Here is a 68,188-nt window from a genome sequence, read left to right as displayed (position 1 = left end):
CAGTGCCCTAACCCCTAGTTAGGAAAATTATACACCTTCCTGTGCTCTCCTTACAAGTCCATTTTAAACTCTCGTTATTCCACCAAAAGTGAAACAGTTTCAAGAGGAAAGACTGAGCACTTGCTGCTGGTTAAGATGTGGTTTCAGCCAGGCTGGAAGAGGTGAGGGTTCTCCTAGACCTGGGGGGTGCTCCAGCTCAGAGCCCCCAGGAGGGGAGGCCACCCCTGGACAGCCCGGCCCTGCCTCTGACACCAGTGCTGACAATCCCATGGGATGTGGCCTGTCTGAGTCTGGATGCAGGAACACTCAGCTAAGAGACAGCCAGGGATGAGACCCTCATATTCTCCATCTCCTCCTTCTTTGTGGGACAAGGACTGGGTGGCTTTTGCACAAGAAGTGATACTTGGGGACAACAATTGCTGAAGCTGCTTTAGATGGCACCGGCCTCTCCTGTCCTTTCAAAAACCTTCACAGAGGAAACACGAGGCACTCAAACCCTCTCAGTGCAGGGGACTTTTAATGAACCCAAGGACTAACTAAGAGACTTAATTTCTTTTTTCCTGCTTTCTTTTCTCCTCCCCCTGCCCAAGCTGGGGTGCATTTCTTATGCAATGCTGATATGAATGACAGCCTGCAGAAGGCAGAGCAGAGGATTTCCACAACACTCGGGCTGGTATTGTGCTGCACCTTATTATCATTCCCTAACCCTGCACATATGGTCATCTTCCATTCTTCTAACTGGTTCCAGGGCCCTGGAATTCAGCATGACCCCTGAGGGCTATTCTAATGCAATCAGTAGGAATACTATATCCAGGGCCAGTCCAAAAATCAAAGGCCTGGCCAAAGCCCAGGATAAATTACAGCTGTTATAAAGAAATCACCTTTTCACCTTGGCCCTCATATTCTTTCAGTTTACAGTCATAACTCAGCAAGGCCAGCAACATTTGTCATTAATAAACCTGGTTGGATAAACAAGACTGATGGATTAACAAGTCACATGTAAAGAAATCTGAGAAAGTGAAAAGCTTTAGACAGGAGGTGAGGATAAGCTGATTTCTTTTTTACTCCCAGGTATGAGAAAAAGTGACACATTTTTACATCTCTTTTTCTGTTCATTATGTTCTCCTGCAACATGTGCTGACATGACTGACAGCTCAAAGTACAGTAGGGCTGAACAGCTACTGAAGAGAAGACACAGCCCTGGCCTATGGGATTTGGGGTTTCAGGATCCATGGATGACCACATGATCTACCAGCCTGATGTTACCAGACACCTTGGTTTCACTAAAGGAGGGACTTCTTCCCCATATTTATCTTTTTTCTACTTGGACACCACCGTTTTCCTTCAAACAAAACCCTTTTGTGATTTTAAGTGAGAGGAAAGGATATCTGACTCAAAAAGATATGTAGCCAGTTAAGTCCCTCATTTCCAAGTGAATTAAAGAAACACTTTGCATAAAAGTAATGTCATTAAGGATGTTAAACTGAGTTGTTCCCAAATGTGCAGCTCTCCCACTTGGACAATGCATGATTTTCCATTAATGAAACAAATGCTCCATGGAGAAAATGGCATGCCAGAATGGGAAGGGTTAAAAAAGAACTCTTGGAGACCTGCGAGAAAGAGGAAGAGCAGATTATATTCCCTAGCTCTCTTGGGAATGCCTGGGAGGGTATGATTTTTTCTTTATTAATCTCTCTGTGATTTATAGGACCTTGACTGGGAAGTTGTTAAATACCTGTTAAAAACAGGGAGAGCAAACACTGTGAAATACATACAGTATATTAATAATTTATATAAAATATACATAGGCGTATATTAAATTAAAAAAAAACCAAATAAATTATCTGAACTGTACAGTAACAACAAATGTCCACTAATAATCTCAGATCAAAAATCCTCCCCAGTGCTACTCTGAGAGCACACAGGCAGCAAGGGACAAGATAGTTCAGTGGGCTCTAAGAAAGTGATGTCCAGGTGTTCAGAGATGTTTGCATTGAAATTCAAACTGACTGAGAAGTCTGTAATCTCTCTATTTTTGTTTCTGCCACAATTTGGTCTAATTAGTTCTAATTTGCCACTCGGGGTAGTGGTCCCCAGGCAGGGAAGGGAGGCTGGGCTGGAGGGAGCTGTGAATGAATATGCAAACAGCCTGTTTAGAGGCTCCAAACAATATCCGGGGGAAAAATAATTTATTAGGTTCTGCATGGGTGTTTTTTTAAACTATTTGGCCTTAAACTGTCTTCATGTGGCCATCAGCTGTTTACTCTGCAAACATCCCCACCCAGCCAGCACAATGCGGCAGCTGCACCGCACCTTTTGTGTTTTCAATTTAAAGCCTTTGGGTTGATAGTTCACATTAACATGGAGAGAAATATACAACTTGTGAGTTTGAAAAGCAGTTTTTACTCATAAAAACCTTTGATAGTTTAGCCATCTGGTCAGAGTGAAAGAAGCTCATAAAAGAGGCCCAAATAGGGTCAAAGGTCTCTTGCTACGTGGGTCAAGGGGGCCGAGGAGGGTTTGCTGTAGTGGACTTTACTAAAAACTTGTCAGTGAGGATCTTTGACAAATTATGGCACATTCCATGGCTTTTTGGGAAAGTATTTGATTACAGTGTGCAGGAATGTTGTTGATATTTGCAAGCTTTAAGGAAAAAAGGCATTTAAATCAGAAGTTGTAAAGGGCCTTTTGGAGCCATGGCGTGCGTGAACACGTGCAGGGAGGATTTTTATTTCACTCTGCTTTAATTTTTTTCTTTTTTTTTTTCTTTTCCAGTATAAATGATTCAGGGGAAAACAAAACAAAAACCTCTCTACTGCAGAAAGCACAAAGGCTCTGACCTTTGATTCAGGTCATTTATTCTTTTAAATGGTCACAAATTATAAACCATCCAATTACTTTTTTTTTTTTTCCTTCCAACCTTTGGTAAGTGGCAAAGCAATAAACAAAATGAGGGGAAAGAAAGTTAAACATCTCCCTTATTTTTCTGGTTTGTTCTTATCAGCCTAAGTTAATTACACTGCTTCTATTTAGAAGAGGTTGTTATGAAAAATAACAGGATTTGAGCAGACTGAAAGCAATTTTCTTGTAAAGGTTCAGAAGAAAGCAGAGGAAATAACATTTTTATGAGGTGTTTCATGGCACAGCATTATAATAAGTCATAGTACAGTAGTCATGGCTTAAGGGACAAGGCTATATCACTAAAACCCACAAAAATTGTTGTTTTGGAAGTTTTGGCTTGTTCTTTCATCCTGAGGGAGGTGGAAAAGCAGCAGAGAAATGAGTCAGTTAAGACTGTGTACTTAAAATATACAATACTAACATTCCTTAGTAGAAATCCACCTATTTCAGCTTAATCCAACTCCCAGTTGTGCACACGCCATGGACTGTGGCCTCAGAAAATTGAATGCATATTCATTTCACTTGGAGCAAAACCTGCATGGCGTTTTCTGAGGAGTAACCTCAGTCAGGGGGGAAAAAATTAGGACTATTGCGACTTACTAAAACTTGCCTGGCTGGGCTGGCAGTTTGAAAAGCATTTTGCAAGTTCGTGATTGAAAGGTATTTTGTTGTTTTTAAGGTGGCCGGGGCAGTTTACAGCTCCTGTGAGCGTGGAGGGGCTCAGCGTTGCAAAAGCTGTTTTTTCTGTGCGTGCACACAAAGCAGGACTGTGCTGCTCCCCGCACCACCCTCCTTGGGACAGCTGAAATTAGACTCTGACCTGAAAGCAGTGAGACATCAGAGCTGCCAGTGCAAAACAAAAATGCAGGATTACAGCAAGGCAAATAAAGATATGCATCAGTCAGTTGTCACCTGACTGTTTTTTAACAAACATAAATCAGCTTTAATAAGTTGGATTAGTCGTTTTCTTTTAAAGGAACCTGATTTCTGTACCTACTGCTGACCCTGAAATGTCTCTGTGTCATACAAACACACCAATTTATCTGACTTCTGCATTTCCATGTATCTCCTACCTCCTGGCTGGAATTTATTTTACATGGAGATTCTCAGGGGATGTAAATCAGTAAAGCCCCATTGATTTCAGCAGACCCTGGCTGCTGGGGGCAGGCTGATGTATCCACAGAGGTTCTGGCCCAGGGTGTTTATACTGCCTCTAAATAAATAAATAAGGAGCATTAAGAGGTCATTATGTTTGGAGTGCAGCTCTGCTCCCAAGCAGGTTACAGTGGGACAGTTAAACAGAAACCTGGCCTTGCGAACCACGGCTTAACAAACTTTCTGATACATACGCTTGTCCATTACTCATAATGATCACTGGGGAGGGCACTGGCTTTCTGAAAGCAAGAAAGGAATAAAAAAAGGTGGGAGGGCAAAGCCCCAAACTGCTGAGGGTGTGGAATAGTCCTGGCCTGAAGCACAGGGCCAAAATAATCCTCGCACAGCAGAGAGCAGTTGGGCTCTCAGGACAGCGTTTGATTGACAAGCACACCGATGCCTCATCCTGCTCCAGGAAAGAAAAACCTTGTCTTGGAGACCTGCTGGAAGCCACAGACTGGAGAGGACATTGCCTGTCCTCATGCTGGTGGGTGTTTGCTGAACTTGTGTATCGAGTTGCAGTGGGAAGAAATTACCTTTCCTAAACCTAGAGAAGGTAACCAGTAAATGCTGCTCTTATTCATCTCTCTAATCCCTAAATCCTACTAAACTATTTGCCTCAGTAATATCCCACTGCAGTAAATTCCACGGGTTAATCATACACCAAACACAAGATTATTTGCTTGTATCCATTTTTGCTGATTTATGGAAGGACTTTTTAGACTCGTCTGCTGTTTAGCTTTAATCATCAGACTTGTGGGGATGGGTGGTGGTCCAAGGCCTCATGGCCAAACCTCCAGGCATGACTGGCTGAGGCACCAGGACCAGGCAGATGTGCTGTAATTTCTCCTGAGGACAAAAGTTGGTTTCTGTCACTGAAATTCCTTAGAGATCCATTCAGTTAATGTGGGACATCAGTTGCCCTTTGATGACAGAGTCCATGGAGCCTATATGTGCCAGCAGCTGCTCTTTAATTATAACATTACCCCAGGACCTGTGGGGACAAGCAGTTGCAGAGCATATGTGGGTCAGTAGCTGATGAAGCTGAAATTTATCATTGGAATGATGCCCAAGTGCTTTGCAAAGCAGGAGAATGATTAAGTATGAAGGTAGCACTAAGCAACGTTTAAAGATTAAGCTCAGATGATAGGTATTTAAACTCAGATAATGATGTGAAAGCAATGGACAGTACTCCTGGTAAGATGTTAAAGGTTAGAAATACAAGGTTTTACAATAGAGAGGCACCTCTTGGCTCAGGAAAGGCTCTCTGCAGTCAGCAGGAGACCAAATCAACTCTCAGTCACACTGGCTTAATTCACAAAGTTTCTCCCAGTCCTTCCTGTGTGAAGGAAGTTGAACTGAGCACGTTTCACTTGTTCTCACCTTCAGTTAGTTCTGTTTAATTAGCATATGCAGATTATACCATTTTATAGCATCTTGTAGCACAGACACAGGAATGAAACAAGCACTGTATGGATATGGAGATAAATCTCTGCCTCTCTGCAGTCAGGAAATTGAAATTGTTCAACAAGAGTGAGGGAAGACCTCTGGTCCCAGGACACATCATGGAATTGGGTTTCACATCATCAGCTCCCAGACCCAAAGCTGCCCTGACAGAGCTCAAACTCTTTCCTTTTGGAGAGCCAGAAGTCCTCAGGTCTGTGCTGGCTGAATTTCACCTGGGGCAATGCTTTTCCCAGTCATACCCTGCCCTGAGCATACACTTCAATTCTCTTTTTGAGGCTATCTTTTCCTACAAGAAAAAAAACTAAAAAAAAAAACCACCCCAAAACTTAAATCAACAGACTGACAGGTGAAACCAGGCTGCAAGGTGGGATTACTGTATTTCAGTCACCTCTGGGCAGCCTCATTTTTACATGACAGCTCAGGTTAAGAGACTTCTCTGATAAATACAACAGGAAATACACAACAAGAAGTGAGTAAGGTTTGAGTCATCCACTTGAAATATTTCCTCCTAAGAACAGTTTGATACCAACAATATTCCTGGATATCTGCACTGCAGAATAGCTGTTATTTTTAGGTAACTGTCTGACACAAGCAGTCCCATGACCAATGATTTTATTTTTTTTAACAAACTCTTAACTCATCTGTTGCTCGGTTACCAATGGCTTTGTACTTCACCTGCTGGTTAACATTGGACACCTCCTTAAAAGTCCTTCATATCAATAAAATTGCACAGACTGCAACATGAGAATGGTGACTGTGAGCTGCTATTACCACCCAATTTACACTTCTTGGTTTGTTCTGTTGCCTTTTGAATCAGGATTGTAGATTATCACCTCTCCAGCACAATAAACAAAACATGGGTGTTTTGATGAATTTATCAATCTCCATGAATTGTATCAGCAATGTGGTGAAATCATCTATTCTGCCATCTCTGGAATATTGCTTGGCTTCAGGTTTGGCTCTCTCAATCGGATTTGTAGATACTTATTCTTGCACTCGTGACCTCCTGATTGGATTATTGGAATTCTTTGCTGACAGCTCTTCCTGATAAGGCCTGCACAAGATTCAATTAATCCAAATGCAGTAGTGAAGAAATTCTGTTAAACAACTGTTCTCCTCTTGTGGTGTGTATAACCCTTGAGTAGCTGTGTTGAGCAGCTGCAGAGGAGCCCAAACTGCATCAGGAGGAGGAAACATCTCACTCTGCTCATGCCCAGCCCTTTCATCAACCTCCTTCCTGGCCTCACAGCAACATGTGCCTGTTTTGGGTGCTCTTAATCTCTTTATCTACTGATCTTCCATTACTATGCCCTAAGTATTGAAATATTTTCATCCTCAGTATCACTCTGTGATTAAGGTGAAAAGATCCCCCCTCCCTATTTTGCAGTGTGGCACTCAGCTCTGGAGTCTATAGAGTTGAGTTTCCACAGCAGGAGACCCTGAGGACCATGACAATTTTCCACCCCTCTCTGTGGGCAGCTGAGATCACTATGGCCTTCCCACTGGTCCTGTCTTTGGGTGAGAGAAGGAGGAGAAATCCTCCAGAAAAAAGTCTACAGGCTCTTCCAGATCTATACAGAATCATGGAATCATTGAGGCTGGAAAAACTTCCCAGACCATCAAGTCAATGCCCACCTTGTCCCCAGCCCAGAGCACTGAGTGCCACCTCCAGCCCTTCCTGGGACACCTCCAGGGATGGGCACTCCAAACCTCCCTGGGCAGCCCCTGCCAAGGCCTGAGCACCCTTTCCAGGAAGGGTTGAAATTAATTTTTAAATTAAAATAACAATGTAAGACTCCACTGAATATTTTTGAGATTTTCTCAGTAATACATGAAAAACTCCTGCCACTACCACAGGACAGGGAGAACCTGGCCCTGATGTAAAGCAGCCCGGAGTGCAACAACCCTGCAGCAGGAATGCTGGATGCACCCTCCCACAAGATCAAAACTTGCAGCATAAGCTTTCCCAAGGTAAAAATCCCTTCCAGATTGGAGGGCAGCATTTATTTGAGCTTCACCTTTAAATGAGAGAGAAGAGTCTGGGTGACACCTGGCTTTGCACAGAATGTGACTGATTTCCCTGGGATAGCACCTGAAGCTTAATGCTTTCATGGAGCTCTCCCAAACCAAGCTGAGAGTTCTTTTTTATTTTCTTTTTCATCCTGAAAAGATCTTCCATTGTTATTTTTAACACAGCTTGTTATAACAGCAACAGGGATGACACTTTTATATCACAATTTCAACCTTTTAAAGTATCTGGCTTCACTGACAGACACCAGAAAGACAGAAAAATAATTTCTGTTCTTTTTGCACAGAACATTGATAATATTTATTGGTCAAAACATTAACCGGTTAAAAAGATATGGCTTTTAACTGGCATAAACCAGGTTTAGACCTCCTTGGTTGTGATTTCAGGACACACAGAGGGGTGCAGAACCTGGAAAGCCAAAGAAACTGCTGCTTCCATTTGTAAGACAAAGAGGAGAAGCTGGAGGTTTATCCACACCATGGGCAGCCACACATCCTGCTCACACACAACCTGTGCAAGTGTTTTTAAAATTCCAGAGCCCGTAGTGTGTGTGGGAGGGATGAGGGGACCCTCATGAATCTTCCCAGTAAATCCTGGGGCTTATCAAATATTTATCAAAACTTAGCAGCTGTTTTATCAAGGGTTTATGATAGATGGAATTTAGATAACTTCTGAAAATTAGGAGGGGCTAATGAAGTTCATGTGAGGAATTTTTGGTGCTGCTCAGGAGCATTGTCTGGCACGGAGTTCAAGGGTGCTGGCCTAGTGATATTTAGAGAAGCCAATATTTCACTGCAAATTTCAGCTGGGTGTATCTTCCACCACAGAAAAGCAAACTTGTGTCAGCCAAGGGTAATGGAACCCAGAGCACAGAGCCACAGATTCAACACTGGGGTGGAAGGGACCTCTGCAGATGACCCAGGCCAAGCCCCTGCCCAGGCAGGTGGCACAGGGATGTGCCAGGTGGGTTTGTTTCCAGAGATGGATGCACCAACAGCCACTAAAGCACTCATATCATGGCCTCTTTTTCTCCAAGTAAGATGTTCCCAGCCAGTGGATTATAAATGCCATGCTTCATTACATTTTAAACAATAAAAATGAATGACCCATCTCAGCGAGTGTCATATTTCTGGAAGGGAGGATAACCTGTGTGGTTAGGAACATGTCCTAAATCTATCTGCTCCATTAACCTTTGGAAGCTGGAGCAGCTCTAAGGTTTAGAAGCAATTAATATCTCACAGGCAACAACATTCTTGAATGGATGACCCAGGATTTCAGTTACACCTGAGCAGAAAGTAATACCTCAGCAAGCTCTCACAAAGAAAAAAAAACCTCATTTGAAAGTGCAGTGAGAGGTCATAAAAATCGTGGATTACTTTAGTTAGTCATTTGTAACAGGTAAATGCATGAGTATAACTTCCTGGAGTGGGGGGAAAGGTCTGTATGATTTTTCCAGGGTTATGAATACATAAATAACAATGGTCACTTAAGAAGGACAGAAGCTTTGGGATTAACCTTTCTACACATTTCTAAGTAACCTGTTGACCCAGCAAAGGATTTTTTTCTTGTTTGCTCTCCACATCAATCATATCTATAGGAGATGTAAACATTTCACCATCTAGCTCAAAATGAAAACCAGAAAATAATCACTCGACCTTTACAATTAGTTGTTTACACTCAAGCTGCCTGTGGGTCAATGCATTACTACGAGAGCTCTTGGGTAAGAAATGAGCACATTTAGCTCTGGCACGGATTTCTCCCAGTTCAGGCCCCAGTCCATTTCCCCCAGCACGTTTACAGTGCAGTCCCCACTGCTCCAGGGACAGCAAAGCCCCTCCCCACCACAGCTTCTCCATCAGGATGGCTTTAGATGTTGGTCTCTCAAGGTGGGTGTGTTCCCCAGAGGGGACGCCCCCTCCAAGGGCATCTCCACCTCCCCAGCCTGGGGCTGGACACTGCCAGCCTGGGCCCTTGGGTCATCAATAACACCAGTGAAACCCCAGAAATGGAACATTAGGTATGTTCTACCGGGCTTTGCCAGTGGATATTTTTCTTTAAACTCCCCAACAAATCAGTTTGCCCGGGGAGAGGAGAGGCCCAGACTCAGGCTCTGTTCTTGCCTCCAGTGTCCAGAGCTTACACACAACTTACAGGGCTTTCCCATGCAAGCTTTCCAACAAAAATAACATGATGTGTCCAAAGTAGTAAAACTGGATCACTAACCCAGCAGGCCATGAAGACAACACCAACTTCTGCTGGCGCTGGGACAGGCCTTTGTTGAGTACCAGCTATTGAGTAAGAACTAATTAAACTGTCTCAGTTTAGACACTGCCTCACCCGGGAGAGTTTTGCTCAGGGTTCATTTGTAAACACAGCTATTATTTATAAATTGTGAGTCAGATAGAGGGACACAAAAAGCCCTGCACTGCTGCTTTATAGGAGCCTTCATCTAGTAAATAACCAGTGAACAAGGTTTGTTGATCTGAAAAGAAAATCGACTCCAGACCAATGGCTCCATCCTAATCACAGAGAGTACATTAATCTCTTAATAACATGTCAGGCTTCCTTTGGAGTAATTCTGCCTTTTTCCACAAGCTTTTTTCATGCAAGGGATTCCTTCTGGATTCAGCTTGTTCTGGTTTTGTGCCTTTACAAGGTAGGCATCAAATCCAAATGCTCAACCAGCTTCCTTCCCCTGTTAAACTACACTGTGAACATTATCAGGACACTGGTCCATGCTGGAAAGAAAAACCAGCTGCCATTACAACTGCACTGTAATGGCATCACAGAAACGCAGCTTCTGCTTTACACTCAGGTTTATCAAAGAGTGGGCACAGCATCTGGCGTGTAAAAAAAGCATCAAACACCAAATTGTACCTTTAATTTGTGCAGGCATTGTCCATGAATACATGAGGAAATAAATTCATCAAAACCTAATGACCCAATCAGCAGCGCCACCACTGCTGCCTGCAGTAAATGCACATCCAAATTCAAAGTAATCTCAATGGAGACTCCAGAAAGATAAATTCACAGTTTGCAAGTGCCTGATTTTGCAGTGCAAGGGCATTTGCAATGTTTAACCGATTCAGTTTTGATTAAAATGCTCAAATATCACCTACAAGTATCAGTTTGGCACCCGTGGCACAGCACAGCTGACCCTGAGCACCACTCAAGACTTCTGTTTCTATTTGGAGAAGAGAAACAAATAGACATAAACAGATATAAATAAGATTACTTGTTTCTCTGTAAAGGTTGGCTGAGCACCGGCATCAGAGATACTCTCACATTTCATCCTTTCAAGCCCAAGAGCTTTATTTAAAGCAGCCTCTGAGCTCTTTGCAATATTTAGTGGCTTTTAGCCACATTCTAGAAAAGCAAAAGGAACCACAGCCTCTGCTTGGGGGAGGAGGCTGAGGCTCAGCATGGGCTGAACAAGGTGCCCAAGGTTAAACAAGAAGTCTTGCATCCAAGATTTCTGCTTCATGACTTACCAATGTGAATAAAGATCGGCAAATCTTGAGACAACTTAATTTCTGCCGTTCCCCATCCCCACCAACACCACTGAGCCGAGGCAAACTCAGACCTCTCCCTCCCCTCATATCTGACAGCCAAGGAAATGGTGCAGAGAAACTTAAATTACATCTTGAAGACAGGAAAAATGTGGCAGGGAATGTCTTGCTGCTTCCTTTCCTGAAGGAACCCATGTCCTCCCACTCTTCATAAGGTGACATTATTTGTCTAATAAAGAACTTTCAGGCCTTCCCCCAACACACACCTTTTTCACATCCCTCCAGCCAGAGGAAAATGCAAGAAATAGCAACACAGAAAATCAGCAGAGCCTTTAGGTTAACAGGAATTCCCAGGCATTTGGGATTTACACTCAACTCCAAGCAGAAATGATTTCCATCAAGTCCCAAACAAATGCTTTATCACGGACACATTTCAAGGAGAGCAGTGAGATGGAGCACACAGACTAATGAGCTAAAACTCATCCCAGAGAGGTGAAACACCTCAGCTCCTTGCTTTGAGTCCAAGACTGGATTCCTGGTTAATACAGCAGATGCTTTTATTAATGCCCAGAGAGCAGCTGAAGTGGGGCAATAATTGGCAGGGACTGACCTTGGGCTAATTTGAACAAACTGTCTCCAAAGGAAACTTGTGCTTTCATGGAGCACCTCTCTCTATTCACATTCCTCTATGCCAGGCACAGTTGTTTTTTGTGGGGGAAAAACTATACTACGAAAGGATTTGAGGTTTTGAGGTTATTGTTTATTTCTAAAAACAAATTTTTGGGTTTTAGGGTTCCCCCTCCCCAATGCACACATTGCCAAAAGTTCCCACAAGTTAAATGACAGAATTGTCTTCAAATGGCCACGGCACCAAAGCTCACTGCTAATGAGTTGCAGATCTGCATCATAATTGAACATCCAGATTTCCACTTACAAAAGAAGGATGTGGTCAACAAGAACAAATAACATTAGAGAGCCAAAAAAATAATAATTAAGAAGAAATTTGCCGAGTGGAGAGTACAGTAACTGACATAAATATCGGCCTAATTGCTGAAGACACGACTCGTGAAAAGACCAATCAATATGGGCAATGCTTCATTCTTTGTCTGACTGCAGCAATGATACGTGGCAATCCCAGCTTTAATTGAACAATCCCCGGGAAATATTTGTGCAGCTTTTCCATGCTCCTCTCCCCTTTTAAAAGGCAAGGGACTCGGGGAGGATTTTTTCCTCCTCGCCAGCAATAACGCAGGGACACGCAAACAAAGGGGACAAGGAGAAAAATGACACAAATGAAAGAAGCGAAGCTGGCCGTGATGCCCGTGTTTCATGTTAACAGGCTCACTGTCCCGCTGCGTGCTCCATAATACTCTATCACAAGCACTGTCAGGGGCCCATGCTGGGTGGCTAATTAAAACAATTACAAAGACAAAGAAGGTATCAATAGCATTCCAAGCAGCAAACAAAGAGATAAAGTAGTGAAGATTTAAATCATCAATGGTTGATCTCTCCGGGATAGTTTTGATGTGGGGACCAGGTCCCCAACTCTCTCTCTCTCCCCTCTCAAATCAGGGAGCTGGTTCATTTTAGGTTATTTCATCACAAAAGGTGTGGGAAAGGCCTCTAAAATAGTTTCAAAAAACTGTGGTGGAGTAAGGGTTTGCTGTTTGGAAATTTCTGTCTCATAAACTTGGGATAGTTTTCTGTTGGGATTTACAAGATGATTTGTTTAAAGCTCACTAAAGAGATTACAGCTTTTATCCATCACCCCCATCTCTTCTCTACCAGCAATTACAGGCATAAAATAGAAATACTTCAGTTTTAATTCCAGGTTTTCACAGGCAGGGAGGATAAACACATATCATGGAAGGAATCAATAGGAGGAGAATAGACAGCTGCATAAATTAGGCAAGTCTCTCAGATTCTGTTAAAGATTTCCCCCAAAGTTTTGATAAAGACAGTTCCACAGAGCAGTCTATATATAGAAAAATGGTAAGCAAGCCTCAAGTGTTTGCAAGCCAGGCTGGGGTAATACTTTAGGCAAACACGCTTACCTTGAGTGAGGAGTGTAAACAGTGACAGTTGTTTTTCTCATACACCAAATTAAAGGCAGCTTCTCCAAAAGGGCTGCTCCATTTCATACCATCTATATGCCCCAGCACAAAATGTTACTTTACAGAAACGCACTTTTCAACAAAAAGCTCTTTGGAAGCCTTTGTTACACTGATTTAGTTATCTCCAGGCCAGTTTACCCAAGGCTTACCCCAAACTACAGAGCAACTATGGGCAAAAAGTTATGTGAGTTTACAGGGGGTTTTCATTTGCTAAATTAATCAGAGTAAAGCAAAGAGCAGGGCTGGGTGTGGCAGCTCTGTAAATGCATTCTGACTTCCACTCAGCTGTTCTTTTAATCAGCAGGATAAAGAGCCAAAAACTCCAATTAGCCAACGAGAAACCTGGAGGGGCAATGGCAGCTTTTTCTGATTGTTTCCTCTGATGGCAGAAAAGTGATTGGGGATGCAATAGCTAGGGAGAGATCAGCAGCTGAAATAAATCAGTAAATAAACTGTTAACATGGAAAACTACAGACATGGATTTTTTTTCAGAACTGTCCCTTCAAAATATTCTTTAATAAACTTGGAATTAAAAGCTGCATTAAAGTGTCTACATAAATGTGCACTTTCCCTCCAAACCATCCCTGCAGCTGTTATTAGGAAAACACAAATACTCTACCCGTGTTTGAGAAATTAAGGACTAAGGATGGCAAAAGGGGAGCTCTGTTTTTAATGGATTCTAACAGCTCTCTAGACAGCCTGAGAAAAACGTGATTCTTTGTGAAAGAAGACTGTAAATCTGATTTTCCCTGCAGGTTCCATTTGAGTACATATGTGCAATTCTTCACTGATGCTGATGGATCCCCATAGCAGGGAAGAGGGGACAGAATGGAGGTTTATAGCTTATTAAACATATTTTTACATGGGAAAGATTATTGGGTTCATAGCTTCAGAATGCCAAAATGTAATGGAAGCAAAACCCCTCTGAATTAAACTCTCACAATTTGTCTTGAGAGAACTGAATGACAGGAAAGGTCTATTTGATTTTTAACACGTCCTAAACTTAGTCTGGCATTGTGAAGAGGTTTCAAGAAATGATTGCTGTTATGTTCTTTCATAGTAAAGCTCCATGAAACCTCTGATTTCTGCTGGGAGATTTCATGCTAATTTTGCAGTAACTTCTACATGAGAAGGATGTGAATAACCTGAGGATTTCATAAATTAAAGCCTCCCAAACATCAGAAGGATTAGGCTGACACTGAACATTTAACTGCTCTGCCAAAGAGAAAGTACATATTACTCCTAGCACAGAAACATAAGCAAACGATGAAGTCGTTTAAAACCTCAAAAGTTTTCTCCCTGCACTGAGCCTAATTTGTTATCTGAATCCAACCCCCTTGCACAGCTCCAAGCCAACCTCCTTCCAGATGTGCACCAGGATCATTGCCCAAGGCTGGTCCCTGGGTGAGGTCTGAGAGCAGCAGATGATTTCAGTCATTTCTGCCGGTTCTGTGCCTCGGGGTACCCCAGAAGGGAGAGCTGACAATGCCCTTCCTCAGTTCTGTGGGTGTCAAGGTGCCTCAGAGTCCCAGATCCCAAATTTAAAACTCTCTTGGGAGTTCTGGGTCTGCCTTCATGAGCACCTGTAAGGCGCTTTCAGCACCTCTCCCACACCACCCTGCTGCCTCCTGACACGGATCTGTTCATTCCATGGTTGATACCAGGAGCAAGAGGCAGATCAGGTTTAGGAGGAAACATCAGGTCACTGAATCAAAATATTCCCTTACACATTGCCCTGTGTTTTCTGTCTCTTTGCAAGTTTTACAAAGCCTCCGTTGGCCATTTCAGCTGTAACAAGGGAACTGTGAATTCGTTTTCTCAGCTATAAGTTGCAGTTATCAGCAAAATTACACCACACAGCTTCTGAAGATGCTCCAGCCACTCCATTTTCTGCAAAAACCCAAAACCTGTCCCTGATTTTCATTAACCAGTGCAATTGCTTTTAACACATCAGGGAGAAAGACAAGGACTTTAAGCCCTGTTTGTATAATAATGGCAACACTGTGGTTACTACTGGGGCTAACTCTTAAGACATCCCATCCTTTGTCTCTGGCCACCAGCAGCAGCTTCATAATCCCTGCCCCACAATGGTGCTCTGTAACACTCGCCTTGGCCGCTGCCTAAATTCTTGCCAAGCTTTTCATCATCTCCACAGAGGAGACATTGAATTCATACAGCTACAACTGGCACCTGATGCTTCTGAACCCTCCCTGGTGGAGCACGGAGGTTCTTTTTGTACTAAAGATCCAGGGAGGGCTGTTGAATGTGTGTGAGTCCCAGCAATAACCTGGCACAGGAGGGCACAGCCACGGCTTTGGGCAGCAATCCTTCCCAGACAGGGGCAGCCCTCTTGCCCACACCAAGAGATTTGGGATGCTGCTGGGATTTCCACCACAGGTGAACCCAGGTGCGTGCTGCTGCATCCACAAGGCATTCAGGGTGTCCTAAAGTTGTCTTCAGTGCTTCCTCCTGGATTGATTTGGTGCTCCAAGCCCAGCACAGCCTTTTTCACCCATCCTGTCACGGGCTGCTGAGTTTGCTCCTTGCAAACACCAAGGCTTGCACCTCTCAGAGCTTCAAACCTCATGCCAGAGCATCACAGTAACAGCCTTAGGGAGGAGGGTTGAATCTGTCTGAACACCCAAAATTCCTTTTTCCTACAATTCCAGAACTCTGTGTGTAGTGCTGATACAGTGACACTTTTCTCACTGTGTAACTGTTGTTCCTCAGAGCAAGAAGAGTTTAGACAGGTCTTGAATCATTTCAAAACTCAGAGCATCCCCCAGCAGAATTTCTGGCAGAAACGAAATTAAAGTCACTCAATAGCAGAGGAACTAAAGCTGCAGTATTTTGACAATTCTAACAGACATAAGACTAAAAATTCCCTAAGAAATAATTCCTTCTGCTTATAATAATAGCTTCAGTTAGAGACCTTTTCTATTTAATCAACCTGCTTAAAATTCTTGCCTCCAGCAGGAAAGAATCTCAATCACAGGGAGACAAACATTCATTAAGCCTTGTACAATAAACCTGCTCTGCAGGTGAAGTGCTATTAATATCATTTTACAGAAAGAGGAAATGGAAGAATAGTGAGATGGGAGTTACTTGCTCAGGGTCACAAAAAGGTTCATGAAACCATGGTCGAGTAGTAAACCTTGAATCAGAGACCTCTCCTCTACCCCAGAGCCAGCACACCCTCCCTTACAGGCCTTCCACCCTGCCTGCTGTTTGCCATCCATTACTTTTTTTATTTTAAAGCCATAAATTTTATAAGCTCTGGATACATTGGTTTCTTGAAGACCTAAACATTTAACACCACCGCTTTAAAGTTTCACTCCACAACACAAAAGCAATTCTTTTTATCCTCACTTATATTCCTAATTAATGAGCACTGTTAAAGGGTGTCCAGTTCCCCCTCACTGGTCAGAGTCTCTCTCCCAGTAAAGAGCTCTGGGGACTCTGACAGACAGCAGCTTTTCCTGCCAAGAGCAGTGTGATGTGAGTCCTCAGCAGGTGGAAAGGGACACACCTGAGCTGTGGGATGATGGCTCTGTCCACGGCACTTCCACCACCTCAGCTGCTGGCTGGTGACTCCTGGTTGTCCTGGTGGGAATGTGCAGTGCAGGAACAACAGATGGCTCTTGCACTAGTTAAAATTATTTTACTGCTAAGGGAGTAAAGTGCAGACCAGAGCCCAATTAAGCAGAATTCTAAGGAAAAAAAGGGTAGAATTCTAAGGAAAAAAAGTTTCTGTGAGAGAGGATGGAGGAGCTGATAGAACAGCAAGAAAAAGTATCCCAGACCAACAAATGTGATGGATTTTGTCACAGATTTGTACCTCAGAAAAGCAAGCTTTAATGTGAATTTATAAATTGATTTTATTCCTATGAATAAGATATAGATATGGAGTTGTTCTTGCTGTGTTATTCTGGCTGGGCAGGAAACAGGGCAAGGAGAGCTCAAACTGCAACATCTGACAGAATATTTTCAAAATCGTAATTTTATTTCTAGAAATATTTTATATTTTTATGGATTTAAAATATTCAAATATAGACTTGCATTTCTACATCTAACAACTGTAAATGTGGGCAAAGGGGATGAAAAGTAGAAGATGTTTCCCAGTTTAACCTTTATTTGGTGCCAGATGCTCAGGGGACATGCAGCATCTCTGAATGCCCTGGAGTAGAAATTCCACGTTCAGCTGGAGTGCCCAAGGACTTGCTCAAGCAGAGAGAGTTCTGGCACCAATCCCAGCTCTGTGGATGGCAGCATGATGGATGCTACAGATTTAATTTAAAGATCACTGGAGGTTGTCAGTGGCTGCTCTTATTTTGGCAAAGTTCAGGGTGGCACCAACAAGGTCTGAAAGAGCTGAGAGTGAAAGAACTGGCAGTGCCAGGCCTTGCACAGGTCACCATCCATCCATGCCCTGGCTTTGCACAGTCCTGTCCCACTGCAAATGGAAAATGAAACCTGAATTAACACTGTTTACACAGGTTCACTCGTGGATTTTGCCACAGACACGGCACTGCTCAGCCCTGCAGTCAGTTCCAGCAGCCTGGTGGATGAGAAACAAGGTTGTCGCAGACTTTTACTGACTCCTCAGGGTTTATTCCCACCCAGAAACCTTCCTGCAGCATTGCCAGGAGCTGCAAGGACCTGCCCTGGAGCACGGGTAACCCAACCCTCCCTCAAAACACTTCCCTCCTTCCAGCTGCATCCATCCCTGCACGTTCAGTGCTGATCTCTCACTAGAGACATTAAAACCCATCACAGCCCCGAAGAAATGTGTTCCAGCAAGGATTCAGCTCGGGAAAAGCAGGAGAGAACAAGGAAACTCTGGGAACGAGCTGAGCCCACAGAGAGGTTCAGCAGCTCAGCACAAGGTGTCGGGAAAGCGCGGAGCGGTGAAACCTGGAAAAACAACAGGGTTGGAAAAAAGAGGAGTGAGACCCGCTGAGATACTCGGTAACCCTCCGAGGGAAGGTGCTCAGCCCTCCCAGGGGCTGCTGGATGCAGCACAAGCACCGGGAGCAGACCCAGCCCCCAGCACAGGCAGCTCTCCCTCCTCTCCGGGCACTTCCCAGCGCTGGAGTTCAGCTGCGCCTGCAGAAGGAAATGGAAACGAAAGGGACTTTCAGCTGAGTTAATTAATGCCTGTAAGAGCAGCCAATTGACATCAGCACCTTGTCTGTCACTCCCTGTAGGAGGGGGAGATGTGTTAAAAATAACAGCCTATTTCCGCTGCTCCAGCCCCGCCGCACACCGGCGGGAGCAGCCGCGGCCAAGGCGGGCAGTGACATCTTAAGGCTGCTCACAGAACTGGCTGCGGAGTTTATGGGATGGATTTCGTGGGACACAACGGAAGGATCAGCAGGTTGCTGTTCCTCATCAGAGAGCTCAGTCAGAAACACCTGGGCGCTGCTAGGGATCGTGCCGGTCACCCAGAGCCTGGGGCAAAATAAGCAGCTTACAATGGAAGGTCAACTTATTTTAAAATAACAATAATAAAAATAGAAAACTCCCTACTATTAACAGCCTTTCCACTTGAAAACTGAAACCCAGTGCCTCTAAACTAAGCAGTGAGTGCAAGAAGGGAGTGTCTGAGACATCTCTTGTCCTTACAGGGGGTGTTTGCAAAACCCAGCTCCAGGCGGCCGAGTTTAACTCTGCTGTGTACCAATGCAGAGGGAGAAACTTCCAAAGGGTGACTCAAAGCTGACACTGCTCTGACTCAGCCCTGGAGAAAGCTGCTTCCCTGTGCTGATAGAGAGCAGGCAGGATGGGAGCAGCCTCATTAGGGGGTGGCCAGCCTTTGTGATGGTCCCCATCACTCTGGACTGCAAGGTTATAAAAGGAGTTTTAAAACAAAAATGTTTTCAAAAGATTATTTCTTTTACCTTCTCTTTGTATGCCACTGAAAGAGCAGTAGGTGCTCTACAAATAGAACAAGGCCACTTTTATCACCCTAAAGTGATAATCCTGCAAGTTTCCCATCCATATGAGGACTTGCTGGTATCAGCCAGGGCTAATATTTGGCAGGAGGTTCCATCCCAGGGCCGGGAGGTTCACCCAGGTAGCTCCAAACATTGCTGCTCCTGCTTGCTGCTCTCTCGTGGAGGCTCTGAAGGCTTGGCCCCATCAGCCCGGCTTGCAGCACAGCACAAGAGATTTGACCACACAAAATAATGTCATTTTCTTTAGGAAGATGGGCCAGAGCAGCAGCAGGGCAGCCAACTGCTGCACGAACTGACTGCAGATACCACACAGTGCCCCTGCCCAGGAGGGCACCAAAGCAGGGAACAGCAGCTTCTTACACAGGCACCTGCTCAGTGCCTGTCACAGTCAGGAAGAAGAACCTGGGACCAGAGATGCACCTGAGGAGATGATTTTGGGGGTGGTGGAGCTGGAGTACCTAGAGAGGACGAGGAAGGGGAATGTTCTCCACCTGCAGCCTGTTGGCCAAAGCAGCTCACCCAGGACGAGGAACAGCTGGGTGATCCTCTGGGCTTGGCCTTCAGCTGAGGATGGTCTGAAAAGAAACCAAAGCACTGAGTGCTCAGCAATTATCAACAAAAACTCACTGATCTCACTCCTGTGGGAATCAGATTGCGAGGAAGAGGAGGGTTCTTCAAAAGTCCCAGTTTATCTATAATGCATAACACAGCTACACCTCAGCAAAACAAGGAGGCAGAGCCTTTGGAGAATTCCAGCATTAAATTACTTCCTCCAGTCTCAGCACACCGTAATTTATGTAGGATACAGCTGAGAGGATTCAAAGAGGGAGCTGTCCTGGGGGATGTTTCATTTCCCAGCCTATGAGTTCACACGCAGGCAGAACAAGCTGCTGAAAAGCAGAGGTTGCCCTCCCTGAACAAAACAGGCTCCACACCTGCTGCCTGAGGACAGCTTTGCTCCTGTCCAGTGCAGGGAAGCTTTAGTCCCTGTTTTATATCCACTCCTGGCTGGAAACCAGCCTTTGAAAAGCCTGACTGCTCTGTGGAAGCAATTTGGATACAGCTTGCTTTCTATCCTGCTTATTTAGGGAGTTTAGGTGAGCTGGGATGTCTGAGTAGCTCCATCCTGGCTGTGGTCTCACACAAAAAAATGTATGGTACTTTTGAGAAGGTCACCAGTGGAAAACACAAGGTTTAACACCTTTTAGTGAGATACACCTTCACCTCCCATGGCAGAGGTGTTCTGGGAGTAGGAGTTCATCAGCTCTACCAGCACTGACGTGAGGGCACGGATTAAACCGCTGAGCAGCCGTCCTGTGTAAATAGCAATTAACTTGTTCTTAATCTTTACTCGAGGTTTAATTCATTATTTGATTGATAAACTCCTGCAAGGACCTCCTGCACTGTGGCAGCCTCAGATTCTCCACGGGCATGAGGAAAGGGCTCTGTGAGAGGTGTACAAGTGCAGCCTGCACTGGCTTTTGATGAAGTTCCTTATTTAAACCACTGAGATGGTTGCTCTTATCAATTTACCAGCCAAACACATCCCCCCTGTCTGATCCCTCTGAGCCATGGCCAGATTTTGTCAATCAAGCCTGTTGGGACCTCTGGCACACAAATGACAAATCACAGTGCTACCAGAACTATTGACACACATTTTTAATACATAACTACTGTTGTTATATATAATCAGAGCTGATAGAGTTCAGCAGAAAAGAGTATTTTAAAGTGCCAATAAAACCACTTAGCTTTTACAACACACTGCGTTTACTCCGTTCCCCCCTTCCTCCAAAAAAGCTTTTCTTTTGAACTGAGCAATTTATATATTGGGTCAGTGTTATAAAGTAGGTATTTATAGCAGATTTCAATGGACTGGGAGCTGGAATAAAGGCAGCTGGCTTTTAAATGCAGCACGGAGGCATCTTTGCATTGATAAGATTAGCAGCTGTTTGTACATCGGAGATGATGTGCGCGCCCAGGGGCCTCACGTCCTCCTTCTGTAACTGTAACCAAATTTATTTGCTTTTCTAGCAAATCACTTCTGCTTCCATTTTTCTTACATTCATTCGGTGTAAACTGAGAAACTCGTTTAACAACCAGGAGCTGAACTGAAGAATTTGGCTGATAACACCACGATGCCTTTTTAATTTAATCCTTTTCTCTCCAAAGCCCACAATAAATGCATCACCAGGCCAGTGATAAAAGCAGCTCTGAGCTGTGTAACCACTGTAAGATGATCACATAAGCACAGTTGGCCATCACTTGGGCTTTGTTATGCCTCAGTTGGGTTTATCTTGGAAATCAGTTTGGTATTGATGGCATAACTCATCAGCAGGATGCTAAACAGCCCCATACCCCAAACTGCTTTGATTGCCACAGTGATACCGTCCTCCTGCAGAAAAACAGCTCAAAGCGGGACACAGAAAATTAATCAACACCCAGATTTTTATCTAGCATAAATACAGTATATTCTATTCAACATTTAAATTATATATGACACTTAAATGTTCACAAATGTAAAAGTTTTTGGGAAGTCCTCCTCAAGGAAATTCTGTTTTGTAACTTTTTCCCACTAATAGCAATGCAGAAGGAAAGGGAGGAATGTTCTTAATTTTATGGTCCAGTCTCTGTGTCAAAATATGAGCTAAAATAATTATAGTGTTTGGGATTTAAAGAAATTAACATCTTTATAACATGGAGAGGCACAAAATGGAAAACCTTTGATGAAGTGGATTTTCTGCATGAATTAATACTGATTTAATGGGGAACATGTCTGTTTATTTATTTTTCTTACTACTTGCTGTTAGCTATAGTAAACAGAAATATTGTGTGTGGCCCAGTTTTTCTCCAAATACCAAGTATTTCCATTTACCAAATGCACAAACTGAACTCACACAACGGAACAGAGACAGGGCAAAGATTAGAAATTTGCACATGCAAATAGACCAGTTCTGCATGAATGGGCCAAAGGCTTCTGGAATAAATCTGTGAAAGCTCAACCCAGAGCAGGAAACTACCAAAAGGTGAAAGAACAAGTAAAGTTTTTTCTTCTGTTCGTTTCTGGTTTCTGGACCAGTCATATCGCAAAGCAGATTTTAAGGAGGGATCTGACCTGAAGTCAATGGAAAGATCACTACAAAGTCCAGTGGCCACATAGATAATTTATTCAGAGCTTAATAGAGACTTGTATTTCTGCCCATGGATTTTATGGATCCTCTCTTTTCATAGCCACTGGATTGATAGCTGGATTTATTAATAAAAACTTTTCTACACGGGGAGGAAAAGAGGATTCATTCCAATTTGAGTACTTTGCTGCCACTGCTCTGTAGCAGCTGGGGCTCAGGCACTGCAAAGAGCCAGCTGGGGTTTCATCCCTGTGTCCACCTGGAGGGGTTTCCCTCAAAATCCTGCACCCTGCCTGTGCCAGGGATGCCCCTCCTCTGCTGCCCATCCTGCCCGCCCTATCAGGCTCCAAACCATCCCAAAGCCTGAGCTCTGCCATGGCACAAACCTTCTCCACAGGGCTGATGGGGTCTCTGGACCTGCAGATTCTTTGGCTTTGTGCATCCTGAATAAATAAAAAATGGGGGAGGATGTGTCAGGTTTTGTTAAGCATGTTCCATGAATTTTTATTAATTTGGTATTGGAAGGAGGATATGATTTCACTGGGGGGGTATCATTGTTAATTCATGGTGCTGTCCTGAAGGACAAATAAAAGGCAGGTGCGTTTTTGCCTGGGTTTGATCCCATTTTACCATGATCAGTGTGCTGGCCAGCGCTCCTAAGAGAGTTTGGGATTTGGTGCAGAGGATTTACAGAGTGGTAGAAGTTAAAAAAAAAAAAAGAAGAAAAAAGAAAAAATATAGGGTTAGACGCCCTTTACTCCATTGCACAGGAATATTGTGCCACTGGAGTGGAATTCAAACTTAATTTAAACAAGAGCATTCTCTTCTTCTCTCTACCTTATGTAGATGATTCCAGGAATCCATAGGAAAATGAGAGTCGAGGACAAGGGGTGTTTTCCCAGAGTGCCAGTCCCTCCTGGGACAAACACCTTCTGTACTCTCATCCCATCCCCAGGTACCCCTAAAACCACCTCCCTCTTTTCCTTAGACAGACATTCCGTCCTTGATCTCCCGTTTCTCAATGGGTTCTACACGGAACATTCTGTCCCTTCCTTTGGAAGTCTGGAAAATTCTGGACTTGTTTGGCCCTGAGGACTACGCAGTGAGAATGAGCAGTGAGTGTCTGTGTGCTGTTTTCATGGCAACAAAGATGAAAAATGAGAAAAAAGGCAGCTCCTCGCAGCTGTTGAGATGTCTGGGAGCCGAGGAATTCCTTGTCCACCTTTTCTCCCAGGGAGGATGGAGTAAGAATCGTATCAGTCACTCTGGGGATTCTTATGAGCTGTCAAATCCAGACTGCAGTCAGGCAGGGCCAGCTCAGCTCCTGCCAGGCACCCCCTGACCCAGGGGAGCTGGGACACCTCTCCCATGACCAGGACACCAGGACTGAGCCACCCACACGTGTCCTCACCTTCCTCGGCCAGAGAACTTCCCTACTGTGGCTTCACCCAAAGTCTGGCTTTGCCCAGGCGGCCCCAGAGCTCTGAGCTTCCCTCCTGACCCCAAAGGCAGCACAAACAGGAGCCACTGACACCGGACTGAACTTTTAGGGCTGACAGGCCACTCAGCAACTTATTAATGCTGCATCTTCTCAGGGAACTTTCCACTCACCATCCCCTCCGAAGAGCTTTGTCAAACTGCAACCATTTCCATTTCACTACAATTGCTCCTGGAGGAGCTGGTGAAAGTTATACCAGCTGAACATTTATTTTACTGGTCTTACCTCCCTTTTCTCTGATCATCAGTCTGTCAAGGCTATCGAGATTTACATTTAAATGTAAAACTGGACTGTCCACCAAATAGCCTTTGAAGCTATTAGCTGTGAAAGATAATCAATTGGGAATGGGCCCCTGCAGAGCACTTTTCAAGCAGAGTCATCACCAAAAGCAATTTTGCTGGCAGGCTTTTTTTTTTTAAAGGAAAAAAATCATGAACATCCCCAGCCAATTAAAGTTCTATCAATGGCTGATCTCCATGATTTTACAACAAAAGCAAAATTTAACATTGTTAAGGCAAAGTGATTCACAGGATGAATTCTGAACTTTTTAGGAGGGCCTAAGCAGCAAGGATTGGCAAGGTTTTAATAATCCCCCAGCAACTGTGTGTACTTTGAGAACCAGAATGATCCAGAGATGAGGAAAAGTGCTATTTAAGGTAATAAGTCTTACATCAGTCTTGTAAAAATTTAAACCCAAGGCACATTTTTATCACCTCTTCAGCTTTACAACTCTAACGTGGCATCTTACGCTGCTGTTTTGCTAAAACTGTGTCACCATTTGTCCCTTCTCTTTATTAGAATAAAAAAGCATGTTTCACAAAGAACTTTAATCTATTAATTATGACTGCTATGCATTATGCAGCTGAGCTTTATGCATTCCTGTTCTTTGAAATTTTCCTCTGGGCCATCAGGAGATGTGACTATCTCCAGGACCTATCTGGGTATTTGCATCACGCTCATCACCGAGGTATCCAAGTTATTCCCATCCTCACAATATTCTTCTGAGGGCAGTCACCTTCTCCAGGTGGGGAACTCAGCAGCACAACTCCAGTGCAAATACATATTACTGATAGAATAATTAATTATAGCCAACAGCAGTAAGTGCAGACACACTTTGGCAGGAGGAAGCCGTGATCTGTGCTAGGAAAAGGTGTGGGGTGGGTCTTTTCTTTAACAGTCTGACATTTAAAAGGTGCAAACACAACCAGCAGGCAGAGGGAGGTGAGGGCCCAGGGCTTGGTGAGCTCCCAGTCTGTGCTGGAAAGCAAGATGATAGAAAATTGTCTGACAGCTCAGAGCAAGAGTGACCAGGGCCAGCCTTTATTTCAGATGCTGCCAATACAGACAGCACAAAGATTTATCAGCTTTCCTTCATTCTGAAAGACATCAAAAATGAAGCTGAAAACGTTGGAGGTTTCTCCGAGCCGTTTTTAGGTGTCTCACATCAGGTTTGATAAACTGAAAGGCACTGATAACAGGTTGTTTCATCCAGCAGCACAGAAGGCAGAAATGAATCCTTGTGTCTTTAAAATAAAACCAAACCAAAACACAACAACCAAATTAAAACACCTCAAACCACTCTCCAGGTCCTCAGTTAATTATTTCCCAGATCATGTTCAACTTTTACCTACAAAATGCAGCCACTCTCTCACTACCCCAGAGCTTTCGCTTTCAGAATAAAGGTAAGTTTACACAAGGTCTGAATCGAGGAACTTAAACTGTCAAAGCTGAATCTGCAATAAATCATAATTCCTGGTTTTAGAGAGGCAAACACAGCTCCTGCAGCTTGTGGAATTAATTAGCTGATAATACCACAGGGTACAGAATCCAGTGGCATTGCAGCAGCACACCCTGAACGTCAGTGTGTTACTCCCGTGGACACAGCTTGTAAAAAATCCACCTCTGCCTTGCCATGGACTTTCTTCCTTCCCTACAACATTGTGAAGCCTCTAAAGACAGCCATGTAACCAAATACTGGATGTTTTAGGAGTCCTTCTCTATGTCCAGCAACTGGAATAAAGACAAAGGCAGAACTGGATACCTGAGAGAGAGAAAAGAAAGCTTTTCCTGCCACAGACTTTTAATTCACAGTGATACCTGAGACATTATTTCCTCAGGTCACTATAGAAACCTTTATCACCTCATGAAAGGTCATTGGGTAAGTGACAGGGGACATCAGTTCCTCTTAACAATATTGGTTTCTCTTCTTAAAATTTAAATAACAAGGCTAAAGATTTTCCAACTGGAGATGTAAAAGGCCATTAGAGTATCCAGTCAATATTCCTGAAATTATAGGATAGAGGTCTTGCCATTGAGAACACAGAAAGTATTTCTGCAGTCACCAGAGCATCACAGTACAAAAAGGATGACTGACTATATTTTGACTTCAAACACAAATAAATCAAGAATCAGAAATACAGAATAAAATAAAGGCATCTACATTTAAAAAAAGCGCCCTTCCCCAGTTCTTTGTATTGTAGAGAAAAAATGTCTTGGCATGCCTCTGACATTTTAAAGCCCACAACAGAAGGTACTTTCCAGTGCAGTCAGATGACAGCACCAATAAATAGCTCATTCCCAAAAGGACTGGGAATTATTTTGATTACAATTTTTCAACTGCAAGCCCCACATGTGTTCAATATAAGTTTGGTTTTCCCTCAGTTCCCAAAGGAGCAAGCTTTGGCCCAAGTCCTGCTGGTTTTAGGTCTCATCTGAGGTGAGGACTTGATCCCATCCCCTCATCCAGGAGTGCTTCCTGGGACATATCCAGGAACTTCCCGTGTGCGTGGGACAAACTGAGGCTGGTTTTGAGCAGGAATCTCCCATTTTGATGCCAATAACAGCTAAAATATTCATCAAAACCACATAAAAAATACAGCAGCACTGATAAGGTTTAATTCAGTGCTGCTCAGACCCCAGTGGGGACGCTGAGCTGGGGCTCAGTCAGAACCAGCTTCTCCAAAACACAATTAAAGGTGTCCAAGACACGTTTTTTCTTCAGATTGTTTCCCTGTTGTGTATTTCTGCCTCACAAAAGCACAGGAGGAAAGCACATTTTAGCAGGTCTGGTGGAGGATCAGCTCACGTGGAACTGGGTCTGGCTTTACAAAGCAGGGTCAGGGAGGAGCAGCAACAAACCCCAAGGGGCTGGGAAGGCCCAGGAGCTGGGTTGGTTTATTGGGAATGCACAGAGGTTTTGCACCTCTGCTTGCCCAGCGTAACCTCAGATCTCTGAGCAGGCAGAGGTTCATCCCCAGAGAGGAGGGAGGGTGTGACACACCATAAACTCCCACCTGGGACCCCACAGGCAAACTGGGAAAAGGCCTGTGCCGGGAGCAGAGCCTGCCAGGGATGGGCTGGGGTGGAATGTCCAGATTTACACTTCCCTTTGGGAGCCAGGGCTGGGCTGGGGTGGAATACCCAAATTTATTTACACTTCCCTCTGGGAGCCAGGGCTGTGCAGTGTGAGCAGCACCCACGGTGGGACCACTGAGCTCTGCTCCTGCGCCCAGCACTTACCAGGGGAGCCTGGGGATCTCCAGGCAGCAGCAACAAAAAGCCATCCCAGTATTTTGTCCTGGAAAGAGACAACTTGCTCCAGAGCTCTGAGGCCATGGCAGAACTCTGGGGCAGAGGGATAGGATTTATTTACCATGTGCTCAAAAGCAGGAGAACTCTACAAGAGACACTTGTTCTGAATTACCCGGCTCCCTCCTGCGACGGTTCTGTGATAAACGAAGAATGTATTAAGTGAACATCAGAGATGAAAACAATCTGCCCCTGCCAGCTCCAAAACACAGACCATTACTGTCACACACAGAAATAAAGCCAGAATATTGGAAGAGAAAATTGAAAATAAATTGCCCCCGTGTCAGCCTCGGTTATCAGCTGGGTTTTGTTCTCAGGGTGGAGGAAAGAAGTCTCTAGATTGTTCACATGATGCAATCAGCCAAACAACGTTAAGAAGCAGCACTTTGTCTATTCATTCACACAATTTTGTTATCTTTCCTGTTTATCTCTGAGGCCCACACAGGACCAGAACCAAGGTGAGTTTTTACAATATGACAAATCTACCGGTTTCCTACTTTACAGGCTTCACGAGGCTTTTTGAGAAGCTGCAGTGCAGATAACAGAGCTGTGCATGCTGTGTGACACTGGACTGAAGGTGACTCCTGGCCGTGGGGCTGCAGCCCCTGGCCAAGGGCAAGCACAGACAAACTGCAGTTCCAACCAGCAGCTTTGCCAAAATCCCTCGGTTTTTATCATTCTTGCAGTGCCTGACAATTCTGCAGCTGAGAACTACGAACAGGGCAAATTAATTTACAGGGAGTAAAAGAGTAACAATTTAACATGAATTGTGAGATTAAGCTTTGGCCACAGATCTGCTTCTTGTAGAAAACGTTGGACATTTCTTTTTATGTGCAGCTTTTTATCTGAAGTGACAGCGAGATTTTTACAGCTGAGCTTCTGGTAACATCTAAAAGTGAATTTAAAATGCTTTTACAAGGAAGTGTTAAACAGGAAACATCATCCAGGAGCCAGAGCAACTCCAAAGTTTCCCTGGGCCTCTGGCACCACCTATGGATGACACGGAACACTGGGAGCTGAGGAAACCCTGCCTGCAGAGCTCACCCACGCCACCGAGTATGGGACAATTCACTGCTTTTAGTTTGTGGTACCTTTGCACAGGCAATTGCAGAGTTCAAAATACAGCCTGGAATTCTTTCATTAGAGAAAGGTCCATTGTATAGTAATAAATTACCATCTCCTTGTGATCCAACCTGAATTTCTGCTGGAGCGACAGACCTCGGATTAGAACATCTTTTAAATTTTAAATTAAAGTCACTCTTTTCCTTTTTCCCCTTGAACATGGAAAGAAGACCCAAACTGTAATGCACTTTTACCACCCACGCAACTCCCAACAGGCAGCATCAAAATAAAAACAAAAGGTAAGTAGTGTTTGTAAAAAATATATTTCCAGTTGTTTTGCTCTATAATTCACAGGCAACCTCTGACAGACAACACCATGCCAGAGATAATTGGTGTCGTTGCTAACGAAGTTAGTTACTATTGAGAGAGGGACAACATTCTTTTGCTTTCTAAAAACAATCCCCTGGTCTCTGCTTAAGCATTTCAAGTGCCAGGTGCTACCAACTTCTACAGATACTGAAGAACAGCGCCTCAAACTTCCCCTGGGCTGGAGCAGACCCAGCAGTGGGGGTTCCTTAGAGCTCACCCAGGAGCAGTGAATGCACACCGAACACAGAACTGAGAGATGCTTCACTGAAATAAACTCCAGAATGGCTCAGATTACTGTCTTTATGTGTGTGCATCAAACAACAAGGCTGCTGTGAAGGTAATTCAGCACAAGGCAAGGATTTCTCCTTTCAGGCAGCACAGTACAAGAGCCATACTCTGAGGATGTCACTGCTTGGGGACACTGGCAACAGCTGCTTTGATTTTCCAAGGAGCAGGGCCTCTGATTTCAGCAGAGGCACAGAAATACAGACACATCCTCCTTTTCACACACAAGATGCTTCAGTGTACAGACAAATAAAACGTGGAAGGTATTTGGCTCTGGAGGACAAATCCTGCCTTCAATTGTGTCCTGTGCATTGCTGCCACGCTCAGCACTGCCCTGGGAGAGAACTGTGTCCAGAACAGCCCCCGTGCCTAATCGGGGATGGAGTCTGCGGGACACAGCAGGGCCGTGTGAGCCCCGCTCTGGATGATGGAATAGGTCTGCTTGGGGCCTTCTGTGTGGGAAGAGGACGAGAAGATGGGAGGAGGGGGGGCAGCCGTGGACACGGTGATGCTCTGCCCCCCGTCACTGACCACGGTCACCTCCGTGGCTCCCTCCTGGATGAGGGCGTTGAGCCCCTCCAGGTCGGAGCAGCTGATGCCGGAGCTGGCGATGAAGGCCTGGCTGGCGGGGGGCTCGTGGCCGGGGGCGGCCCCGGGGATCAGGGCCTGGTGCAGGGCGCTGCCCTCGCCCTGCTCGTGGGCTGTGAGCAGCACGGCCGGCTGTGCCACCGGCCCCGCGTCCCCCGTGGCCACCGCCGGCGGGGCCGGGGCCAGCACGCTCACCTGGCCCAGCAGCTGCAGGCGGCCGCTGCCCAGCACCTCCTCCTGCCCCGGGCCCAGCAGCGAGGGGGGCACCACGTTCACTGAGGCAGCCTGGACAATGCTGTTGGCTTGAGGCACCTGGTGGCCCACGATGATCTTGACCCTGCCCTCGTTGTACGGGGACACCTGAGCGGCCTGGAGTGGCACCTGGAGGTGACTGACGGTGATGGGGGCACTGGGCTGCCGGCTGGGATCCATCTGCAGCTGCAGCACAGCCAGCTCGTTGCTCTTGGAGCCATTGTACAGACTGTGCTGCTTCTTGTGGCTCCGGAGAGAATCCTCCCGGACGAAGGAGGCATCACACAGGTCACACTTAAAGGCTTTCTTGGCATCCAGCTTGGCAACTTGCCTGGAGCCGCCCTGCTTCGGCCTCTCTCCTTCCTTCTTGTCCACCGAGTGCTTCTTGCCCTTGACCTTGTCGCCGTGGGCTTTGCGGACGTGGGTGGTGAGGTTGCTGCGCTGCTTGGTGTCGAAGCTGCAGAACTCGCACTTGAAGGGCCGGTCCTTGCAGTGGATGCGCTCGTGCACCTTCAGGGCCGCCTTGCTGGAGCACGAGTAGCTGCACTCGGAGCACTTCACCGGCTGCTCGGGCTGGTGCGTGCGGATGTGGTGCCGCAGGCTGGTCTTGTTCCCGCACTGGAACTCGCACTCGGGGCACTTGAGGGTGTTCTCCATGCTGTGCTTGATGCGCATGTGGGATTTCAGGTTGCCCTTCATGGCGCAGCGCACCTCGCAGAACTCGCACTTGTAGGGCTTCTCCCCCGAGTGCACCCGCAGGTGCCGCTTCAGGTCCGAGTTGATCTTGAACTTAGCGGGGCACATCTGGCACTGGAAAGGGGCGTCTCCTGCCAACAGAACGCACAGGTTACACAGCAGACACCGGGACCCACTGCTGGGATGAACCACGTACAGCTGCCTTGTTCCGAACTCCCAACGCATTCTCAAGATCAAGAGAAATTTCCTGACACAGGATTATCACCTGCTCTGACACACTTGCATCTAAACCATTATTTTGCATTTTTTTTATTGCAGGCTGGTGTCACAATATCCATGACCATGTTAAGGTGGAGCTGTGCTAATCCCTAATCAATTCCAGCGAGCTTTTTCTGAAGCCATTAAAAAAAAAATCCAAAGCAAATTTAGAAACCTAACTAAATAACTATTCCCCTCTTTTTTATTTTAATCAAAATATGTAGTCCTATAAAATACCTGAGCATGAAGTCTTTATGTAGGCATTATTTTGAACAAGCGGAAGAATTGTGTTACTAGGTTCTAAGACACTCTTGGTGAGAGGAAGAAAAAGAAAAGTGTGTTTAGTTCAACAAGCATTTATCCTCTTTAAAAATCAAACTGCAAATGGCTGATTTATTTTAGAAGTTAATATTTTATAGAGTTGGTGAGAGCTGTATAATTTTGCATAATTTGCTTATCCAGCTACATATGTCATAGGTTTAGCTGCATGTTTTTCAAATCAAGTTGTGGCCTACTGTGCTAATCCATGTATCTGTTTAATAATTGAGATACATGGTGTACTATCTATATTAAACAGACTTTATTAATGAAGATGCACTGTTTGTTCATCTAGTTTATTTTACAGCCTCAGCTGCACACTCAGCTACTGAATTTTTATCTGCTTTGCTGATGAAGGCACAGTTCATATTTCAATGACTTAATTTTCATCTACAGGGTAGCACAGTACATGACAAAGAATACAGCAAACCATGCTGGTTCTGTTTGTTTAAAGAGTGGTCTGCTCTGTATTTCTTTACGTTTCTGCCCATCCCTAACTGACACTGCCACGATATAGATAAAAACTTGTGTCTGACCCTGGGATTATTAATTCTAAGAGTAGTTTCACTCAAATTAACAGGAAGCTGATGTTTAGTGACTCGTTCAACAATTAATTCTGTGCAGATGATCCCACTCTGAGCAATGGGGATTACACTCACCCTCTAGAGGATTACTAATTTAATTCTAGTAAGCAATATATTCTACATCCCAATCTTAATTTTCTCCTAAAATTGGTTGTGTGCATGACAGGTTTGCAACCTAACAAGGATGAAGTGATTACTTTCAAAATTATTGTCCCTCCTTTCAGCAAATCGAAAAGTCCTTTTACAAAAAAAAAGATTAATTTTGGAGAAATAGAAGAAACAACAAAACTAAAGACTGAGTTTTAGCATAATTCAATTGCTTAAGATGCAACAGACTGATATGCCAAAAAGAAAGGTTAGCCTAAAATCCCTTCCCAACTATTGGAATACTGAATGGCACAGAAATCTAATTCTGGAAATACCAGAGAGCCATGAGCATTCCCAGGTGCTCACTCAGGAAAGAAGGGCACAAAAATGCTCTGATGTGCCACATTCTGCAGCCAGAGTGTTCGTAACAGGTCAGTTCTGACAGCCCCCAGTGCTCTGCCTGACCATCACATCCATACAGCAACAGAAAGAGGGGGACTTGCAGAGTGACCTGCCAGTCCTGCCTGTCCCATCACAGCACATCTGTGAAACGTAAAAGATTCTTTTTTACTAGAGGCAGACTGGCTTGAGCCTCCCCTCCTTCCCAGTGCACAAGGGATTTATTTCTTTTCTCTACTCCAAATAAGTCCCATCTTGCACACAAACAAACTGCTGTTGTTTATACTCGAATCCAGAACCAGAGGTAGGAGAGGTTCAAAGCTAATCTAGTAATCGCTGAACCAGAACCACCTGGCAGCTAAAATTCACAGAACTAATCAAATGTATAAAAGATAACACAGAAACCAATCCAGCGCCCTGGATTAGGTGAAAAACAGCATACAGAGACAACTGCACAGAGTGAACAGTACAGCAGTATCTTTACAGCAACTCTCTTCTACAAACAATCTCTAGGAGAGAAATCTGATTTAAATGAAACTTAGGCAAATAATGCAAATAGAAAATGGTAAAAAGTTTATAAGCCTAGAGGCTTTCTACCCATAAAACAAAAATTCTATGGGCAGAATATAGTTCTGGCTGCTCATCCTACCCTATTAATGTCCCTCAGTCTGCACAGGGAAGGTACCACAAAAAAGGGTCAGAAAAACATGTAACTTAAATTGCTAATTCCTTGCTATTTTACTGATGCAAGGAAGATTAAATTAGGCAGCTAACATTTGCACTGATGTAACTACTACAACTATAAAGTAATTTCAGTGTTTCTAACAAAGTGGACCAGATTTGAGAGACTTAGATAAGAACCTCGATGCCCTTAATCAATCAATCAATTGGATCACAGAATCACAGAATATTCTAAATTGAGAGGGGATCACTGAGTCCAGCTCTGAAGTGAATGGGCCATGCAAGGATTGAACAGACAACCTGGGAGTTATCAGCACCACTTCAGTCCTGCTCACTGAGAACATCTCAGCGTTCCAAAACCCGTTTAGAAGAAAGCCTACCAGGAGTCAGACCTGATTGCTTCCAGGTATTTTTAGTGGAGCTGTATTGCCCTAACGATCCCATAATTCACAGGCAGTGAATTCAAACTGTCCCTTCTGGGCACGTGTACATGACCTAAAATCATCTCTGTGACCGTCCAGCCTTTGGAGCTGTGGCTGTGAGTCCAAGCCCACCTGTGTGTGAGCGGAGGTGCACGGTGAGCTGGCTGGAGTTGCGGCTGGCGTAGGGGCAGATCTGGCACTTGAAGGGGCGCTCGTTGGAGTGGATGCGCTGGTGCTTGTTGAGGCTGCTGCTGTCGGCCGCCGCGTACTCGCAGTGCTTGCACTTGTAGGGCTTCACGCCCGTGTGCAGGCGCATGTGCATCTTCAGCTTGTCCTTGCGGCTGAAGCACTTGCTGCACACCTCGCACTTGTGGGGCTTGTCTCCTGCAACAGCAGCACTCACACACTCAGGGTTTGGCATGGCGGGGATGTGGTGATAAAGCAAACAGATAAAGCACAGACCAAACGCTGCCTAGGAAAGGGACTCGTTTGTAGGAGCTGGACACGAGGCTGCGGGCATATCTGCAACAAACAGCAGCAGAGCCTTTGGAGCCTTCTCCCTTTGCAACTCCAGAACTGGGAAGTGAAATCATGGAATTGCTGTCCCATGAAGAGCAAAGCAGGTGTGTGCACTCCCACCACACTGCACCCTGATAAACACATCACATTGGTGTGCACTCAGAAATTTAGCTGTGCCTCAAATCAACCTCCAGTGTTCAAGTGTCTGTGCCTGGTGCTGCCCAGAGCAGGGCATGTCCCCAAGAAACAACTCCTCAGGCACAGGCCAGGACAATACTAGAAGGTACAGACATGTGTACATCCTATATTCAGAGACATTACTTCATAGGAAAACAGCTTTTGTGAAAAAGGTGAAAGGAGGAAGCCAACCCAAAAGGAAATACAGGAACATAAACCTGTGTGCGTTCGCCGATGACGTTCCAAATCCTTCATACCATAGGAAGTCTTGAACTGGCAACCTGAAAACAGGAAGATCATTAAATTCCAGGAAAATCTAGCAAAATAAAGAAAAATATATTGCCATATTCTGGAAATTATGTTTATTTTCAACAGAGTTTTCTTTAAAATTGAGTGTTAACAACAAAATTAATTCCTCATCTTGTTTACTCACACTTAAAACAACGACCAGTGAACTTGAGTTTCTAATGCTTCCCCTTGGAGGCAACTCACTCCTACCCTTTTCTGTAAGATTTGGAACAAGTCCTCTGGAATCTCAGCCTAGCATCTGAGATGTTCTTTACAGTACTGAGAGGATGCTGGAGGAACTAATTAATTCCACATAAGACTTTGAGTTAGTGCAACTGCAAGCTCAGGTAACAGCTCTCCATGCACGAATGCTGTTCAAGTGAAAGTGCTGCAGTTCTGGAGTGCAGAAATGAATCCTCAGCATCTGAAATGTGCCTTTCCCTCAGTGCTCTGAGCTGGGGACAAGGTGGGGATTGGGCACAGGTTGGACCTGATGGTCCGGGAGGGCTTTTCCAACCCAAAAGATTCCCGGATTCTGTGAAATCTGCACCAGAACTGCTGCAGGTATCAAATCTCCTGTGTGTGTCACTACAGAAAAGCTCTCCATGTTAAAAGGAAAAGGCAGAAGGAACAACCCCCATCTCACCTGGGTAGAGACAGCTGAGTTTCTTCAGTGGCAGTGAGGAGGAGGATTTCTTGGACTTTGCTTTTGGTGGTGTAGAGATGACAGCAGCAGCTGGAGGCTCTGTGCTCTCGCTGGGCAGGTAGGTCTGGTAGCCATGCTCAAAAACAAACTCTGGGGCAGAAACTAAACACACAAAAAACTTCATGTGAGAGCATTAACTTCTCTAATCAGAAAAAAAATCTAATTATTGTCTAGTTTCATGAATTCTCTATTCTGTTTTTTTTTCCTAGCAACATTCCTGTTCCTGGGTTCCTATTTACCTGGAGGAGAAGGAAAGGAAAAAGGTTTTTTTCTTCCAAATACCAAATAAAGATATATTTGTTTTCCAACTCTGGCTGTGTTATAGCCCAAACGAGAAAAAAATATCATTATTTATATGGCAAATGTTGTCAAAAGGCAGCACACAAATTATTTTTGTAATTGTTAAAAAAGTTCAGCCTCTTTCAACTCTACTGTTTTTAGCTGTTACTCACAAGAATAACAGGTGAAAATATCACAGCCAAAGTAGCAGCTTTTAAATCAATTAAACAACGCTATACCCCAAAAGGGCAAATGGATAGAACTGTCCTCATTCTAAAGATGAGTAAATATGAAGCAGAAAAATGACTCACCCAAAACCCACACTGAGTTGAGGGATTATAATACAAAAATTCCTGGAAGTGAGCCCTGAATTCAGTTTGTTTCAGTGCTCTTCCAGATCCTCTGCCTTAATCTGTCTATCCAAATTAGAGTCAAATAATTTGGGGTTTAGTAAGGTCCCACACCAAAATAAAACAAAACTATATATAGAAAGGCAAACCTTCATACACGGAACAAAATCCTAATTTTATTTAAATGTCTCCAGGATCGGGACCTCACTCGAGGCTTCACATAGGCAGAAATTTTGAGTAATATTTTTCCTGCCAATTAGTTGTGGGAGTAGTGTTAGGGAATGCAGTGTTCTCACATAAAAAGGTCTGGATGGGTGCCTGACAGCAATTCTGTGTCTGTTTTCCATCAAGAGCACTCTTAAAAAAAAAAAAAAAAAGCATAGTAATTTCAGTATTTCTCACAAGTATCAACAATTTTAATTAATTTGCACAAGCTGGTTACACAGCACAATAAACTTGAGCAATTCTTTGAGTGAACTTGTATCTCAATTAGCAAATTAAGCCACCATTATTATAACAAACCCAGAAGAAGGCAGCAAAGCACTATTTCATTTCCTTGGTTACACGGCAACTGATGTGAAAACTCTTATTGTAGCTGGGTGATGGGGACACAGGGGCAGAGGGCTGGGTGGTGCTGGCACCTGGCAGGTGACACGGTGGTACCTGTGATGGGTGCCTGCGATGGGCCGGGTACCTGTGATGGGCACCTGTGATGGGCCGGGTGCCTGTGATGGGTACCTGTGATGGGCACCTGCGATGGGCTGGGTGCCTGTGATGGGTACCCATGATGGGTGCCTGTGATGGGCACCTGTGATGGGCTGGGTACCTGTGATGGGCACCAGCGATGGGCTGGGTACCTGCGATAGGCTGGGTGTCTGTGATGGGCACCTGTGATGGGCCGGGTACCTGTGATGGTTTGTGTCTCGGAGGCGATGGTCCTGCTCGTGCTCTGAGGCTGTGTGCTTGGCACGGTCTCCTCGGACACGAACTGCACGGTGCTGGTGGCGCCGGCCGTGGCACTGGTGAGCTGGCAGCCGCTCTGCTTGTGCCCCACGAAGGCGTCCAGGTTGTTGAACTGCTGCTTGCAGATGCCGCAGATGTGGATGTCGGGCGTCAGCTCCACCAGCACCGTGGTGCTGCCGGGGACTGCGGGGACACGGCGCGGTCAGCTCGGCCCGGGGGATGGCGATGGGTGGCACAGGGACATCCTGCCGCCCAAGCGCCCTGAGCTGCGGGGGCACTGCGGGACCCCCGGGCGGCGAGGACGCATCTCCAGAGGGCTCGGGGTCCCGCGGGGGCACTCGCCCAGTGGCTGCGGCATCGCTGCACGGAGCCCTCCGGGGACACACGGACACCACCCAGTGCCCGTGGAGCATGGACAATCCCCCGGGATCCGTGGACCACTGCCCAGTGCCCATGGAGCATTCACCACCCGGGATGGACCACGGGCCGGGACGCACGGAGCACCGCCCGGTGACCCCGGACCACCGCCCGGTGACCACGGACCACCGCCCGGTGACCCACGGAGCACCGCCCGGGACCCCCGGACCACAGCCCGGGACCCACGGACCCCCGTCCAGTGACCCCGGAGCACCGCCCGGGCCCCCGCGCCCCTTCCCGGCCCCCGCCCGCCCGGCGCCCGCGGCGCTCACGCAGATTCCCGGGTTCCCCCCCGCCCCCCAGCCAGGTTCCCGGGCTCCGCTCCCGCCCGTTTCATGCGCTACTCAGGTTTCGGGGCCTGGGCAGGCCCCGGCTGCCCCGCGCTGGCGCGGCGCGGGCCCCGGAGCGCGCATGGCGCAGCACTTACACTGCACGGGGCCGGGGAAGGCGGGCGCCGCCCCCGCCCCGCCGCGGTTCATGGCGGCCCCGAGCCCGCCGGGACCCGGCACCCCGGACCCGGTCCCCGCTGCCGCCGGGCGCGGGCGGATGTGCGGGAGCCGAGCATGCTCAGTGGCGGCGGCGAGGCTGCGGCGGTGGCGGCCCTCAGCGGCCCCGGGCAGGCACGGCCCAGAGGCAGCGGAGCGGCGGGGTTAAACCCCGGGCCGTGCCGGGCCCCCCAGCCTTCACCGCCGGGCCCTGCCCGTGCCGGGAGGGGCCGGAGCCGCCGTGCCCGTGCCCGTTCCCGCCGAGGCGGCCGCGGGCCGGGGCGCGCCCGGCTCCCTCAGAGCCCTCAGTCTCAGGCTAGTGCTTTAACTTGTCCGGCAAGGCTTTAGGGACTTGGGGCTGACACTGGCTGACACTTTCGGTAGGGGAAGCAGTGGAAAGCAGCCTCACAGAATGGTTTGGGTTGAAGGGACATTAAAGCTCGTCTCGTTCCAATCTCATGCTTTGGGCAGAGATGGGTTCCTTCCGCCAGACCAGGTTCCTCAGTGGTCATCAGGCAGAGAAGTTGAAGGAATTGCTCCTTACTGTTCTTCATGCAAAATCACTTTTTTGTTCTCCCCTAGGACAACACTAATAACTGCACAGTTCATATTAAAGTCTTACTTTCCTGGGCAAGCAGCGTCCTTTTGACATTTCTGTTGATCCTTTTTGCCAAAACCATATAGCACAGGCATGGGATTTTCAGGGAACCGAGGTAAAGCACAAAGGTGATACTCCTAATTCCTGTCTTTGAAACCTGCTGTGTTTGATAGCACATTAAAGTGCTAGTTACAAACATCATATCACTTCAAGACCTAAAGTATATTTTAATCCAGCTCTGGATTAAAATTTTGATTGACACATGAAAACACTAATGAAGAAAGAAACCAAATAAACTCCACACAAGGAGTATTGAATGTGGAACATTACCAGGAGTTTAAAAATTTATTCAGAATCCTCCCTTTCCTCTAAAGTAATAAAAATTAAGGAATTTACATTGATTCTGGAAATACAGGTGGTTTTATGTTGGCATGGCTACACAGCCAGTACTTATAAAGCATAGCGCAGAAATAAGAATATGGTTAGTGCTGATGAGGCTGTTTTGGGAACAGATCCAAAAGGAATTAAATCTTAGAGTAAAAGTAATCGCCACAAATCTATTTTTTTTCCACAGTATGGATAGAGCCATGGAACTGAAAACTGACTTTTAACTCATTCTGTTGTTTTTTCCAGAACACTGTGACCCATTTCCAAAGCTGTCTGCCTGTCTGTCTATCCACCAAGTGTAATTGCAGCCACAGGTGTGCTTCGGAGCACAGCATAGATTATTTTTATCTGTCTCTCCCTCAGTTTAATGCCTTTTCATTAGACTACAAGCCTGCTTGAGTTGATTAGAGAAGAAAAAGCATTGCGTTTTGTTAAAAAAGTGGGATTTTCGCTTACCCAGGGCCCTGGGCTGCCAGCTGGGCAGGCTGTGTTGCCCCTGCTGGCTGCCAGAACAAATTCAGCAGGGAGAGAACCCGTGGATGTGCTTGTCCTTCCAGCTGGGTGTCAGGACAGCAATACTGAACTGATCCAGGAGTGCTCTGAGGTGGCACCACGGAGCCAGGTTTGGTGTCTGGTGCGTTATTTGCTGCGTTATTAATTGGCCACTACTAACGAGATGTGTTAAATTAACACACAGAAGATTCAGATGAGCTGTGCTGCTGCAGCTGGCATTGCAAAGAGGAATTCCCTCCAGCCCTTCCATCATTCCTTCCTGCTGTCCTGCAGAAAGTGCTGGTCAGTAGTGAAATGCTCTGCTCAGTTCGCTGTGCTGGTGAGGGCTGGAGGCCTTGGGAAGGGAAGGGCTCTGTCCTGGACTGCTCTGGCGCTGTGCTTCCCACCTCTGGGATTTCCCAGCAAATACAGCTTGGCTGGGAATTTTCAGCCTCTTGTTCAGGGAGAAGATGAGTCGGGGCCAAATGAATGCTTTTCATAGGGGTTCCTGAATTTTGGTAGTGGCTGTGCTGGGAAAGGTTTTTCAGGTCGTGGCAGCTCCACGTGGTTGAAAGCAGAGGGAGAGAGGCACCTGCAGCAGAAGCAGCGGTAGCTGTGCAGGCGCTGGAGGGTCAAGTCCTTTAGTATCCCAAGGGAATTCTAACTGTCACATTCCTCTCTCTGAGCTTTGTTTTACATGGATGGTCAGAAGAAGGAAAACCAGTCACTGGCACCGACTTCAACACAACACAGAGCTTGAAATACTAAAAAAATTACCTTATGGCTTTGGGAGAACAGCAGCTTTCAGACACACAGCTGCTTACAGGAGACATTTGGCCCTGCAAAACAGAACAATGCAAGGACCTGTACAAAAAGTTGTGCCAGGTGAGGCTCAGGCTGGACAGCAGCAGGAATTTCCCCATGGAAAGGGCGCTCAGGCCTTGGCAGGGGCTGCCCAGGGAGGTTTGGAGTGCCCATCCCTGGAGATGCCCAAGGAAAGGCTGGAGGTGGCACTCAGGGCTCTGGGCTGGGGACAAGGCAGACACAGGTTGGACTCGATTATCCTGGAGGTCTTTTCCAACCTCAGTGATTCTGGCTTTGGCATGACCACTGCAAGCACCATTATTATCTCGTGAATAACTAATAACTCTCCCAGCCCAGGACTTTGCCGATGCTCTGGAGGAGTTTTCCTCTCCCTGGCTGAGGATTGATGTCTGAGAGTGTAACACTGCAGCGAGCGCTTGAGTCATGGAGCAGAGCTGTGCTGAGATCACACTTGACACTATTTGCAGCCTCGCAGGCATAAATCAGTGTGCATGTGTAATGTTCATCACCCTTAACCCGGCTGACATGAAAATACTGCACTGCTCCAGGCTCCCCACAAGTGCAGTGCAAGCAAACAGGGCCCAGAAAAGACAAATGTCAATCACGAGAGACAAGGGGAAAAAAATCAGAGCCATAAAAAAGTCATGGCTCATCAGAGCATTGGAGACAGGCGTTCCCTGGCACACTTTGGACAGCTGTGGCCTCAGTGCCCTCCTGGAGACAGGACAACAAGAAATGGGTGGACTTTTGCCTCCATCCAGAGCTTCCATCCATCTCCTGTCACCCCAGACCACACAGGAGCAGCGGACCCTACTGTGAGCTCAGAGAAAACCCAGCCCACACCTACGCAGGTGCTGGGAAGAGAGGTACCTGTTCAGGCAGCCAGGAGAGCAAACCCTGACCCTTGAAATAGGACACCATTTATTGTTCCCTTTGCCTTTCACAGCAGATGGAGGAGGGTGGGTTTAAAAGAGAAAAATACATTAACTAGCGATATAAATGTATAAATGAACAGGATATAGCAATAAGATGCAGAAAAAACCCGTTCAAAACCCAACACTATCATAGGGAAAGAATGGAAACTTGGTTACAAGCCTGAGGTCACTGAGGAGGGAGAGCTCTCTTAAAGGCCCTGGTGTAAGGTCATCACAAGTGAGGTTGGACTGTGGCCTAGGGGACAGACAAAAAAAAGAAATGTAATTAAAAATTTCAGATGTTGAAGGTGGAGACAAACAAATGACAGATTTAGAGAAAAAACTTACAAGATTCAAACCCCAATTTTTAGCATTTTGATGGATAATGACACACACAGCAACATAAATGCTCTGAGCTCAAATTAATTATGTTAAAATAATGGGTAATTTGTCTCTGTGTTGAGAACATATAATTATGATGATTTTTTTCAAATGTTTTGAAATAATGTCATTTCAATTCATAATGTAGGGTAGGGATTTGCTGTTCAGTGTATTTGCTGTTTATACAATATTTTCAATGTCATTGCTTTCGTGTACAATAAATAAAGCCAAAACAATCAGTTAGTACCTTAAGATATTCCTTACTGCTGTAGGAACTGTAAAATAACTCAATATGAAAATATTATTCACTGCAATAGCACATTGACAACTGTGATTAAGCCTCAAACGAATACTGGAACAAAATAGAAATGTATTTTGGTGTTGAGTTGTTTAATTCTTCACTGTCAGGACACAGACCCAAATCCACCCAGGGGAAATGTCAGGTGTTTATGGGGTTAAATGTGCCTCAGTGCCTTTTCCCCCATGGAAAATGTGCAGTTGGGATAGAAAAGTAAGGGATATAATTTCAGGATTGAATTCAGCTTCCTGCACCTCTTATCTCTTTGCATTTCTCTCTCAAATCTTTTTTTTCCTAAATGCAAATTGGCTGGTCTCATATGAGCAAAATTTTAGAACAAACTCACATGGTGATGATGATGATGAATATGTCACACCTGGAAATGAACTCGTTAATTTATGGAATATATTTCAGCACTTTTTGTATAAATATAAAAGTACAGTAAAACTCCACTGGGATGAACATGATAACAAATAAATGCTGAATCTAAGGTTGTACAGCTCCAGTCTCATATTTAGTCATTTTTATTATTATATTTGGGTTAAAAATGGAAAGCAACACCAGCAGAGGGACTCCCTTGATACTCCACGGAGCTCTGCCTGCTCCCTGGCAGGGCATGGAGGTAATTTTATTCTGGAAGCTTTTGAATGCTTTACAAGTAATAGGAACCAAGTGGGAAAAGCATATTCCATATTTTAGTTCTGACATCCTCATAGAAAAGAATATATAAAAAAAATTAAAGATTCAGAATACTTTCCTGTGATTCAGTACCTAAAGACTTTGTGGTGTTTTCAGAATTCCCTTGGGATGTATAAATGTTTCGGAGCTGGGAGTACCCATCGGAGCTAGAGTCACTTATGCCACTTTATCAAACTAACGAGCCATTGAGTGATGCTATTCCCAGGTTCAGCTCTACCGGGGGGAACGGAGAGAACAAAACTGAAATTTAGACAGAATGCAATTCCTAAGAGCTGGGACAACCAGGATTTATTAATCCATACACTCCCAGGCTTACAAAAAATAATCTTCTGCCTTCAGTTTTGCTCTATAAATCTTGCTGTCCTTCATGAGGTCTGTGCTTCCAGAAGGCTGCAGAATTCCAGGACAAGCAGTGCCTGTCAATGTGCCACAGAAACGCCTTTTTGGGTCTGTAGACAAGGGGTGTTCACTGGCCAGTGACAGGAGGACTTCTCCTTATTTCTTGGCTGTTAGACATCAACCCTGTCCAACTTTCAGCTGACAGGATGCCCTCAGCTAAATGAACTGCTGGTAGATAAAAAGAGAATTCCTTTTGTATTGCCTAATTATCCATCAGTTATTAAACACTATGTCCCACACCGCTGGAGCTACAGGAAAGAAAGTCCTGTTCCCAGTTTAGTGGGATTATTCAGGTGAGCAGGAATTGAATCTCAATTTTTGCTACTGTAGATGGCATTTGATATTGCTAGAATGATGAACAAAGTGTTGGAAACAATTTCTTTGTGTGCAGATTTTAATTTACTCAGATGTGGCACAGAGATAGTGTGACTGCACAGAAATTAATTTGAGCTTTCTGAACACACTGCTGTTGTACAGAGCATCCTAGGATATTCCAGCTAAAAAATCCCATCTACTGATCCCTAGTTAGCAGATATTTAGCTTGGTCAGTCCTGGTGTAAAATAATAATAATAATAATAATAATAATAATAATAATAATAATAATAATAATAATAATAATAATAATAATAATTTTGGTTTGGCATCACAACTCAGTGCTGCTATTCATGAACTCTCTGTCACCCACTGAAAAAAAAATTATAATCCTTCTGAAGAAAAGGCTTTTGCTTTGTGTTTGTGTCACAAGATATTGGTACTTGACTTTTTCAGGCACTGAAAAGATCATGAAAAGGGTAACAAAGATGAGAGGGTTTCCTACTAGAATAATGTCTGCACGCAGAAATGACAGCCAGGGAAATACTATCTGAACTTCAACTGCTGCTCATTGTCATTTTACAATTAAATCTTTATCAGGCTAATATTCCCTGTGGTCAGATGTGTTTGCTTTCCAGGAATCCTGTAAAAATTCATTCATCTGTGAATTTCAGAGGATGTGGCAGAGTATTCATGGAGAGCAGATTTTAAATGTGCATTGAAAACTTCACCATCAAATCTATTCAGTCAAGAGTCAGAAACAGAAGAGCATCTTCCTGAAGAAGGCAGAATATCAAATACATAAAAGATATTTTCTCTTAAAGAACTACAAAATAAAATGTATTTCCACAAACTATTTTTCTGTAGTGGAAAAAAAAAATTATCATAATCTTGGAAATAGATAAAAATGAAGCATCTGTTGGATAAAAAAAATTATTAACCCCGATTTGCTGAGTGACCCGCCTGAAAGATCTTCCAGTAATGATAGAAGCGTGATGAAAATGAACCTTTCATGACTAATGTATTTTAAAGCAAATTGCCTCCCTGCTTCTGGTAATTTTTCATGATTTAATACAAAACACAGAGAAAAATAAAAGCAGATGAATATTTTCTATGTTTTCCGTGGAAAATGGAATGGGAAGCGTTATCCACGGCATCTTACCTTGTCTCCTTGCTCGCTTCGGAGCGGCAGAGCTCGGGATTTGCTCCCCATGAGCGTTCGGAGGGCTCCTCGTGGGCTCTGTATCCAGGAGAGGGTGCTCTTCGGTTGGGTTTGGCCTTTTTTCCTCCTTCTCCCGAACTCCTGATACAACTGAGGATACTCTGAAATCTCCTTCCACACATTGTTTTATTTTGGGCTCATTAGGATGAAATTCCATTTTAGATAGCACAGCCTAGCTCTGAGAGCTAGCATAAATTCTTGCTCAGCTCTATTGAGCAGAACAGCAAAGAAGTTTAAATTCCAGAGGTCCTTTGCGTCTCCTGACTGGTTGTTACCTGGGTCTTATGACAGAAAGGTAACTTCAGGTAATACAGTTCTGTTCCCTGGGGTCTTCATAAAATCCTCGGGAAAATGAGATGCACATCCTGCAGGGATATTTCTGGAAGCGCTCACGAAGGCAAAAAATATCTCAGGAAAACAAAGAAATAAGCCCACATTGCACACCAGGCTTAGCAATTGTTCAGTTTAAAATAAGCCGAGTGTTGTTATCTAATTAACAACCTCGCCCTCCTTGGAGATGAATGCTTACCTGCATTTTGGGAAGGGAGGAGAGGGGAGCTGGCAGTGCCAGGCTGGAGCAAACCTCCTCCCTGTGATCCAGCTGCCATCCCAGGGCCTTGTCCCTGCTCCCCACCTCCACCAGCCCGGACAGCCCTGGGAGCGTTCCCTGCTCCAGTGAATGCTTTTGTGTGGTTCCTGGTTGAGTTTGGGTGGAAGGGCTGGGAGCACCCACAGCTGGCTGGGCCATGGCAGAGCCTCTCTGCTTCCCAGGGAATCCTCACCCGGCTCCGGCTCGGATGGATAAAACAGGGATTATTAAACACATCAGCTCCTGGTATCCTGTGGTAATTAATAGATCCTCAATAAGGGCTCCTCAGGAGGGGAGGGCCCGGGCCAGGTTTGTGGTGCACATGGCAGCAGCTGGGGAAGGAGATCACTCCTCTCCTGCAGGATCACACCGAGCGCTGCAGTCCCGAGGGCTCGGGACACCTCGGGTGTTTAATGGGGAATTACCTTCTCTTTGTGGAGGGGTTTGTGTTGCCACTGCTTCATCACACTGCAACTCCAAAAGAACTCGAGACCTACAGCTATTTCACAGAACCATCCAGGCTGGAAAAGCCCTCGCAGACCACCCTGTGCCCGATCCCCGCCTTGTCACCAGCCCAGAGCACTGAGTGCCACGTCCAGGGAGAAGTGAGCAGATTTTCTGGGATTTATGGCACAAACCAGCTTTGTGTGGGGTTCCCATTGCCAGTGTCTCCGTTTCCATTCCACAGCCCTGGCCTTGTACATGTTGTGGATGCTGCAGCTGTTCTGTGTGCAGGTAAAACAAAAGGTTTTAATTAAAAGTGACATTGCTGCACCTTGTGCTGCCAGTGACAGTCCTGTTGAAAAGTACCCTGAGAGATGTGGAAGCCACTGTAAGGTTCTGCCCTCCTGTTTGCATCCCAGCAGCCATTTGCTTCCCAAGCTGGCAAGTGGAAACATCCCCTGATTTTTTGTAATGGAAAATAAATTTTCTGACTAAAATCATCCTGCAGAGCATGCAAACAAATATTTTTAATGCTAATTTTGGCCAAAAACTGAAGGAAAAAAGGGTCATTCAGAGCTCTTGAAGCTCTCAGCAAACAAGGACATTTTCCATCAGTTCCCAGCTTTTCAAGGGAAAAGAAAACATGTTCACAGATGTAACTTTTCCAATTAAAAATCAATTTTTGCCAGAAAGCCGTTCTGATTAGTTTTAATGAGAGGTAAGCAATCGTAAATGACATCCTGTGTCTACAAATTATGCGTTTGGGTTCAGAGCTGCCCTGCAGCCTCCACTTAACACCACGAGGACCTGGATCAGCATCTTGTTTTGTACCACTCTGACATTTCAAGGATTCGCAGGAGCCGGATTTCTGCAGGGCACTGCCCATTAACCCCGCCTGGCAGGGCAGGGAATTCTCAATTACTGCGTGCCATGTGCCCTCTCCCCATCTGCATTTCCATTTAAAGCTTGGCTTTTCTGCTCGAAAGGAATTGAAATATTTGCAGGGAACCATCTCACGGGGTGGGTTTGTGTCCTGTCGTGTGCCAGCATTTGGGGCTTTGCTGTGCAAAAGGGAATTTCGGGAGGGACCCAGCGGTCTTTCACCCGAGTGCTGCCCCATATGGACTTAATTAGCCCATAATTTCCTAATGTATGACGCAGATGAATCTTAAATGCTCCTAAATTGTGGGGAAGAAAGCACAGCTTAAGACGACATTTTCTCCCCAACTCATTTTGTGCACTCAGCCAACAAAAAAAGTTCTATTCCTGATTACATTGTTTCTAATTGTAAATAGAATAATGAATGTATAAACTGAGCCGTTGAAGCACGCATTTAATTCTGAAATATGAACTCATATTTCTACCAATGTGTTTCAGTGGAAAGTCAAGCAGCAAAGAGCTTCCCACTGATAAGAAATCGCAAAACTTCCATTATTCTGGTAGTGGTCACTTTTGTTTGCTGCTCCTCAAAAAGTGACTGCATTCAGAGTAGGAAAACAAAATCACCAATGATTTAATAAACACAAATTATTTGAAAATATTCTGGAGAGATCTGGAGTGGTTGACTTTCTTTGGTGTCCCTGATTCGCCAGTGGGAGGGGGGATGCTGGACACAGCGGTGAGTGGACAAGGGCTGGCTGGGAACAGGACAGGGCACTGGCCCGTGGCCACAGCCAGTGCCAACATTTGTACATTTTTATATGTTTTGTGCTCTTCATTGTACAGGCAGAACCTGAATGATAATCCCAGCCCGGAGGAGTTTCCAGCTCCTGTAAGATCAAACTCTGGCTGATCAAATCCTGTGTGATCAAATGTGAATTTCCTTTCACAACTCTGCTTTTTTTAAAAAAAATTGAACATTCAAATGCCAAGAGTTCTCCAAGTCCACGATTCTCCCCTGACACCAAATCCCACAAGTTTGGAAAGTGCTGTAATCTGGAGGGCACACAAGGGAACATGGAAATTCCACCAATTGGTCAATTCTTAACCCTAAACCATGGCTGAGTGTGCAGCTGGGAGTGAGAGCTGTGATTCCTGTTTTGTTCAGGGAGCCCTTTGAATCTCTGGGATAAACAGCACGGGGTAAACCTCAGGGTGGGTTTTTCACATTAAGAAGCCAAAGAAAGCAGCTGCTCTTTGTAGATCAAGGAGCTGATGAAGAGAGAAAACCCCACCAGGGCTGACCATCACCTGTTCTCACTTCCTGACTTGTTTCTGTTCCAGGAGCACTCGGTGGCAGCAGGAGGATCCAGGGCAAGGTGCTGAGCACAGACAAGGCACAGTCTGTCTCCTAAAAACCCTGCAAGGCAGCTGTAGGATGGCAAACAACCCCGATCATATGGACATGCAAAGCAGGGTAGGAAGCAGGGATCAGCACAGCAGTTCAGCATGACACGAGTTCTGATCTGCTTAGGAGCTGAATGGATTCAGGCTACAGTTGATAAGCTTATCTTGAAGTAAGACAGAAGTTGGGCTGCTGGAATTCCTACTGTTGCACTGTCATTATACAGCTGAAAGTCAGGAACTGTCAAATGCCATGAATAATATCTGTCCATATTTAATACAGCGAACTGCTGGCAATTTCCTCTCATCCTTCCCCTCAGTGCACGAGCCCCACCAAAGGGTTTGGAGCGATCACACTGAATTTAGGCAAATCTGCAGCCGCACAACCACGCTCCAGATAAGAACCTCACTGTGTCCAAAATGGAGAAAAAGAGGAGATAGCAGCAAGCACAAAACACTACAGAGATAATTCTTCCTGGACCACAGCAAGGAAAAATGTTGGAGATTGTGCTGACACTCGTGACGTTACAAATGCTACGAGGCTGAGGATAATGCAGAGTAGACTTCCCCCCCTCCCCATTTCAAAACAATCACATTCTATCTTCTTATAAGATATGAGGAAGATTGTTATCTTGCATAATGAAAACCAAATGACAGGCAGATAAACTTAGGAGCTGTTTATAAAGCCTTGTACAGTATTCTCCATGGTACACAGATAAGGAAATCACATAATTGAAATGGCTACAAACAGCATTAAAAAGGCATAGCAGAGGAAAATGAGGAGATCAAATGCAGAAGGCAGACAAATTTTAGATTACTGATGGAGGCGTTTGGGCAAGGCACTCGGATTCCTCGTGGGAGTTGAGCACCTCCTGCTCCTGCAGGCACGTGCTGCCTGAACTCACAGCCCCATTTCCCTCCTTCAGGGACCCCCCCATCCTCACCCATCCCAGGAACCCCGAGGTTTGACCGTTTGGCTCCTGGAACAACCCCAGCTTTACCTTTTCTTCGAAATTCTTTGCCCTATAGCGTCTTCAAAGATGTTTTTGCTTGTGCTTCTTCTGAAAGCACGAGTGCAAGGCACCAGCTGTTGCTTATTGTTCTCTGCAGAAATCTAAAAAATTCAAGTCCTTTCCTATCTGAGTAAACAGCAAAGTGTTTTCTGAACTTTCTCAAGTACAGGAATACCACGGAAATGTTTTCAAGTGTAGGTAGAATAACAGCAGAAGAGTTTCTGCTCTGAGGCAGATTTAAATGGAAACCTCATTGTTAATGTGAGATTTTCTGGAGGTCCCAGATGCCCCAGACCTCAGCCAGAGGACCCTGTTGTGTGTTCCAGTGCAACATCTCCCAGGAACTGGAATTCGGGTCACACTGGAAGTCCTTACACTGCAATAATCTTCCCTAATTAGAGCAGGAAGAAAGAACTCAGCTGGACAAATGAGCTAAAATCAGGAGAATCTTGAACAAACATCTCAAGCATTAATCATTTATAGAGAAAGAAGAAGAAAATCATCAAAATAATTGAGCAATTGCAGACAAATGTCACAATGCCTTGTATTGCCAAAATCTCATCATTGGAAACGTATACGTCTGATTTCCAGGTTTATTAATGAAACAAAAAGGCATCTACAATGGATAAATAATACATGATATGGAATTCACACAGTCTATTTATAATAGAGATCAGTGACACCTATCAACTCGCATTAAATCACATCATGCAGATTTTGCCTCGTCTGCACATTGTCAATCTCTGCTTCCTCTTTCCCTGCCGTGGTGACAAAAAAGTAACGCATGGAGCACTTGAAAAGAGTTGTCTCAAAAATCCCTGCAAGAACGTGTAAAAGAACAGCAAAATCAGCCATATTCATGGCTAGGAAGGTGCTGGCTCACCCCATAGCTTGCCCAGAATCCAGCTCTGAGGGCACAGCAGGTATTTGGCTCACAGACTGGAAAATCAGGGTCACACCAAGAATCGAGGGCACGGGATGAGTCAGTGGCAGGTCTGGGACCAGAATTGGGGTATCAACCTTCTGAGCTGTAAAGCTGAATTGTCCTCCATCTCTGACCTGTGCCCTGATGGAAAAAAAACCACAGAATGAAGTGGGTTCTTCGAAAAAAGGTTATTTTTGAGTTTTTACAAGCATCCCCATTAAAACATAACGTGGGCTTAGAAACATCCTTCAAAAACAACATAAATAAGTTATTTTGCAGAAGAATTATTTACCAGGAGAAGAGATAGAAGTTTATAAACCGGCTCAGAGATCTGTAGGGGAAACGTTCTTAGTGACATCATCAGAAATGGGGGCTAAGGAGGCTGAAACCCCTGGATTTTGCATGCAGCTTTTAAAATATAATTAGTGATCTAACATAAATAGACGTCACTGGCTGTGGTAATGTCTGTGGCAAATAAATAACAGTGGAACACAATAAAAGTCCCTGTAATGCACTCTGCTGTAATAGTGATGGCAGCATATGGCAAACATCTGACAGCTGTTAAACAGATGTGGCAATTAGCAAACCTTCTGGTCATGCTGTTCAGATTATTATGCAACACGTTCTCCAGGAAAATCCGATGGCTTCCTACTTTGTGGGGCTCTGCACGTGTGGAGTGCTGGGCTAGTGTCCCGTTGAGGCAGGATTGCTCACTAATGGCTCCTAACCCGCATTTTTTTTGAGTTGCTGCCTCATAGAAGATTTAGAGAAATCCCGAATTTAAACAAGAACAATATCAATTCAGCTGTGGAGCAGATACTTCAATTATAATAGCTAATGGACAAATTGAGAGATAAAAAGACTTTTCTATCGTGTTGAAATTCAATGAACAGTTTTCAATTAGGCTCTAAGTATAAAAGGGGAAAAAAGGAAGATACTTTTCCTTGATGTTAACATTGCAGGAAAAGATGAGAGTAACTTCACTTTTTCATTATACAGAAGAGGTGCATATAATGATGCATATTTAAATTATAAATCAGGTCACTATCTGCCAAATGAAAGCAATATCAATTAGAGCTGGGGTGGATCAGGCTTTAAAACTCCTTATATTTAATGACAAAAGTGCGACTGTTACCCTCACCCAGCCAACAAAGGGATAATTTAAGGCAGTAAGAAATCAAAGAGTGATGTCACAAAAATAAGCCCTCACAGCTTTTTGGATGGTATTATTATAATTAATAGACTTCCAATGACTTTTTTTATTTTTTTTGTATGTTATGGGCTTTCACAAAAGCATTTATTGCAGGCATAAAATATATAAAGCTCTAAAGAGTGGGTTTGAGTAAGGTTGACTTGAGGGTCCTTAGCCTTTCTACTACAGTAATTCCTGTAAAATCAGAGTTTCATTTATAGGCTCAATTTATAACGTTGAATTTATGCCAGTTCATCTGATATCAATCATGATAATAGCATGATCTATTGTATGTCACTTGTGCTAATGCAAATTAAATATCATTACATTACAAAAAAGCCTTATGCTAAAATAACATGGAGTGTGTAACTTGAACCAAAAAAATTAAGGATGAATTAGCAATTTGGGCTGATCACATGTACTGATAATAAATGTAAACCTGTGCATATCTTATATATAAAATGATATCCTTGCTGCAAAAAAGAAAAGCTAAGCAAAAAATAAAATAGATTAAGGTTTGTGTAGCAAGATTAACACTGATTTTCCCCCTTCATTGTAGTTAAGGTCAAGTAGTAAGCAGTTTAACCACTGTGGTTTCGAACCTCTGGCTTTAACACAGGAGTCCTGGGAATCAGGTTTTAAAAATCTTCAGATCTGCAAATGTCGTGGTTTGAATCCCCCTACGTCTTTATAAATGACATCCTCGCACACTCATCATGGTATCTATGCATTTGGGCATAAAGCTCTCCAATTCAGGTCAGCTGAAATGAGAAGTGCAGCCAGGTAAGATAGTCCTGAGATTAAAGTGCACCCAAAGATTTTGTTGAAAATTGTTAAAAAATGGTTCTCTTTAGTTATTAAGCCTGAGTCTCCCTGCAGTCCATGGTCTCTCCCCTGCTTAAGTGGCAGGACACCCTGTCTAGATTAAGTAAGAGACATTTCCATGCATAATTGCAGGCAATTTTCCACATAAAATTTGGGGATATCTGCAATATTTGTGAAGATCTTCATGCTGTAAATGTCCTGCAGTTTTAGGCAGAATGAGCATTTATCAGCTGTGTCTCCTGGGTGTTACGCACCATTTCCACAGATTAAAGCCCACTGTGGCTGCTTTGAAATGAGGAGTGAGATGTCTTTGCTTGGAAATGTTGTCTGTGAATTCTCCTGGCTTGGGAAGTTCTGCAGGTCCTGTTCCGTTCCTTGGTTATAGCTCAGCCATGGGGATTTCCTTTTTAAAGTCCCCTGCAGTGATAAAATCCTGCCTGTGCTGTTGTGGTCTGACCTGTGGCTCTCTGTGCTGGGGTTCCAGGACAGCTCCTGCAAACGCTGCGTTTGTTACCTGTGAGCTCTGTGCGGCCCTTCCTGGTCCTGCAGTGTCTGAGCGTTTTGCCATCGCTGCCATACCCACCTGTTCAGTCATTAAACCATCAGAAAACGGGCGTGCTTTCCTTCCCTGAGGGGGGAATCAAGTACAGAGGGGCACAAGGCTACTGTAAGAGGTTTTGGGGTCACCTAATTGTACCTGAAGGGATCCTAAAAGAAGATGGAGAGAGGCTCTTTACAAGGGATGGAGGGACAGGACACAGGGAATGGCCTCCCACTGCCGGAGGGCAGGGCTGGATGGGATATTGGGAAGGAATTGTTCCCTGGGAGGGTGGGCAGGCCCTGGCACAGGGTGCCCAGAGCAGCTGGGGCTGCCCCTGGATCCCTGGGAGCGTCCAAGGCCAGGCTGGACATTGGGGCTTGGAGCAGCCTGGGACAGTGGGAGAGGTCCCTGCCGTGGCTTTCAGGTCCCTTTCAGGTCATTCTATGATTCTATGGTAGCAACTGTGGGAATAAAAACATTCCCAAACCTCCTGAATCCCCATGCAACACTGCTGTCCTGGGGTCTGGGAACCTTCATGGAAAAAAAGCAGATCATTTTTCAAGTCGTGGCTGCTCCGTGAAGCTGAGATTGGCTCATGTTGTGTTGTGATCCCTTTCTCTTCCCAACTCCTGGAAGGAAGGAAGCACACAGCACAGTCCTTGCAGTGCTCTGTGGCACTTTGTGTCAGGGTTCAGCATCTCTGGGCAATACTTTCTCCAAGTTTTACATCATTAACTGCACTCCTTAGAGGTGGAGAGAAGAAACTCAGGAGATCAAACCTGGCACAAGGCTTTGCCCATCCCCTGTTACACACAGCAGCCTGATCTGTGAAGCATATTCATTATTTCACGTTTTTCCTCCTTCAGACGGTGGCACCGCTTGTTTCAGAAGCAGAGCTGACACTCCTCACTGCTCATCGCTACAGATGTTAGAGAGATTCTTTAATGTTGGAAGGAAACACAAACCTCCTAATGGAGATCTTGGCAGCTAAGTGAAAGGAAAATAGATTGTTTTAAAATATATTTATAGGTCTTTTAACACATATATACTCTGACAGTGATCTGGGAGTTTAAAAAGTCTATTATTAAATTTGTTTTACCACCTCTTTTTACAAAGATTCATGTGCTCCTTTCGTTAGCTACTTCACACACTAGAATTCCAGGCTTTCCATTGCATTTGGACAAACCTCAGCTTATTTTCCCGGACCTCTTGGAAACTCTATCTCAAGTTAAAATAAACCCAGTGCTAGTGCTGAGTTTAACCCTTTGCCACAAGATGAAGCCAAGTGTTTACAGCCTCCAGAAAGGTCTTAGATCTTCATTTACATTTATATCTGATAGTTTGAAGTCTGTCCGTGGCACAGCAGTTCCTGAGGTGAGCAGTAAGTGACACACACCTGGACTCTCACACCTGGACTCTCACACCCGGTCCCACATCTGCTTAACTTTGAAGTTGATCTGCTCACATTACAAAGTTCAGACACGTGGATGTAGCTGGCAGGTTGTCCTGGTTATGTCAAAACCTTAATTCCCATTTCTGCCCACTGCTAGGATCTTCCTATTAGGTAGGGACAGAATAAACCAGTTGTAAGGTTTTTTTATGACTTTCCCTCTAGCACCAGGTACTGGCTGGGGTCAGGGACAGGAGACTTCACCCACATGTCTGGTTCCAGGTGGAAATTCTGCTGTACTGAAATGGTGCCTTAGAAAATGCCAAGTTCTGAGGTATCTTCCCATTCCAAAGGAGCTGACAGCCCCAGTCAAAACCCTCTAAATGCGCCCTGGATTTCCCATGAATTATTCAGTCTGCAAATAATTTATTAGGTGAATTTAACCCCCTTTTTCTGTTCACAGATTGCCCTTGAGCATCTTTCAGCTTTCTCTTTGAAATTATTAAGTGGGTATTTTTAATGAATAATTTTGAGGATCAGATTCTCCATGACACTGAACTGCTCAGATCTGTCTGAGGGGCCTCTGTGCTGCTGTTCAGGTGTGACAGGGCTGGGGTTTTCCCTCAGAAACCTCAAAAAAAGGTGAGGAGACAGGTCAGAGCTTCACCATTCCTGGTTCTCAGAGCTTGGGAGATGCCCCAGCAGCAGAGCAGACACAGCCCTGACTCCTGTGCTGCTCACCTGGCTGGGAGAGCTCTGGGAATCCTGTCCTGAACCTGCACGTGGATGCAAACAGCTCGGAGGGTGCTGGACCTGGAACACAACCAGCAAACGTCCTTGGCAGCAACCTCCTCAGAGTTCTGCAAGTAAAAATCAGGGCTTGTGGCTTTGGAACTCGGCAGAACGGGGCAAGAACCTTCTGCCAGAGGTTTCCCTATATGACAAGAGGATCAGGACACATCTCTAAGCAGCTGATAGGAAACTCAGTGGTAGCAGCGACTCTCAAAACTCTCAGGGAGGTCACGGAGCAGGTTTCTTACTTGGTTGGTAGAAGCCACGAGTGCCCTCCCAACTAATTCCATTCATTGGGAAATAAGAACAGAGAGAAGATGGAATGGAAAAGAACAGCATCAAAAGTGCCAGCACCAGGAAGAGATAAAACCAAATCAGTATTCAAATTACATGCGTGTCTCAATTTTGCTTTGTTATTGTGTCACTATTTTGAAAAGCCCAAATTATGCTCATAAAAACTTAAGCTATCCATACATATGTATGAAAGTGCTCAGCTTCAGCGGGACTGAGACAGACAAATCTGGGAGTGGGATTCTTTTCAGGCTGTGAGAAGCAAATAATAATCAAGTGTAGTTGAGTTGTGTGAGATATTGGGCCTGGAACCACCTCCTTTGTCTTGTTCTCCTCCAAGAGACAAGGAAGAGTCTGAAGGAATTTTACTGTCCCAGCTGGGGACTCATTCCAGTTCCCAGTGAGGACAGTGGCTCATTGGCACTGAATTCAGTGGGTGGGACTGGGCTTTGTTAACATCCTGCTACAGTAGCTCAGGTTTGTCCTGACACAAGTTCCTCAGAGTTTGGGGATGGAGCAGTTCTTGTAGGATGGCTTTGACAAATAGGAAATTCCAAACATGTTACATTGTAAATGGATATATAATAAATATAATAATGTTTTCTCCATGGTTGGATTGATCTCACCTTCAAGGCTTTTTTTTTTTTCCTCCTGTGTGTGTGTTTTTTTTTTTTATATTCACCTTCACATTCCATAAACCCCTGAAAAGGTTATTTACATGGAAACAGCCTCAAATATGGGCTCAAACGTGCTTGTCGAAAGCATTTCTGTGGGATAAGAAAAAACCATGAAAGCATATGCTACAGAAAATAAAAATAAAAAACAAGAGCAGATGAAGATGAGTGGAATAAGATGTCAGTGATCCCTGTGTCACCCAAAGCCAGCAGCCTGATGATCTGAGTGAGTGCAGGGAGGCACGGGGGCGGTGAGAGCAGAAAGGGGCTGTCAGCCATGCAGAGAATGTTCCAAGGACCCACGCCTCGGATCTGCAGAGCTGGGCAGGGAAGGAAATCAGTTCCAAAGGAAATTAGGAGAATTTGCATTGTCTCAAGCCAAAGTTGCACATGAAGCACAGAATGGCTTGGAGTATTCACAACAGCAAGGGGAGGTGACAGGTGCCGAAGGCAACTGGGGAGCAAATACACAAATTAAGGTGAATTTCTCTTTACTTTTCCCATTCAAACCAACCAGGTGAACTCAGAATTGAGTCCACCCCCTTTAATCTGCTTTAACAGAAACAAAAAACCCCAGAAACCAAAACCCTGGGAGATGCCTGACTCTCCCAGCTCTTGTCTTACAAGAGCAAGAATGACAACAAATACCTCTGTTCTTACAACACTGGCATTTAAAAAATCCATCCAGGGATGTGGCCGATAGCAAACATGGCCAAATGGAGTTCATCTGCTTCTAGTTTCGCACCAAAGTGTCCTGTGTGGTGAGTGTTGAACAGGTGATTTACCTGGGACTGTGCTTTGTCCCTGCATCAGCTCTCTGTGGCTTTTCTTCCTAAAACACCTCCAGGGTCCTCTCTGTGCTGTCTCTCTTCTGGGAAAGGCAGAGGATTCACAGCTTCTCCCTCCTCCTCTCCTGGCCTCCAGAAGATCCGTTTCTGTACAAACTTCCCGCTGTTGCAAAGCCAGGGCTTGGGGCAGTTTGGGAGCTCTGACTCTAAGTTAGAGAATTCAAGGAAAACCAGCAGAAATTTCTAAAACCATTAACAGCTTTGCTAAATGCACGTATTTCACCACTTTCCCAAACTTTTGTGACTGAATTGTCTTGGACTGCAGCCCCAGGTTTGATTAGAGCCTTGTAAGATAAATATTCAATAATAACAACTGTAATAAAAATGGGGAACGTAGCTCCACCCCTTCCTTCAGGACAATTTTATCCCACTAAATGATTGCAAAGTAGCCCCAACTCTAAGTGCCTCTGCGTCAGTCTTCAGCATATTTCTGGGGAAGATTAGAATATTCTCCCCTGTTCTGTGATGAATTAGCTATGTTTGGTCATATTTTTTGAGGGGGGAAGGGGGAATTACCATATCACTATATGCACAAGAGATCAAATGTATGATTAAAAATATTTATAATACTGATGTGGAAAAGAATGATATGTTAAACAGATAAGCGTATAATAATGCATGTCTTACCCATAAAATTTAATTTATCCCTTGGGCAGGGCATAAACTTTGCTCAAGAACAACATGTTTTCCATCTATAGATTGCACAGCTAAACTGCTTAATTTTACAGCAAATTGATCACTGCTGTAATATTTCAGGAGCAAAATGATCCTCAACAGTCACTTCAGTTTCAAAAGCCCAAATTTATAGTTCTGCTTCTGATTTAGTGATAAGGTTTCTTAACATATTGGGCATTTCATCACTTTCTATCGGGAGTCAGAGTTGCACCAACAAAGAAATATTTTTTGAAATCAACAACAACAACAATAAAAAAAGGGCCATAAATAATATACACCTAACTGACAGAAGAGTTTAATATTCCCTTCAGACTGGGAGGAGATTACTCAGGTTCCTGTCCTTGTAAACACTTGTCCTGTACAGGGGATGGGCTGCTCTGCTCCGGGGGTGGAATTGCTCCCAAATCCCTTCCCAGCTGCTCAGGAAACTACTCCACTTATTTTCCCAAGTGGCCCAACTTCATTTCACCCAGCACAAATAAAATTTAGTGGAACTAAAGTTACTTGACACTTTTGATATGTTTAAAATAAATGTAGAGAGATTTAATGATGTGAAAGTTCATGACTCAGTAAAGATTGCTCCCTAGCTGGGGTCTTAGGATAGACACATATAAAATCAAATTATTATAATCACAGGAGCCAGGAGAAAAAAGTGGGCCCTGCTGAGCTCTATTCACAGAGTTTTTGCATTCATTATGCTCCTTCTAGTTACGAAACAAAGGGACGAGGTAGGCTGAAATCTCAGAAGGTTTTCTCAAGTAATTCTTTGCAGCAGCTCTTTGTGATTACTACAGTGAATTTTTAGAAATCCGATTCGTGTGCCAGGAGAGGAGGAACAAGACACGTCTGCCTTACCTGTGCGGTTGTGAGTGCTCATTCTCGAGCAGTAACTCCCATAATTAAGGACACTGGCAAAGTAAAAGTGAAGGCATGGGTTGGATTTGTTCTCTTTAACAGAGAGTGTTACTCAGCTACCTCTGGCACGAGTTACTGGGAAAAATATCCAACCTCGAGGCACTGGGAAAAATACCCAAGTTAGAGGCTTTGTGTATTGATGCACAGGCCAGGGTTGGAAAGGCTGAGCCCCGCTGGCTGGTGCTGTGTGTGACTGAGGAGAGGAGCAGCTTTCAAACCCTGCTCAGCCCCACACCTGTGCACATCTCTGCACACAGAGCACCGCTGTGGCACTTTCATAAGCCAGGAGATGATTTCCCAAAGCTGCTATTGCCTTTCTGCAGGATCTGCACGCTGACCTGGACACGCTGAGTGCAGACACAGTAATTAGGGCATTTGCTTGGGCCTGATGTTTCTTTGGGGGCTTAAAGGGTAAAATGTCTCTGTGCACAGTGTGAAGGTCTATTTCTCATGGTCGTGCTGTATAATAAAAACAAGAGAAAGGGAAGGATCAAATGCCAGCATTTTTTTTTTTGGTGTGTGAGCAAAACAATAATTAAGGGTGCATGTTTCACCTGTAATTATTTACAACTGGAGCTTAGATCAGGGAGATGTCTAAATCCCTGATGGAAGCTCCCAGTCAGCACTGCAGACGCTTTGTCTGGCCACAGTCTGCTTGGCTCGATGGGATTATGCTGGGGAGGAAGATGCCAAGCACTCTGGCTCCCTTTACAATCTGAGCAAAAGATTTCAGCTGCAGGCTCAACTGATTTAAACATTCTTCTTCAGTCAGATATATCCATTAATTGTCCGAGCACAGAATCCCTCCCACGTCTCTGCTAACAAGCACTTACACAAATAATTCAGGAACGGGGTCCGTATCCTCAACTTGTGCACTTTTACTGAGAATAGTGGATAAAAGGTGATTTATGTTAGCCAGTATTTCAAATATATTTCCTAAGGCTCAAAATGCAGCTTTGGAAATACATGTAAGATTTCCAATGGAAGAATGCACTCGAGGTTGTGAATCTTCTTTTAATTACAGGGTTAAGTGTAGGAAATCCTTTACTGATCAGTTGCAATTAAAGAAGAACTGTCTGTGCACAATTTCATGGATTTGTTTTACTTCACATCATCTTTCTCAGGTGGTTTTCACATTAAATCCCTTCTTTTAAGTTTTACAGTTGTGCTCAAAGACCTGCTCAGTTCTCCTGCAGCTGGGTGCTCTAGAAACTGCAGAGAGAGGCAGCCCAGCGAGTGGGAAATCTGGGCTGTGCTCAAATGAACACTGCGTCCCACCCTGGGAATTGTCCTTCTACAGGGAACCTCCCAAAAAGCCATGAGCTCCTTGGTGGACACAAACCACATCCTGCACTGGTGTTTGTCAGTCAGTGTCAGATGTTTGTCAGTCCAGAATGTCCAGTGGGATATTTTAAGGAATGTTTGCATTTGTGATGGCTGTGTCAGCACCTGGATCCTGAGGTGAAAGTCAGGTGAAATTGCTGCGTGCCGAGCCCACAATTTGAAATACAAAATACAAGCCCAGGCTCTGAGGAAAATGGGCCCACATTTGCTTAGTAGGGTCAGGAGCTCTGCCCAGGCACTCCAGGGGAGCAGATCACAGTTTGGACAGTGCCCTTGCACACAGGATCAACCACAGAATCCTTGGAATTGGAAGGGACCTCTGGAGATCACCCAGTCCAGCCCCTGCCCAGGCAGGGTCACCTGGAGCAGGTGCACAGGTGGGTTTGGGATGTCTCCAGAGACGGAGACTCCAGGCCCTCCCTGGAGCTGTTCCAGGGCTCTGCCACCCTCTATGGGAAGTTTTCTCTCCTGTTGAGGTGGAACTGGTTGTGGTTTTAGTTTCTGGCCATTGCTCCTCGTCCTGGCACTGGCAGCACTGACCAGAACCTGTCAGCATCCTCTGACACCTGTCAGCACAGAGAAACCATTCCTGCTGAGTGCTGGCACGGGGTTTGTGTTTGCCAGGGATAAAATTTTGGTGAGGAGCAGATGCAATTAGGAGCAAATGGAATTGAATGGATTCAAGGAGGAGCTGTTTCACACCCAGCTTTTAGAAGAGGTTGTTCTGAATCTGGACCTCCTGCGTGCGCAGAGGGAGAGAGCCCGACGTGGATATTTCCAGGAATCAGAATTAAGGGTGTAATCTGATATTGCATCCCTGCAAGTGAGCAATGCAAATAAAGCTGCCCCTGCACTTGTTACAGGGGAGACAATATGACTTTACTGTAAAACCCACATTGCTTCCTTTGGTGGGTATATATAAGTATACATTATTCAAAATTCAAATATTAATGATCACATAAATATTCCATGATCTTGGCTATTACTTTCAGAACAAACATTTTAATTTTCAGATGTCATATTTGTAAAAGCTGCATTTTGAGTAAGAAAGAGAGAGACAGACCCTTTTAAAGGTGTCTCCGTGTCTTGCCAGGGTATCTTTGCTTAGCAAATACATGGCACATTTAAATTTCTTTTAGCTCTACAACATTCACCTGCTGAAACATTTACAATGCTCCTATTGAAAAAAGAAAGCTATAGGAGGAAATAAAAAGCAAATGTGTGTGTTTGGATGAGCTGGGGGTGTCTCAAGTGCGTGCCAGTGGGTAGAAGGAGATTTATGAGGCTGAGTTTGTGTGTGTGAGCTTTAGAACAAACTTCAAGGGTCTGTCTGACCAGAGCAGGGGATTATGTGAGTGGCCTGTAAAACTACATCCTCCCAGCACTCCAGCTTCCCTAGGAGCCCTTTCCAAATGTATCCAAATGGAAGGCACAATGATAAATTATAAAATATTAAGCACAAATGAGCCTTTTGACTTGTCTAGACAGTCTGGATCAGATTTTCAAGGGAAAGTTATAAGAAAATGTTATTGATGCCAAAAGTCAGCTTTTGTGTATGCAAATGGGTCGTTACTGCAAATGCTGCGAGTGGATTTCCAGATATTGTTTCAGGATCAGCTGCCAGCTCGGGGTGAGCTGGATTTTCCAGGCTCTCAGCACACGCCCCTGCAGCCAGATTCCCAGATGAGCTCAGCAGTGGTGTCCCAGTGGGGTGGGATCTGGGGGGCACCTGGAAAAAGCTGGGTCTTCCCTATTTAATCAAATAGAAGCAAAGTGCTTATAGAAATCACGGGTTTGTTGTGAGTAATAAACACAGAAAGTGGTGCTTTGGTGCTCAGGTGCTTTGAAAATTTGCTTGTGAGTCTTACCTCTGTTAATATTTGTTGATCCTGATCGGTTCCCAGGGGGTGAGAGTCCCTTCCAGATCCTGGTGGACCTTGACAAAAGTCCTGAGGGTGGAGGGCACCACCTTGTCCTGTGCCCAGGTTCCTTTAGTTGTAAAAATACCACCTCAGCCTCACTTTGCACGTGATTTGGAAATCATTCCGCTTCAAAAGCTTGTTTTGATGTGTCTCTCTTGGTCAGCATGCATTTGCTTGCACCTTTGGCATCCCCACGTCCTCGTGGTGGGATGAGGAGTGCTTGGGAGTGTTCTCCACGAGGAAGGAGCTGTTCTGAGGGGTTTAGCTGAGGCTTTGATTTCCCAAAGAGCTGGGATTTGGTTGGAGGTGTAAAATAATATCTAATTAGCACAGAAATCTGTCACAGGGATAAACAGGGGTAGTTCCAATCATTTGTACACACAGAGGCGAGAAGTCACTTCTAATACTGTTAAAAAATATTGAAAACTCAATCTCAGGATGGTTTCCAGAGGGGCCCAGGGACTGTTTGAGAAACAAAATGCCTGGAGTGAGATGTATTGGAATAAGATGATGTGACAGCCCCTGCACACAGATCCTGCTCCCACTGTGGTGGCCACAGCAGTTACTGGGAGTGTTGGGAACACTGGGCTGCCCTGGGCACGGCAGGGCTGGAACAGAGCCCGGAGCTGTGGGAGGCTCCTGCAGCTCCCTGGGGGCTCTGTGCTTTTCTTCTCTCCTTGGGGATAAAGTGGATCCCCTTCAGGGAGGGGACAGGCAGCTCCACAGGCCCCCAAACCATCCCCTGCACCCAGGTGACAAACACCTGTGACCCTGGCAGATGGTGAATCCTTCGGTTCTTGCCTGATGTCCTGGAGAAACGATGGGCCTCAGCTCAGCTTCCCATTGCCATGCTTGTGGTAATTGTGAGCTTTTCACCTTTCTGCTGTTCCTCCTGTGCCTTCCTCTCTGTCCATGCACAGGGTGCCAGTGCATTATGCCATATTTGATGTTACGGGGTAAGTTTTTGTTTCTTCACTTGCTTTCCATCATTTAGCAGCCCTTGGCATCCCTATCAGCTGCTGAGCAGAATTAGGAGCTGCTGCTGGTATTTGCTCTGCACAGAAGTGTTGGTCAGGGTCCTCTGGGGAATGAGTGACCAGCACAGTGATAGAAGGAGATTTGTAAATTTTTTAAAACCAGGCTCAGCTTACAGGAAGAATCCTTCAGCCAGTGGGGCTGACTTTGGTTCCTGCTGCTGGCATCCCAACTGCTGCTGGCCAAATGCTGCTCAGCAGGGCCACACCTCAACGATTCAATTCATTCTCCCTGCAATCACTGTGCTCTTCTCAGAGCCTGGACAGTTCTTTGCAGACAGTTTATCCACAGGTTAAATAAAACCACTCAAGCCCAGTCAAGTCACCTTCAGCAGCTCTGCAGGGCCACAAGGATGGGGAGCTCTGGCTCTCCTGGTGGGTCCCGTCCCATTGGCAGCTCTTTGGTGAACACCAAAGATTTGTTGGGTTGACACGAAATCTGCTCAGCAGAGGAGGGTGGGGAGGGAAGGGCAGTGTTCACCAGATCTTTAATGGATTTACAAGCTGAGGTTTGCATTAGGATTGCTGCAATCTCTGCTTTGGGTGCCCAGACTGCCAGCTCTGTGTGCTCAGCGCTGGCGGGCGCAATGGAAAGTTCCAGAACATTTCTGACAGTGCTTCAGCCCCAGATCACAGAGCTTTGCAGGGAGTGGCTGTCCCTGGGAGCTGTCACTCACATCCCCACCAGAAGCAAGGAATAAAGTCCTTCAGCTTGTGAGTCTCTCCCAAGATCAGAATCTTCCACAGTGGGTTTTGGCCTGCTCACTCAAACCTGACTGACAGAAAAATTCAAAGGTATTTGAGGCTAAGTATCAGGGTTTGACCTTCCAGGGGCTCCTGTAGTTCTGGCACTGTTGGTTTTCTCTGCAGCAGGCACACACAGCGCTGCCTTACACGTTACCTTTGCATTTTCATCTCCTGTAATTCCTTCTGATACATTTCACCACACGATCTTCAGACAGGATTTGTATTTGCTCTTGGGCTGTTTCTCCTGTCCTACATATGTCAGTAACTTTCTGCAGAGTCAGACTGTCTTCCCTGAAGAATTTTCTATTGTCATCACTTCTGAGCCCCACTACAGTTGCTGCCCCTGTTAATTCCCTTACAGAGATGCTCAGTTTTGTGTCACCAGCAGGGCTGTGCTGGCTGTCCTCCGTCAGCTGCTCGGAGGTGCCTTTGGCACACAGCACAGAACCTATTTTCTGGACACAAAAATCACACAATTTCTTGGCTGATAGGTCACACACATAAATGCAAATATTAAAATCTTAATTTGTTATTATCTGGTGGTGTGTGTGCTTTTGTGGAAATACTCTTTGTTAAATATTATAAATGCCATAATACTCCCCAAAATAAATACTTTCATTGCATTCTTTATACATTTTTGTGCACCTGCTTTTTCAGCCCAGAACTGGAACCCAGGATATGACAGAGGAGAGATTTTCATAGACACAAATGGGAATTAAGTGTCCAATTCAATTGACTTTTAATTGGAGTTGAACAACTAGAAAGTCTTTGAAGAACTCTGCTACAGTGAATCTCTTAATTTACCCTGAACCTGTTTGTTGATGAAATCCCAACTCCTCAGCAGCTGTAGGGACAGGTTCCTTTTTGCTCCAGTAGCCACATTATCATCCACAAATACCCGAGGAGTTGGGTCTTAGTACAGTTCATATCTGAATGAGAAATAAACTTGCTCTGATCTTTCACCTTGTGGTCAAATAACAGAGAAATGTAACTACAATGAGCAGGAAAATCAATCATTTTAAAATCATCCTTATTTTAGCAAATAAATTATTCTATGTTTCATTCAAACATGATTTCCTATTACTAAAAATCTCCCTGTTTTCTAGTGGAAATGGACAAGTAGGGATATTTTGAGTAAAAAAGAATATTTTTGAAGTTAGTTCTTTAAATTATAGTTGTGCTTATTAAGACAGAGCTTAACAAAATCCAATTGCTAATTAAAAGAATTACAGAAACTTTCATAACTTTTTCCAGTTCTCTTTGAGCTTTTTGATACAAATGAAAATAAATGAAACAAATCTTTAATAGATTAGAAAGGCAAACGTCCAACCCAAACCTGTTACCAGTGAGGAGTCAAAAAGAGAAGCCTATTTTGCATCTCTGAGAAGATGACCAAGATTTTAGAGATTCTGGCTCAAGCCACAGAAGATTTTCTAAAACAAGGATAACAGAAATACATTTTTTCCCTCATTCTCTCTTTTTTTCTCCAATCCTTCCCATTTGCTTTATTTCTGTCGCTGTGGTACCTGAGGTGGTGGTGCAGGGGCTGAGCTCAGCCCCTGGCACGGGGCAGATCCTCCTGGTGGGTGATGTCTCTGCCACCTGCACATGCACATCAAATGCAGATTTTACTTTCTTCCTTTGTATTCCACGTATCCTGCAGCAGATAAGGGAGACAAATGCACTTTCATTGACAAAGCCTCACAGAAAGCTTTGGGGTGGAAAGGATATTTGGTGATGGTATCTAGAGTAGTTTGTCCCCTCTGCACCGTGGCAGGATTGATTGCTTTATCAGTAAATGATCCCTGATGGATGAGTATTGGGCCTGGGCATCAGTTAAAAGTGAGGATGATAATTCAGTTTTACTGATGCCACTGAAAGGGGAAGTTAATCTATTAAATTGTTTAGAAGTTTTACAGTTCCCCATGAAGTGTTTAAAGCAGAGCTGCTCAACTTTGCCACTGCCTGACCTACTCCTTCCTCTTACCCTCCTTCTTATCCATGCATAGAGCATGGAATTAACCTGCTGGCCTCCAGCAGAGCAAGGAGGGAGACAAGGTGATCCTTCCCCCTGTTAAGGACAGAAAGGATCTCATATACACATCAAAAGTGATGGGGACATTTGTTATAGGATTACGAATTATAGGGGCTGGAAATGGGAGGTGGTTTGGGTCACATTTAATGTCTGGGCTTGGGCAGCCCCGCTGTGGGATCAGGGCTCGGATCCCTGACTGGGTCAGGGGGTGCTCCTGCTCTGCCCTTACCTGCACCAGGCTCTGGTGGGACATTTCCTTGTGTGTGTCCACAGCCTGGCACCTTCGGGGGCTCCAGGTGCCTCCCACGGGACTCTGGCTCCAGTCTGGCTCCCCTGCTCCTGGAAAAGGAATCATGGTGTAGATTGGGTTGGAAGGGACCTTAAAAATCATCTCATACCTTCTCTGCCATGGGCAGGGACACCTCCCACTGTCCCAGGCTGCTCCAACCCCCAGTGTCCAGCCTGGCCTTGGGCACTGCCAGGGATCCAGGGGCACCCACAGCTGCTCTGGGCACCCTGTGCCAGGGCCTGCCCACCCTCACAGGGAACAATTCCCTCCTAATCTCTAATCTAAACCTCCTCTGTGTCCATTTGAAGCCATTCCCCCTTGTCCTGGCACTCCATCCCTCAGAAATCCTCTCTCTCTCCATCTTTCCTCTTGGCTCCTCCAGCCCACAGTGAGGTCACTCCAAAGCTTCTCCTCTCCAGGCTGAACAATCCCAGCTCTCCCAGCCTTTCCTCCCAGAAGAGCTGCTCCATCCCTCTGCTCATCCTGGAGCCTCCTCTGGCCTCTCTCCAGCAGCTCCAGGTCCTCCCTGTGCTGGGTCCAGAGCTCCTATCCCAGTGTTCCCAGCACTGACTTGTTGGCACGGGGGTGTCAGAGCCACACCAGTGCATCCACAGCCCTGTGACAGGGGAACAGAGGAGAACTTCTCTTTTGGGGGCAGTTTCTTCCCTGGAATGATGCTCTGTGCCACCTCAAAGGCAAAGCTTGTGCAGAGCCAGCCCAGCCCCAGACTGATGAGGCACAGGGACAGATGGAAATGAGAGGAAATTAGAATAAAAGAAATTAGTATTTGATGTGTACAAGCATATGCACATAAATATAAATACATTTATATCTAAAATCAAATAGTTTTTCCCCAGAGTGAGTGAGCTGTAGCTGCTGCTTGGGCTGTGCTGTCACTCCTGGAGATGATTGTAGAGCCCCTCAAATTACAGCACAGCCTTTTACCCACCCTGGTGCCACCCATCTTCCCTCTGTGTCAAATGTTGATTAGGAAGGTCTCTGAAAGCTCAGCAGAGGAAAAAGCTGGAAGACAGAATTATGATAATGGAGACAGACAAAGGTACAGAAGAAAGGGAATGGATATTATCAGCATGTTACATTTGTGTGCAAGGAGCCAGACAGGATTAAGCTGTTTTGAATAATGCAGCTGACAACTGCAATGAAGAAAATTTGCCAGTGTTGGACTCCACCCCAAAGTACCCAGTTTAGTCCATATCTGACATCGTGAGCCAGGGGTGGGATGCATCACAAACTCAGTTATGGAACCATAAAATCCCAGAATTTTATGGGACCAGGGACACCTTCCATTATCCAGGGTGCTCCAAGCCTGGCCTTGGACACTGCCTGGGGTGGGGCAGCCACAGCTTCTGCTGAGAAAGCCAAGGCAGAGTTCCCTGACTGCCAGCAGTGAGAGCTGCCACTCAAAATCACCTCATCAACAAATCCCACGTTGCTGTGTCCCCTCTTGCCTGGGCCAGAAAGAGTTTCAGAGAAGATGAAAATTGAGTAATGGAAGGGGAAGAAGTCTTTAAAAATAAACATATAAGCCAAAGTTGGCTGTTGAGGGGATGGTGCAGTAGAGGATGGATGGCTCAGAGGGACAATGGTCACAACCAAAGCTCCTCAGGGACAGTTTGTCCTCTGAATGAGCTGAGCAGGCACTGTCCAAGTTGTGCTCAGGTATCACTGGCAGGGCAGGATTAGGTCAATTAATAGAGATATCTGGGTATTTTCTTGCCTGAACAAGCTTTCACTGGAAATTACTTGCTATTTAAACCAATTTCTTGTGTGGAAATGTGTCAGTTTTGAGTAAGCATTTGCCAGGAAGATTTTTTGAGTTTCAAGGAGATTTTCTAGACCAAAACAAAATAAACCAGAGAACCAATGGAGGGTAAGTCACTCACCAGCACCGGGGGTGTGAGTTCAAATGCCTCCATGAGGTTGGTTGCTTATTAAAATTCATCTTTTGTAGGTCCTCCTGACGCAGAGAAAATAGAGACAGAAATGAAGTAGAAATCAGAATTTTTGGAGTTTTTCTTCTGTGCATTCTCTGTACCTGCTCTGGCTATCCTGAGGTGAGAGGCACCACTGTCCATCCCTCACCCACTGCTGCTGCCCAGAGCTCGCTGCCCTCCTGGGCTCAGCACTGCCAAGCAGCCACTTCAGAAAATAAAGAGATTTGTTGCTGGCTTTGGTGCCAGGTCAAGCAGAAACGTGGTGCTGCTATTCCCCTCTCAGCAGGGTCAGAGGGGTGCTAATGGATCCGGGGGACCACAGTGCTGACTTAGCTGCAAATCCCCCTGCCCACAGCGCTCCCTCACCACTTTTATTTCAGCACCAACTGCTCCAATTCCCCTCCCCATCCTCACACTGGCCAGCACAAAGGGGAATAATTTGGAATAACAGGAAAAAAATCAATGTTTGGGGATGCATTCCTGACCTTTGCAGCGATGAGGACCCCAGACATGGAGTTCCTCTGAAGTGGAACCAGACAATCCTGGTCCCTTCCCGTGGGCATCACTGAAACTCCTGCACAGGCAGGGGAGGGCTGCCCTGGGGAAATCCTTTTCCATCTGAGCTTTCCAAGTTGATACAAGCAGGACAGGCCTTTGGAACAGCAACTCTGCCTTCTGAACTGCACTGAGGAAAAAGCAGGGCATCTTCAGGAAGCATTTTTAAGCAGCAATAACAAAATCAGAGTGATGGTCCCTATTCAGGGGGCAAACCAACCTTTGCCTCAGAGCAAACATAGTGGGAAAAGAAATAAAAATGTCTCAAATAAACAACTCAAATTGAGCTCAAACCCTGAATTCTGCCTTTGCAGGTTTCCACATTACTCAGTGGAGAAGAGGAGAAAGAGCCAATGGAAATGACAATTAAGAAATCTATGGAATAAGAGGTGGTTCAGATAAAGTAAAATCCTGACTACAACTTTACCTCAAAATGAGCAGAACCTTTTCTAGGTTTCAGAAAAGTTAGAAGCATTTTTTCTACAAGAGAAAAAAAATTCTGGTGCTTCCCTTCTCCCTGATTCAAGAGAATTAAAAAAACCTGGTGAGCAAAATATTGTAAGTAACAGAGCATAAAGGGACAGCAGTGGCTCAGGGAGTGAAAGAAGAGCCTGGATTCAAAAGTTCTGGGTTCAGTTTAAAATACTATTCCTGAGCTGCTTAGAGACTGGGCAGAATATTCATTAGAAACCCTTCATTTTCTTTCCAGCCCTTGTTTATTTAGAATGTAAGAGAATCTGGCTGCAGACAGTGGTGAAATGAACTCTTTCCTACTATTGTAACAAACCAAAACCAGGAATAATTGTTGGTTTTTTGTCTCTGTGTGCCAGCTCTAACTTTGCACTCTCAGTCTG

At 45.1% G+C, this 68,188-nt stretch overlaps 1 protein-coding gene and 1 long non-coding RNA gene across 2 annotated transcripts; both read right to left on the bottom strand.

Moving 5' to 3' along the window:
- Positions 1-25,059: 25,059 nt before the first annotated feature.
- ZFP64 (ZFP64 zinc finger protein) lies at positions 25,060-37,575 on the bottom strand. Its single transcript, XM_039563604.1, has 6 exons — positions 37,471-37,575; positions 36,570-36,809; positions 34,975-35,136; positions 34,259-34,321; positions 33,477-33,728; positions 25,060-30,726 (listed from the first exon to the last, which is right to left on the bottom strand). Exons 1-6 carry the CDS (start codon positions 37,520-37,522, stop codon positions 29,429-29,431), a joined length of 2,067 nt encoding a protein of 688 aa, XP_039419538.1. The 5' UTR covers positions 37,523-37,575; the 3' UTR covers positions 25,060-29,428.
- A 25,653-nt stretch (positions 37,576-63,228) lies between these two features.
- LOC109144303 lies at positions 63,229-67,458 on the bottom strand. Its single transcript, XR_002044972.3, has 4 exons — positions 67,265-67,458; positions 66,729-66,802; positions 64,765-64,874; positions 63,229-64,157 (listed from the first exon to the last, which is right to left on the bottom strand). It is a non-coding gene; the product is annotated as an uncharacterized LOC109144303 (long non-coding RNA).
- Between the last annotated feature and the right edge of the window lie 730 nt (positions 67,459-68,188).

Source organism: Corvus cornix, chromosome 20 (assembly GCF_000738735.6).
Source record: "Corvus cornix cornix isolate S_Up_H32 chromosome 20, ASM73873v5, whole genome shotgun sequence".
Classification (NCBI taxonomy): domain Eukaryota; kingdom Metazoa; phylum Chordata; class Aves; order Passeriformes; family Corvidae; genus Corvus; species Corvus cornix.
The sequence above is the reverse complement of the archived record's forward strand: the minus strand, read 5'-3'. Positions and strand labels throughout refer to the sequence as shown.

Bases quoted from the DNA above. Each gene is read 5' to 3' on its own strand.
- ZFP64 (XM_039563604.1), bottom strand. From the start codon at position 37,522: ATGAACCGCGGCGGGGCGGGGGCGGCGCCCGCCTTCCCCGGCCCCGTG. The intron at 36,810-37,470 runs GTAAGTGCTGCG...GTGTCCCCGCAG, and splicing joins CTTCCCCGGCCCCGTGCAGT to TCCCCGGCAGCACCACGGTG. The intron at 35,137-36,569 runs GTACCCGGCCCA...TTGTGTGTTTAG, and splicing joins CGAGACACAAACCATCACAG to TTTCTGCCCCAGAGTTTGTT.